General features: G+C 48.1%; 3 protein-coding genes across 3 annotated transcripts in view; all 3 read right to left on the bottom strand.

Annotated features, from left to right (window-relative positions):
* LOC121005821 (E3 ubiquitin-protein ligase TRIM39-like) overlaps window positions 1-10,343 on the bottom strand; it is a 12,057-nt gene extending 1,714 nt beyond the window's left edge. The window contains exon 1 of the mRNA XM_040438583.1: window positions 8,649-10,343. Coding sequence (XP_040294517.1) covers window positions 8,802-10,343 — 1,542 coding nt within the window. The 3' untranslated portion in view covers window positions 8,649-8,801. The remainder of the gene's footprint in view (window positions 1-8,648) is intronic.
* Window positions 10,344-38,235: 27,892 nt separating this feature from the next.
* LOC121005820 (zinc-binding protein A33-like) lies at window positions 38,236-38,922 on the bottom strand. Its single transcript, XM_040438582.1, has one exon. The coding sequence runs from the start codon at window positions 38,893-38,895 to the stop codon at window positions 38,236-38,238; it is 660 nt and encodes a 219-aa protein (XP_040294516.1). The 5' UTR covers window positions 38,896-38,922.
* A 769-nt stretch (window positions 38,923-39,691) lies between these two features.
* On the bottom strand, window positions 39,692-60,186 carry LOC121003982 (E3 ubiquitin-protein ligase TRIM62-like). The gene is made up of 2 exons (XM_040435977.1): window positions 58,487-60,186; window positions 39,692-39,758 (listed from the first exon to the last, which is right to left on the bottom strand). The coding sequence occupies exon 1, from the start codon at window positions 60,179-60,181 to the stop codon at window positions 58,640-58,642; it is 1,542 nt and encodes a 513-aa protein (XP_040291911.1). The 5' UTR covers window positions 60,182-60,186; the 3' UTR covers window positions 39,692-39,758; window positions 58,487-58,639.
* Between the last annotated feature and the right edge of the window lie 11,903 nt (window positions 60,187-72,089).

Here is a 72,089-nt window from a genome sequence, read left to right as displayed (position 1 = left end):
CAGACAATGGGGGCGTATCGCTAGGATGTGGCCCCATTGTCTTATAGGTGCGGGCCCACCGTTGGGACCCGCACCTATATCGAGAACTGACCCCTGAAGGTAAAGGAGGGTGCACTGCGCATGCGCAGCCGCCCCCCATTCATTTTCTATGGGGCCGCCGAAAATAGTTATGCAGCCAGGTGCCCCCCTATATGTTAGTTATGCCCCCTATATATACTAGTTAGAACCAGGTACCCCCCCATATACTATTTATGCAGCCATGTGCCCCCCCTATATACTAGTTATGCAGCCATGTGCCCCCCCCATATACTATTTATGCAGCCAGGTGCCCCCCCCATATACTATTTATGCAGCCATGTGCCCCCCTATATGTTAGTTATGCCCCCTATATATACTAGTTAGAGCCAGGTACCCCCCCCCCCCATATACTATCTATGAAGCCATGTGCCCCCCCTATATACTAGTTATGCAGCCATGTGCCCCCCCCCATATACTATTTATGCAGCCAGGTGCCCCGCCCCATATTCTATTTGTGCAGCCATGTGCCCCCCCTATATACTAGTTATGCAGCCATGTCCTCCCTATATACTAGTTATGCAGCCATGTGCCCCTTACATACTAGTTATGCACCCATGTGCCCCTCATCTACTAGTTATGTAGCCATGTCCCCCCTATATACTAGTTATGCAGCCAGGTGCCCCCCTATATGTTAGTTATGCCCCCTATATATACTAGTTAGAGCCAGGTACCCCCCCCATATACTATTTATGAAGCCATGTGCCCCCCCTATATACTATTTATGCAGCCAGGTGCACCGCCCCATATTCTATTTATGCAGCCATGTGCCCCCCCCTATATACTAGTTATGCAGCCATGTCCTCCCTATATACTAGTTATGCAGCCATGTCCCCCCTATATACTAGTTATGCAGCCATGTCCCCCCTATATACTAGTTATGCAGCCATGTGCCCCCTATATACTAGTTATGCAGCCATGTGCCCCCCTATATACTAGTTATGCAGCCATGTGCCCCTATATACTAGTTATGCAGCCATGTGCCCCCCTATATACTAGTTATGCAGCCATGCCCCCCTATATACTATTTATGCAGCCATGTCCCCCCTATATACTAGTTATGTAGCCATATCCCCTTTCCCTATATACTAGTTATGCAGCCATGCTCCCCTTATATACCAGTTATGCAGCCATGTCCCCCCTATATACTAGTTATATAGCCATGTCCCCCCTATATACTAGTTATGCAGCCATGTCCCCCCTATATACTAGTTATGCAGCCATGTGCCCCCTATTTACTAGTTATGCAGCCATGTCCCCCCTATATACTAGTTATGCAGCCATGTCCCCCCTATATACTAGTTATGTAGCCATGTCCCCCCCTAAATACTAGTTATGTAGCCATGTCCCCTTTCCCTATATACTAGTTATGCAGCCATGTCCCCCCTATATACTAGTTATGTAGCCATATCCCCTTTCCCTATATACTAGTTATGCAGCCATGCCCCCCCCTTATATACTAGTTATGCAGCCATGTCCCCCCTATATACTAGTTATATAGCCATATCCCCTTTCCCTATATACTAGTTATGCAGCCATGCTCCCCTTATATACCAGTTATGCAGCCATGTCCCCCCTATATACTAGTTATATAGCCATGTCCCCCCTATATACTAGTTATGCAGCCATGTCCCCCCTATATACTAGTTATGCAGCCATGTGCCCCCTATTTACTAGTTATGCAGCCATGTCCCCCCTATATACTAGTTATGCAGCCATGTCCCCCGTATATACTAGTTATGCAGCCATGTCCCCCCCTAAATACTAGTTATGTAGCCATGTCCCCTTTCCCTATATACTAGTTATGCAGCCATGTCCCCCCTATATACTAGTTATGTAGCCATATCCCCTTTCCCTATATACTAGTTATGCAGCCATGCCCCCCCCTTATATACTAGTTATGCAGCCATGTCCCCCCTATATACTAGTTATATAGCCATGTCCCCCCTATATACTAGTTATGTAGCCATGTCCTCTTTCCCTATATACTAATTATGTAGCCATGTCCCCCTATATACTAGTTATGCAGCCATGTGCCCCCCTATTTACTAGTTATGCAGCCATGTGCCCCTATATACTAGTTATGCAGCCACGTGCCCCTATATACTAGTTATGCAGCCATGTACCCCCCTATATACTAGTTATGTAGCCATGTCCCCCCTCCTATATACTAGTTATGCAGCCATCTCCCCCCTCCTATATACTAGTTATGCAGCCATGTCCCCCTTTCCCTATATACTAGTTATGTAGCAATGTCCCCGCTATATACTAGTTATGTAGCCATATCCCCTTTCCCTATATACTAGTTATGCAGCCAGGTGTCCCCCCCTCCCATATACTAGTTATGCAGCCATGCCCCCCCTATATACTAGTTATGCAGCCATGTCCCCCCTATATACTAGTTATGCAGCCATGTCCCCCCAATATACTAGTTATGTAGCCATGTCCCCCCAATATACTAGTTATGTAGCCATGTCCCCCCTATATACTAGTTATGTAGCCCTTTCCCCCTATATACTAGTTATGTAGCCATGTCCCCTTTCCCTATATACTAGTTATGTAGCCATGTCCCCCTATATACTAGTTATGTAGCCATGTCCCCTTTCCCTATATATTAATTATGTAGCCATGTCCCCCCTATATACTAGTTATGCAGCCATGTCCCCCCTATATACTAGTTATGCAGCCATGCCCCCCTATATACTAGTTATGCAGCAATGTGCCCCTATATACTATTTAAACAGCCATGTCCCCCCTATATACTAGTTATGCAGCCATGCCCCCCTATATACTAGTTATGCAGCCATGTGCCCCCCTATATACTAGTTATGCAGCCATGTGCCCCCTATATACTAGTTATGCAGAAATGTGCCCCTATATACTAGTTATGCAGCCATGTGCCCCTATATACTAGTTATGCAGCCATGTCCCCCTATATACTAGTTATGCAGCCATGTCCCCCCTATATACTAGTTATGCAGCCATGTGCCCCCTATATACTAGTTATGCAGCAATGTGCCCCTATATACTAGTTATGCAGCCATGTCCCCCCTATATACTAGTTATGCAGCCATGTCCCCCCTATATACTAGCTATGTAGCCATGTCCCCCCTATATTCTAGTTATGCAGCCATGTCCCCCCTATATACTAGTTATGCAGCCATGTCCCCCCTATATACTAGTTATGTAGCCATGTCCCCCCCTATATACTAATTATGTAGCCATGTCCCCCTATATACTAGTTATGTAGCCATGTCCCCCCTATATACTAGTTATGTAGCCATGTCCCCCCTATATACTAGTTATGAAGCCATCTCCCCCTATATACTAGTTATGCAGCCATGTCCCCCCTATATACTAGTTATGTAGCCATGTCCCCCCTATATACTAGTTATGTAGCCATGTCCCCCCTATATACTAGTTATGTAGCCATGTCCCCCCTATATACTAGTTATGCAGCCATGTCCCCCCTATATACTAGTTATGTAGCCATGCCCCCTATATACTAGTTATGCAGCCATGTCCCCCCTATATACTAGTTATGCAGCCATGTCCCCCCTATATACTAGTTATGTAGCCATGTTCCCCCCTATATACTAGTTATGTAGCCATGTCCCCCCCTATATACCAGTTATGCAGCCATGTCCCCCTTATATACTAGTTATGTAGCCATGTCTCCCCTATATACTAGTTATGTAGCCATGTCCTCCCCCCTATATACTAGTTATGTAGCCATGTCCCCCTTATATACTAGTTATGTAGCCATGTCCCCCTATATACTAGTTATGTAGCCATGTCCCCCCTATATACTAGTTATGTAGCCATGTCCCCCCTATATACTAGTTATGTAGCCATGCCCCCTATATACTAGTTATGCAGCCATGTCCCCCCCCCTATATACTAGTTATGCAGCCATGTCCCCCCCTATATACTAGTTATGTAGCCATGTGCCCCCTATATACTAGTTATGTAGCCAGGTGCCCCCCTATATACTAGTTATGTAGCCATGTCCCCCCTATATACTAGTTATGTAGCCATGTCCCCCTATATACTAGTTATGTAGCCAGGTGTCCTCTTATCATAACTATAAATCCTCCCTGGCTCCTCAGCCCCAGCAGCGCGGTGCACAGTTACATGGGGCTGCTGTGTAGGAGGACGAGCCGAACCCCTCTTGCTCCACAGACCAGCAGCCATGTCTGACACTACATCGCTGGTTGTGGTGACTGGTGGAGAGCAGACTGCTTCACCATTACTGTCAGCGGGGAGAAGGACAGAAGAACATGGGGGAATAGCAGCCGAGCGCTGGAGGGGAGGGGGGAGGGGGAGGCTGACAGGACCGCGGCCATGTACAATACCTACTGAACTGACGGGGGGAGGGGAGGCTGACAGGACCGCGGCCATGTACAATACCTACTACTGAGCTGATGGGGCCGAGGGGCGGGAGGCTGACAGGACCGCGGCCATGTACAATACCTACTACTTAGCTGACGGGGAGGAGGGGAGGGGGAGGCTGACAGGACCGCGGCCATGTACAATACCTACTGAACTGACGGGGGGAGGGGAGGCTGACAGGACCGCGGCCATGTACAATACCTACTACTGAGCTGACGGGGAGGAGGGGAGGCTGACAGGACCGCGGCCATGTACAATACCTACTACTGAGCTGACGGGGGGGAGGGGAGGCTGACAGGACCGCGGCCATGTACAATACCTACTACTGAGCTGACAGGGGGGAGGGGAGGCTGACAGGACCGCGGCCATGTACAATACCTACTACTGAGCTGACGGGGGGGGAGGGGAGGCTGACAGGACCGCGGCCATGTACAATACCTACTACTGAGCTGACGGGGGGGAGGGGAGGCTGACAGGACCGCGGCCATGTACAATACCTACTACTCAGCTGACGGGGGGAGGGGGAGGCTGACAGGACCGCGGCCATGTACAATACCTACTGAACTGACGGGGGGGGGGGGGGGGAGGGGAGGCTGACAGGACCGCGGCCATGTACAATACCTACTACTGAGCTGATGGGGCCGAGGGGCGGGAGGCTGACAGGACCGCGGCCATGTACAATACCTACTACTGAGCTGACGGGGGGAGGGGGAGGCTGACAGGACCGCGGCCATGTACAATACCTACTGAACTGACGGGGGGGGGGGGGGGAGGCTGACAGGACCGCGGCCATGTACAATACCTACTACTGAGCTGATGGGGCCGAGGGGCGGGAGGCTGACAGGACCGCGGCCATGTACAATACCTACTACTGAGCTGACGCGGAGGAGGGGGAGGCTGACAGGACCGCGGCCATGTACAATACCTACTACTGAGCTGACGGGGGGGAGGGGGAGGCTGACAGGACCGCGGCCATGTACAATACCTACTACTGAGCTGATGGGGCCGAGGGGCGGGAGGCTGACAGGACCGCGGCCATGTACAATACCTACTACTTAGCTGACGGGGAGGAGGGGAGGGGAGGCTGACAGGACCGCGGCCATGTACAATACCTACTGAACTGACGGGGGGAGGGGAGGCTGACAGGACCGCGGCCATGTACAATACCTACTACTGAGCTGACGGGGAGGAGGGGAGGCTGACAGGACCGCGGCCATGTACAATACCTACTACTGAGCTGACGGGGGGGAGGGGAGGCTGACAGGACCGCGGCCATGTACAATACCTACTACTGAGCTGACAGGGGGGAGGGGAGGCTGACAGGACCGCGGCCATGTACAATACCTACTACTGAGCTGACGGGGGGGAGGGTAGGCTGACAGGACCGCGGCCATGTACAATACCTACTACTGAGCTGACGGGGGGGAGGGGAGGCTGACAGGACCGCGGCCATGTACAATACCTACTACTGAGCTGACGGGGAGGAGGGGAGGCTGACAGGACCGCGGCCATGTACAATACCTACTACTGAGCTGATGGGGCCGAGGGGCGGGAGGCTGACAGGACCGCGGCCATGTACAATACCTACTACTGAGCTGACGGGGGGAGGGGAGGCTGACAGGACCGCGGCCATGTACAATACCTACTACTGAGCTGACGGGGGGAGGGGAGGCTGACAGGACCGCGGCCATGTACAATACCTACTGAGCTGACGGGGGGAGGGGAGGCTGACAGGACCGCGGCCATGTACAATACCTACTGAGCTGACGGGGAGGAGGGGAGGCTGACAGGACATGGTGCATTACCTACTAGGGGAGTCCAACTAATGGAGGCGGGAAACAGGATCCGACAGGAGCCCAAGACGCGGGAGTTCAAGACGCGGGAACCCAAGCCCCGCCCACCTAGTGTGAGGGGCGGGTCCTCGGCCTGCAGACGTCTGCAGCGTGTGTCTGCCGCCGGATGAAAGCCCTTTCTTCTTAAAGAGGCAGAACAGCAGAGGAGGGTCTACAAAGTCTTGTCGCCATTCTGGTCGCCATCTGGAGGCCTGCATTATAAGGCTAGGGCTACACGACGACTGTCGCATGACAATTTGTATAATGGCAGTCTATGGTGTCGCACTGCGATATGCTGCGGCTGCGACACGACAGTCGCAAAAAACTCATTCAATAAGGATTTTTCGGCGACTGTCGCAGTCGCAGCATGTCACAGTGCGACACCATAGACTGCCATTATAAAAACTGTTGCAATTGCATTGCTGTCCATTACTTAGGGACGGCAGATGGCTACGTCTGGCCATGGTGAGCAGGACATGGACTCAATGGTGGAGTCACCTCGTCTGATCTCCTCTGTGGTTGACCACTGTTCTGGTCCAGGTAGCCACCCACCACCTTCCATTATCCTTGGCCTGGGCTCTATAGGTGCACCTTGGTTTCTCCCATGGTACGGCACATACGTATCCACTATGTCTGTCGCCAATCTCGGCAGTGGGTGATATGTGGGGCTCACTGATGGGGTCACATAGACCAGGCGATGTTAAAACCGTACATTTATTTGGTTAGACAGTATTCACGTACAATAATAGTCCTTCACGTACATGACGCAAACAGTTCCCATCATCATCATCAGCTCCGGCACCAGATATGACCGGGGACTGTATATATTCATTATGTGGATACCGCGTCGTGTACTTGCACTTATTACATGGCCGACTTTAACATCTCATTTACATCTCCCTTATAGCAAAAAAAAAGTCTTGTAATGTCGCCTGGAAGCCATCAGCAAGTAGGTGCTAACTGCTGCTGACTGACTGCTTTCCCATCACATGGGCTCCGCTCCTCTGAACGGGCTCCACATCTGTACAAAGAGTAAGAGATCCGTCAGCAGCTGGAGCCGACTTGGTGACGGATTCTATTGGCTTAGAAACAGAAGCTTTGACTGCGTTTTATCATATGTTGAGAAGGTGGTTATGTTAGTCACAAGAATTCTGGGCTGATTTGAGCACCGTGTGGTGGTACTGCAGCATTATCAGAGTGTGGTATGGCAGTATTATATGAGCACTGTGTGGTGGTATTATTTGAGCACTGCACTGCAGCATTATCAGAATGTGGTCTGGCAGTATTATATGAGCACTGTGTGGTGGTATTATTTGAGCACTGCACTGCAGCATTATCAGAGTGTGGTATGGCAGTATTATATGAGCACTGTGTGGTGGTATTATTTGAGCACTGCACTGCAGCATTATCACAGTATGGTATAGCAGTATTATATGAGCGCTGTGTGTTGGTATTATTTGAACAGTGCATGGTGCTATTTTGTGAGCATTGTGTGGTGGTATTATTTGAGCACTATGTGGCAGTATTATTTGAGCACTGTGTGGTTGTGAGCCATGCATTGCGGCATTATCCCAATATGGTGTGACAGTATTATATGAGTGCTGTGTGGAGGTATTATATGAGCGCTGTGTGGAGGTATTATTTGAGCACTGCACTGCAGCATTATCAGAATGTGGTCTGGCAGTATTATATGAACACCGTGTGGTGGTATTATTTGAGCACTGCACTGCAGCATTATCACAGTATGGTATGGCAGTATTATATGAGCGCTGTGTGGTGGTATTATATGAGCATTGTGTAGTGATAATATTCGAGCACCGTGTGGTGGTAATATTTGAGCACTGTATGGTCGTGAGCACTGCATTGCGGCATTATCAGAGTACAGTGTGGCAGTATTATATGAGAGCTGTGTGGTGGTATTATTTGAACAGTGTATGGTGCTATTATATGAGCATTGTGTGGTGCTATTATATGAGCATTGTGTGGTGGTATTATTTGAGCACTATGTGGCGGTATTATTTGAGCACTGTATGGTCAAGAGCATTGCTTTGCAGCATTATTAGAGTATGGTGTGGCAGTATTATATGAACATTGTGTGGTGCTATTATTTAAGCATTGAAGAGCTGTATTATTTGGCAGTTGTATGGCAGCATTATCAGAACATAGTAAGGCAGTATGATTAGAGCATGCTATGGAACGAGTAGGCACTGTACGGTATATTATATGTGTAGTGTATGGCAGTGACGGCATTTCATAATATTGTCATTTACATTACTGTATACAGATGGTCTTTGGCCAACGTTAGGCACCGTATTTTATACATATACTACCATATGGGCTGAAGCCAACATGAGGTACCGCACAGGACATCATCGGCTCTGGTTAAATTATCAGATAGGTTATTACTGGAATGGCTTCCTTTACAAGTGGGGACAATCAGATAACAGACAACCATTAGAGGTGAAGCTTCAGTGACCTTCAAGAGACCTACAGGTAGGTCCTTCAGCTTTTGATTTTGACCCAAGCAGCGCAGTCTTCATTATTTATCCAGAATAAAGCATGGACTGGCTCAGTAAAGGTGGCAGTGAAGGTGTGCAGATGTCTAATGGGGTCATCCAGAAGGTAAAAGGACAGCTGCCCGGCCTCGTAATCCAGATACACCCCGAACCTCTGACAGCATAAGTTATAGGACAAACGGACAATGCTACTCTTATGAACGGCTAAACACTGGTTATAATTCCTCCGCAAAGTCCAGGAGGCCCCATGGGCACCATTTCGATAGGGGTAGGTCACACCCAATCTCCAGTTTCCCAGTTTACTGATGTCAACTTCCCAATAATGTCGCCTGGATGAAAAGCACTGGGTGCTTAAAACCTCATTTCTTCGACACCAATCTGGGCAAGGGGGCCGTTCTTCTTCTACATAAGTCAACGATGCAGTCTTCAAGTCTTCTGATATACGTAGATTATTAGCAGCTGTATATACATCCAACGAGAGGTTCACAGGGTCCAGCAAAAACAGCCAGGGGTTGATATGGGCTATCACATTAGATACTTGTTCATGTATGGTCTTTTTGATCAGGTCCTCATCTAGGTCAGCTGTACCTTCAACCTTCTGATCATTGTGGTCCTCTTGAACCCAATTGTTTTCACATTTCGGGTCTAGTAAGACAGTTATGGGATCAGTCATCTTACATCGCTCCTCAATTTTACCCATTTTATTGGACAGATGTTTCTTCTTTATGTCCAGCTGTTGGATCTGGTCCAAGATGAAGACTGATACCTGCTTTTCCTGCCCAGAGATCTCACCGAGGACCCTTCTCTCCACGTCCTCCAATTGTTTTCTAAGGTCTGTGAACAGAGTCTTGACTTTACCTTTTATCTTAGCTGCCTTGCCCTTTTCTTTTTTCAGGCGTTCTTGTAGATTCTGGATTTTTGTCTCAGCCTCCTTCTTCTTCGAGGTCAGTGTCTCCAGAACCTTTGTCAGTTTCTTCTTCTTCTCTTCAGAGGCTTCATCCAGAGACTGAACTTGGTGGCCATTGTGGTCTCCATCAACCCGACAGTACACACAGATGCACACCTGATCTTTGAGGCAGTAATACTCCAGGATCTTCTTGTGAGTAGAGCATTTTCTGTTCTCCAAGGAAGTGGTGGGCTCAATCAAGACGTGTTCCGGCAATTTGTTGTGGGCTTTCAGGTGTCTTCCACATAAAGAAGCTTCACACAACACACAAGACTTCACAGCAGGTACCGGGCAGTGTAGACAATAGGTGCAGATGACCCCGGCCTTTCCTTTTTGTCCAGGTGGAGGCTGGAAATGCTTCACTATACTTCTCAGAGTAACGTTCCTGCACAGTGATGGCCGCTGATTGAACACTTGCCTGCAGTCAGGGCAGTTATAAACTCTTGACCTCCTCTGTGAATCCAACACACGATCGATGCACCCCCGGCAGAAGTTGTGTCCGCACCTCAGGGTGACGGGGTCTGTGTAGATGTTCAGGCAGATGGAGCAGTTCAGCTCGTCTCTCAGCTCAGCAGACGCCATTGTGGACTGAGCAAGGAAACCGAAACTTGTCTATGAAAGTCAACGTGCTTCCTGTGAGCTCACAGCTTCCAGATTAGGCGGAGACTGTTTAACCCCTGTGAGACAGTGACAGAGAAAGTGGTCAGAGGTCACTATATACTATGTACTAAGTTCTAACAAGTAGGTATCTCATCCAGGGAAAGCTGGATGAGATGCTGCATATGAAGCCCTGGAAAGCTGAGTGGTTTGCTAAAGGAATGTTTAAGTCCTGCTTTGGGGTCTGGATTTTTATGGTCTGATAAGCAGGTTGGTAGTTGGGCCTCTCATTCTCTTCCAGTCCAGTCCAGAGGTTTTCTGCAGCCCTCAATCAGTTTAGATGTTGGAGCTCAGCTCATTACTGGCCTATAAAGGTGGGCATTGTGTGCACTTTAGGGGTAGGCCCTGGTTTGTGGGACGATAACCAGCTGGACATTTGCCGTTGGGTAACGTGTTGTTTTTGCTTCAGGTGGTTGGTAGTATACCACTTGTGTAGTCAGGGAAACTTGCTTAATTAGAACTCATATAAGCGGGGGTTAATTTTTGTGTTGTGCCTGAAGGTAAGGGCTATATGGTTAGGGTGGCTTCACATGTGGCGCAATCCATAGGTGGAAAAATCTGCATCGTAAAGTTCCTCACATGGTCCTTTGGAGTTTCACTCTGTCTTCTCTAAAAACCTGATGTCTTGTGGATTTTGTGAGGCCCAATGTCTGGCCACATAAACCTAAAAATATGCAGATTGTATTTTTTGGTCTGCAAAATGCCAATCTCCAAAATATGGGTGACGGCCGTCTTGCATCCATTTTTTTGTGGACCCATTCAATTCAATGAATCCATGGACCACATTTTGCAGCCAAGCATGGGGGATGTTCTATCATTTGCAGAACGCACATACGGATGCAGAAAGGGTCCGTTTTGAGGTCCACAGATTGCTGATCCATAAAATCCGCATGCGGTCAGAGTGCATTTTTGCGTAGCCATTGTTTTCAATGGGTCCGTGGTCCACATTTTGTGGACGTATTCTATCTTTTTGCAGAACGGATGCGGAAAGATAGAACATGGAAAATCCACATGAACTGCACTTCTGTGCGCATTGACTTTTCTGGTACTTGAAAAAGCTGTGGATTTACCGCACACAAGTCAACAGAGTAAGGCCTCATGCACACGACCGTTTTTTTTTACGGTCCGCAAAAACGGGGTCCGTGATCCGTGACCGTTTTTTCGTCCGTGGGTCTTCCTTGATTTATTGGAGGATCCACGAACATGAAAAAAAAGTCATTTTGGTGTCCGCCAGGCCGTGCGGAGCCAAACGGATCCGTCCTGAATTACAATGCAAGTCAATGGGGACGGATCCGTTTGACGTTGACACAATATGGTGCAATTTCAAACGGATCCGTCCCCCATTGACTTTCAATGTAAAGTCAGGAGTCCCTTTTATACCATCGGATCAGAGTTTTCTCCAATACGATGGTATATTTTAACTTGAAGCGTCCCCATCACCATGGGAACGCCTCTATGTTAGAATATACTGTCGGGTATGAGTTAGATCGTGAAACTCAAATCCGACAGTATATTCTAACACAGAAGCGTTCCCATGGTGATGGGGACGCTTCAGGTTAGAATATACTAAAAGAACTGTGTACATGACTGCCCCCTGCTGCCTGGCAGGTGCTGCCAGGCAGCAGGGGGCAGACCCCCCCCCCCTGTTTTTAACTCATTGGTGGCCAGTGCGGCCGCCCCCCCTCCCCCCCTGTAGTTAACTCTTTGTTGTCCAGTGCGGCCGCCCCCCCTTCCCTCCCCTGTAGTAAACTCGTTGGTGGCCAGTGGGCCCCCCCTCCCTCCCCTGTAGTTAACTCTTTGTTGTCCAGTGCGGCCGGCCCCCCCTCCCTTCCCTGTAGTTAACTCGTTGGTGGCCAGTGGGCCCTCCCTCCCCCTCCTAATTAAAATCTCCCCCCCTATCATTGGCAGCGGAGAGTACCGATCGGAGTCCCCATGGGGCTCCGATCGGTATCCATGGTAACCAGGACGCTACTGAAGTCCCGGTTGCCATGGTTACTTAGCAATTTGTAGAAGCATTATACTTACCTGCGAGATGCGATGTCTGTGTCCGGCCGGGAGCTCCTCCTACTGGTAAGTGACAGGTCTGTGCGGCGCATTGCTTAATGACCTGTCACTTACCAGTAGGAGGAGCTCCCGGCCGGACACAGACATTGCAGCTCGCAGGTAAGTATGATGCTCCTACAAATTGCTAAATAACCATGGCAACCGGGACTGCAGTAGCGTCCTGGTTGACATGGTTACCGATTGGAGCCCCAGCGATTAAACTGGGATTCCGATCGGTACTCTCCGCTGCCACCAATGATAGGGGGGGGGATTTTAATTAGGAGGGGGGGAGGGCCCACTGGCCACCAACGAGTTAACTACAGGGGAGGGAGGGGGGGGGCCGGCCACACTGGACAACAAAGAGTTAACTACAGGGGAGGAAGGGGGCGCACTGGCCACCAACGAGTTAACTACAGGGGAGGGAGGGGGGGGGGCAGCCGCACTGGACAACAAAGAGTTAACTACAGGGGAGGAAGGGGGCGCACTGGCCACCAACGAGTTAACTACAGGGGAGGGAGGGGGGGGGCAGCCGCACTGGACAACAAAGAGTTAACTACAGGGGAGGGAGGGGGCGCACTGGCCACCAATGTGTTAACTACAGGGGGGGGGGCCTAGCACCTGCCAGGCAGCCGGGGGCAGTCATGTACACAGTTCTCAGTATATTCTAACCTGAAGCGTCCCCATCACCATGGGAACGCCTCTGTGTTAGAATATACTGTCGGATCTGAGTTTCAGCTCTGAAAAAGATTTTATGCAGACGGATCCGTCTGTATAAAAGTAACTTACGGCCACGGATCACGGACACTGATGCCAATCTCGTGTGCATCCGTGTTCTTTCACGGACCCATTGACTTGAATGGGTCCGTGAACCGTTGTCCGTCAAAAAAATAGGACAGGATACACGGATCACGGTCTCGGCTGCAAAACGGTGCAGTTTCCGATTTTTCCACGGACCCATTGAAAGTCAATGGGTCCGCGAAAAAAAACGGGAAACGGCACAACGGCCACGGATGCACAGAACGGTCGTGTGCATGAGGCCTAACTGGTATGTGTGAACAGGCCCTTACGCCGTCTGCACGCATTAATTGATTTTATGCAGATTTGCCCCAGACTTTGTGCAGCAGTGAAAATCCACACAAAGAATTGAGGTAGTGTGGATTTCGGAGTCCGCCCCTCAGGACCATGTGGACGGGATTGCGGTGTGTTCACACATGGCGGAAATAAAGGTATAAATTGACCTTGAAATCTAGAGTATGGAAATTTATGCTGCGGATTTTCACTGCAGATTCCGCCGCCACTTCCGCAGCGAAATAACATGGAACTCATGTTTTCTTGCACCCGTATTGTACTACGCTGCAGATATGGCGCCTAACAGGGGTGGCGGCATACGGTGCAGAATACCGCACAAAAGAATCATGTAAATCCAAGCTATTAATTGTGTTTTTGGTGCGGTTTTTGGTGTGGATCTTTCGCACATCTCACCCTTCCACTGAAAAGAGTGAAATCCGCGCAAGAAAAACGCGACAACAATTGACCTGCTGTGAATTTCAGAATCCGCAGATCGGGTCAAGCAAAGTGCAGGTAAGATTTTGTATCTCATTCACTTCTGTATCCACAGAAAATCCACATGAAAAAAACGCACATAATCCGCATCGTGCGCAGCCATGTTAAGTCCGCGTGTATTTTTTATTTTTTTACAAAGCCAGAAGTGAATTCAAAAGGAGTGAGAGCTGTAAAGGGAGGACGTCTTCTTCTCCTCCCCCTGAATCCTGGCTTTGTGTGAAGCTGCCCTTACAGAGAGGGCGGACCTTGCAGACCTTTAGCTATAGGGTGGTCACAGAAGGTTGTAGACTGGAACTTGTAGTCCTCCTCCATTGGCCATAGAGTAAGAACTGATCGTTCCTGCTAGAAACAAACCGAATGTTCTTGGTAATCTCCACTATTGTGAACTTCTCATCCAGCTTTTCCAGAATCAGATAGAACTAAGAAACGGCTGAAGGAATTGGAAATACCTTGATCTAAAGAGGACACTGTGGGGCCTGATGTCCTTCTGACCTCCTGACAATCACTGATCACAATGTGTTCCTGCTGAGATCCCAGCGATCAGTGGTGAAGAGACCAGGCAGTAAGTGTTCAATTTCCCTGCAGCGCCATCACAGGGGAAATCAGGAATTACAGCGCGCGTTCTGTATAATGCAGGACAGGAAAGTAAAGGTCCTCCAGGGTGGGAGACGCCCTTTATACCTTCTGACCATTCTGCCCAAAGATGGGAGTACTAATAGGGTATATATAAAAGACCTCCTTTAAGGAGCTCTTCTCTATATTTCCTAGTGTTTAGTAGAACCCCCCGAGAGAAGATGCGTGGAGGAGACATCATGGGGGGCTACTGCTCCACCAGTGCCTATTGGGCTCACGGAGATGGCCAGTGATCCGCAGTCAGTGAATGGGGCGTCAGCATCATGCTTCAGACTCCTCCTGCAGTTACTTTAGGAACCAGATTCTAGTGATCAGAGAACCCAGGGATCAGACATCATCCATCCTGTGGGTCATAAAGCTCTGCGGGCATCATCATGGGCCAGGTGCTGAGGACTATGGACGGACAGATCTCCTCGGGAGGCACCACCCTGCCATTCACTTCACTGACCACATAATGCTGGAGTTTGTTTTTTTGGGGGTCAAAGAGTATTTTTGACAAAAATACAAATTTATTGAAATATCCATTCACACAATGCACCAATAAGCAGAGAGGAGGAACTCCCAAGACCTAAGCAGAAGACCATCAATCATCTCAGCGTGGACGGATCACTTACTGGTATAGTCCGTCACGTGGGCTCAGGAGGAAGGTTCCAGATTCTCTGACATCTCAGGGAGATATTCCTTAAAGGGGTGATCCCGTGATCAATGTAAAAATGAGAATCAGACAATATATAGAACATGACAACCTTCTCAGGAAGTGTCCTTTCTGCTGCAGCTCTCTCCCTTTCACAGTCCGAGGGTGTGTCCTTTCTGCTGCAGCTCCCAGGGCATGTCCTTTCTGCTGCAGCTCTCCCACCATCACAGTTCAGGCAGCATGTCCTTACTGCTGCAGCTTTCCCCCTTTCATAGCTCAGGGGACATGTCCTTACTGCTGCAGCTCTCTCCCTTTCACAGTCCGAGGGTGTGTCCTTTCTGCTGCAGCTCTCCCACCATCACAGCTCAGGCAGCATGTCCTTACTGCTGCAGCTCTCCCCCTTTCATAGCTCAGGGCGTGTGTCCTTTCTGCTGCAGCTCTCTCCATATTACAACTCAAGGGGCATGTGTCACGGCTGAGGATGGGGAAAACCCTCAGCCGTGCGGTATCAGGAGATGTAAGGTCGCTACTTGGCCAGTAACACAGAATTAGGGAGCAGGTCACCTCCTATCGCATTCCTAATCTGACCCTGACTCCTAGCTGCATGAGCCGCCCTTGAAGGTAGGAGGGCTCATGCTCAGGAACCTTGGATCCCTTCTGACCCTCCGTCGATCCATGAACTAGGAGCTGGGTAGACCACCTGTTCCTCCTGGACACGGAGGAACAGGAGTCTAAAGTGGCCAAGCTACAAAGGGGAACAGAAACAGAGATATGGCAATGACAGGTAAGTGAGACTAGTACCACACTTACCTGCCACAGACACACAACCTGGAACCCACGTGCAAGTGCTGCTGTCCACAAACAACACAAAGGACACCGTACACACAGACATCACACGGGAACCCAGGAAACCATATTCTGCAATAAATAAAGACCAAACAAACATCTTCTAAACACCATACATAAACCTATGACCACAAGGGTGGCCCCCACTGGCAGATGGAATACACAGGAGGCTGCTCCAGCTAACCATGGCTGAAGTACCCCTCAGACAAGTGATATTCACTGAGGCTTTATAGCCCAAGTAGCCACGCCCACACAGACACACCCAGTGTTCACACACACAGAAGGGATTTAACCCTTCCAACACCAGGCAAGGGAAGACGGACTCTTAAAGGGGAATACACACATAAACAAACACACTTCACCTGTTGCCGCGGGCAACGGCGTGCGTGGCAATCATGCCCTGGGGATCAGCCATAGGGCTGAGACACTGCCACCACATGCACACAACACCACACGTTGCCACGGGCAACCAAGTGAAGGAAAGTGTCACAAAACAAACCACTGGCCGTGACACTATGTCCTTTCTGCTGCATATCTTTACCTGCAGCTGTCAAAGCTTTTGCACTACATTTTGCTGGTGGCAGCTGATGGTTGGAACTAAGCATGTGCGACCATCTCAACAATGTTATTGCGGTGGACTTAGAACTAAGAGAAAAAACCAACAACAGGTGGCGCTACACAGTTAATTTCTAGTGGATAACTCAGGGCCTATTGTAACGGTCGCGTACACACACACACAGGGGGAAGGGAAGTGACCACTGCGCTCCACCCTTACCCCTGGCCCTGCCTACTTGCCTCACGAGTCCTAATGACAGGGGACAACTGGACGGCAATCCCTAACTTGGAATAAGTGCAGGGATGACAGACAGACAAACAACAGGACGTTAACGGACCGAGTCAATACCAGGAAAGCTACAAAGTACAAATGGAGCAAGCAGAGAATTGTCAGGAGAAGCCGGGGTCGTAAATACCAGGAGAGACGTGAAGTACCAAAGGAGTCAGCAGAGGATCGTCAGGAGAAGCCGGGGTCAGAATACCAGGAGAGCAGCAAAGTACACAAGGAGCAGGCAGAGGATCGTCAGGAATTCAGCAGGAGGTAAGTACGCCAGGAAAGACCAAATCACAGGTGGAACCTAAATTAACAGGCAACCTGTGGCCAGCAGGCTGCCTGTATTTATAGTGGGGAGTGAGGGTCACGTGACGTGGTCAGCGTCACATGACCGACAGACCAACCAGTCGAGCACCGAGTGATCAGCTCGGCGCTCAAGGCAGACCTAGGAGCAGGGAGCCTCCCAGCTAGTAAAGCCGCCCTGGGAACGAGGTCAAACACAGATCCTCGCTCCCGAAGCTAAGCAGCAGGTCTGCAGGTAATGGGGGACCGAGTGCACCTTCGGAACCCCATTACAGCTGTACTAAATGTTTAATTACTTGCAATTACAAACCGGATTCCAAAAAAGTTGGGACACTAAACAAATTGTGAATAAAAACTGAATGCAATGATGTGGAGATGGCAAATGTCAATATTTTATTTGTAATAGAACGTAGATGACAGATCAAACGTTTATTCCGAGTAAATGTATCATTTTAAAGGAAAAATACGTTGATTCCAATTTTCACGGTGTCAACAAATCCCAAAAAAGTTCGGACAAGTAGCAATAAGAGGCTGGAAAAAGTAAATTTGAGCATAACGAAGAGCTGGAAGACCAATTAACACTAATTAGGTCAATTGGCAACATGATTGGGTATAAAAATAGCTTCTCAGAGTGGCAGTGTCTCTCAGAAGCCAAGATGGGTAGAGGATCACCAATTCCCACAATGTTGCGCAGAAAGATAGTGGAGCAATATCAGAAAGGTGTTACCCAGCGAAAAATTGCAAAGACTTTGCATCTATCATCATCAACTGTGCATAACATCATCCGAAGATTCAGAGAATCTGGAACAATCTCTGTGCGTAAGGGTCAAGGCGGTAAAACCATACTGAATGCCCGTGATCTCCGGGCCCTTAAACGACACTGCACCACAAACAGGAATGCTACTGTAAAGGAAATCACAGAATGGGCTCAGGAATACTTCCAGAAACCATTGTCCGTGAACACAATCCACCGTGCCATCCGCCGTTGCCAGCTGAAACTCTACAGTGCAAAGAAGAAGCCATTTCTAAGCAAGATCCACAAGCTCAGGCGTTTTCACTGGGCCAGGGATCATTTAAAATGGAGTGTGGCAAAATGGAAGACTGTTCTGTGGTCAGACGAGTCACGATTCGAAGTTCTTTTTGGAAATCTGGGAAGCCATGTCATCCGGACCAAAGAGGACAAGGACAACCCAAGTTGTTATCAACGCTCAGTTCAGAAGCCTGCATCTCTGATGGGATGGGGTGGCATGAGTGCGTGTGGCATGGGCAGCTTGCATGTCTGGAAAGGCACCATCAATGCAGAAGAATAGATTCAGGTTCTAGAACAACATCTGCTCCCATCCAGACGTCATCTCTTTCAGGGAAGACCCTGCATTTTCCAACAAGATAATGCCAGACCACATTCTGCATCAATCACAACATCATGGCTGTGTAGGAGAAGGATCCGGGTACTGAAATGGCCAGTCTGCAGTCCAGATCTTTCACCTATAGAGAACATTTGGCGCATCATAAAGAGGAAGGTGCAACAAAGAAGGCCCAAGACGATTGGACAGTTAGAGGCCTGTATTAGACAAGAATGGGAGAGCATTCCTATTTCTAAACTTGAGAAACTGGTCTCCTCGGTCCCCAGACGTCTGTTGAGTGTTGTAAGAAGAAGGGGAGATGCCACACAGAGGTGAAAATGGCCTTGTCTCAACTTTTTTGGGATTTGTTGACACCATGAAATTCTGATTCAACATATTTTTCCCTTAAAATGGTACATTTTCTCAGTTTAAACCTTTGTTCCGTGATTTATGTTCTATCCTGAATAAAATATTAGAAGTTGGCACCTCCACATCATTGCATTCAGTTTTTATTCACGATTTGTATAGTGTCCCAACTTTTTTGGAATCCGGTTTGTACAAAGGTTTTCTGGTCCAGGTGCTGGTTTGAAAACTTTAGATTATTTTTCATGGGAGAACCCCTTTAACGTCAGTGGGAGCCGGTCGCTGGCACCTCCGCTGAAGGACGTTGGCCTGGCCTGCAGTTCACAGGCAGCCGCCTCACCACCAAGAGCCATGACTGAGGCCACCCAATCAGTGGAGGTCTCAACGGTAGTATCTCACCATACACAAAGTACTCCCATCATGCTCCTCCGTAGTCTTCTTTATCTGGACATTCTCTAGGGTTTCTACCACACAAAACCTCTTAGTTTCACAATGGAGTATTTCTATACATAGAAGGCAGCATGGAGGGGCTCGGTGAAGGTGTACAAGTGTCTGATGGGTCACCGAGCTCCTAGAAGGATGTGCGTCCACCTTCACAGTCCAGATCGGTTCCTGATGCATGAGGCAGCAGAACTTCTCTACCTTCATGTATTGATTTCTGATGTGGGACAGACAGCCTTTCATAGCGAGAATCTGATAGCTCAGCTTTACCGAGGTGAGGGCTAGGCGACCACCTATGGTGCAAACTCGCATTTTTATATAAAAAAAAAATAATTATAGTGAATTCTTGAACATCATAGTTCTGATGTCGTTTTTTTTTTGCCTCAAATCGCCTAACTCTGATGGAAGCCACAAGCCAGGCCTAAGGCGGCGATACAGAGCAGCCTCCAATAAATATTAATGTACAAGTCCTAATAATTAGCTGGTCTACGCAGTGAGGGGTGAGTGTCATGATCTGTGGTGGTCTAAGCCTGTGACGAGGTTAATGTCAGGCTCCCTGGTGGTCTAGGACATTGAGGGGGTTAATGTCAGGATACTTGGTAATGTATGGCAATGAACAGGTTAATTTCAGAATGCCTGGTGGTCTATGGTAGCAAAGATGTTAATGTCAGGATCCATGGTGGTCTATGGCAGTGAAGAGGTTAATCTCAGGATCCATGGTGGTCTATGGCAGTGAAGAGGTTAATGTCAGGATCCATGGTGGCCTATGGCAGTGAAGAGTTTAATGTCAGGACCCACGGTGGTCTATGGCAGTGAAGAGGTTAATGTGAGCATCCACAGTGGTCTATGGCAGTGAAGAGGTTAATGTCAGGATCCATGGTGGTCTATGGCAGTGAAGAGATTAATCTCAGGATCCATGGTGGTCTATGGCAGTTAAGAGGTTAATGTCAGGATCCACGGTGGTCTATGGCAGTGAAGAGGTTAATGTCAGGATCCACGGTGGTCTATGGCAGTGAAGAGGTTAATGTCAGGACCCACGGTGGTCTATGGCAGTGAAGAGGTTAATGTGAGCATCCACAGTGGTCTATGGCAGTGAAGAGGTTAATGTCAGGATCCATGGTGGTCTATGGCAGTGAAGAGGTTAATGTCAGGATCCACGGTGGTCTATGGCAGTGAAGAGGTTAATGTCAGGACCCACAGTGGTCTATGGCAGTGAAGAGGTTAATGTCAGGACCCACAGTGGTCTATGGCAGTGAAGAGGTTAATGTCAGGACCCACGGTGGTCTATGGCAGTGAAGAGGTTAATGTCAGGACCCACGGTGGTCCATGGAACAGGTGTCTTCTTCTTCCTGCACTGATCCTGGAGATGACGGGGCGGCTGTGACTCCAGCTCTACTCTACTCTGTCATCAGGCACAGCATTATTCTACCCTACCAGAGGCAGGGTGTAAGAGGAGCAGTAGCATCGCAGGGGGCCAAACAGAGGACATAGGTAGCTCCATCCCTCTGTCAGTCGTTAGTGACCTTGGCATCCGAGGGGTTAAACTACCTGGATTCAAGTTACTTCTGATCCAGGCCATTGTGGTGGGTGTCAGCTGTGTATGGAATGGGCTCAACTTATGATCCCACCCCATACATTCCTTAGCAACCAATGACGTCCATGTCCAAACACTGGTCACTAGGAAACTACAGGAACACTGTGGAAAATCTGATTGTGTCATGCTGGGTGCAGGGCCTGGGGGCGGAGCATGACACCGGATTCTCTATTTGGTGTTCCTGCCATCCCTGACTTATGCAACGCCCCTTCAGGCTGAACACCACTCACATCACAGTTTTTGCCTGGAGTGTTCCTTTAAAGGGCAAAGGAGTCGTTGCCGATACATCTAGAGGCCCCGCCTACTGTGCAATGGCCACGCCCTCTGTACTTTGATTGACAAGACCAGATGTAATGATGTTTTCACAGCCTGGCCCTGTCAATCAAAGTGCAGAGGGTGCGTCGGTTACAGAGAGAGCTGAGCCCTATAGGTGTAACGGTAACGCCCTTGTTGCTCCTAGAGGCTCATTTGCATATATAAAAACTTCATTTTTCTCACCAATGAGGGCACATACACTGCGTGCAGAATTATTAGGCAAATGAGTATTTTGACCACATCCTCCTCTTTATGCATGTTGTCTTACTCCAAGCTGTATAGGCTCGAAAGCCTACTACCAATTAAGCATATTAGGTGATGTGCATCTCTGTAATGAGAAGGGGTGTGGTCTAATGACATCAACACCCTATATCAGGTGTGCATAATTATTAGGCAACTTCCTTTCCTTTGGCAAAATGGGTCAAAAGAAGGACTTGACAGGCTCAGAAAAGTCAAAAATAGTGAGATATCTTGCAGAGGGATGCAGCACTCTTAAAATTGCAAAGCTTCTGAAGCGTGATCATCGAACAATCAAGCGTTTCATTCAAAATAGTCAACAGGGTCGCAAGAAGCGTGTGGAAAAACCAAGGCGCAAAATAACTGCCCATGAACTGAGAAAAGTCAAGCGTGCAGCCGCCAAGATGCCACTTGCCACCAGTTTGGCCATATTTCAGAGCTGCAACATCACTGGAGTGCCCAAAAGCACAAGGTGTGCAATACTCAGAGACATGGCCAAGGTAAGAAAGGCTGAAAGACGACCACCACTGAACAAGACACACAAGCTGAAACGTCAAGACTGGGCCAAGAAATATCTCAAGACTGATTTTTCTAAGGTTTTATGGACTGATGAAATGAGAGTGAGTCTTGATGGGCCAGATGGATGGGCCCGTGGCTGGATTGGTAAAGGGCAGAGAGCTCCAGTCCGACTCAGACGCCAGCAAGGTGGAGGTGCAGTACTGGTTTGGGCTGGTATCATCAAAGATGAGCTTGTGGGGCCTTTTCGGGTTGAGGATGGAGTCAAGCTCAACTCCCAGTCCTACTGCCAGTTTCTGGAAGACACCTTCTTCAAGCAGTGGTACAGGAAGAAGTCTGCATCCTTCAAGAAAAACATGATTTTCATGCAGGACAATGCTCCATCACACGCGTCCAAGTACTCCACAGCGTGGCTGGCAAGAAAGGGTATAAAATCAAGAAAATCTAATGACATGGCCTCCTTGTTCACCTGATCTGAACCCCATTGAGAACCTGTGGTCCATCATCAAATGTGAGATTTACAAGGAGGGAAAACAGTACACCTCTCTGAACAGTGTCTGGGAGGCTGTGGTTGCTGCTGCACGCAATGTTGATGGTGAACAGATCAAAACACTGACAGAATCCATGGATGGCAGGCTTTTGAGTGTCCTTGCAAAGAAAGGTGGCTATATTGGTCACTGATTTGTTTTGTTTTTGAATGTCAGAAATGTATATTTGTGAATGTTGAGATGTTATATTGGTTTCACTGGTAAAAATAAATAATTGAAATGGGTATATATTTGTTTTTTGTTAAGTTGCCTAATAATTATGCACAGTAATAGTCACCTGCACACACAGATATCCCCCTAAAATAGCTAAAACTAAAAACAAACTAAAAACTACTTCCAAAAATATTCAGCTTTTATATTAATGAGTTTTTTGGGTTCATTGAGAACATGGTTGTTGTTCAATAATAAAATTAATCCTCAAAAATACAACTTGCCTAATAATTCTGCACTCCCTGTATGAACATGGGACCAACACAGATGTCTTCAGCTGCCAAGCGCACATGTAACAGGTTGGGCCAGTGTCAGAGGTACAAAACTGCTGACAGATGCCCTTTAACCGCCTCCGGACCGCCGAACGCAGCGACGCGTCCTGGAGGCGGTCGATTCATTCCTCCTGGACGCATATACGCGTCCTCTCGCGAGACGTGAGATTTCCTGTGAACGCGCGCATTCACAGGATCGGAAGGTAAGCGAGTGGATCTCCAACCTGCCAGCGGCGATCGTTCTCTGGCAGGCTGTAGATGCGATTTTTTTTTAACCCCTAACAGGTATATTAGACGCTGTTTTGATAACAGCGTCTAATATAACTGGTCCTCTGGTGGTCCCTTTTGTTTGGATCGACCACCAGAGGACACAGGCAGCTCAGTAATAAGTAGCACCAAACACCACTACACTACACCCCCCATGTCACTTATTAACCCCTTATTAACCCCTGATCACCCCATATAAACTCCCTGATCACCCCCTGTCATTAATCACCCCCCTGTCATTGATCACCCCCCTGTAAGGCTCCATTCAGACGTCCGTATGTTTTTTACGGATCCACGGATACATGGATCGGATCCGCAAAACACATACAGACGTCTGACTAGAGCCTTACAGGGGGGTGATCACCCCATATAGACTCCCTGATCACCCCCCTGTCATTGATCACCCCCCTGTCATTGATCACCCCCCTGTAAGGCTCCATTCAGACGTCCATATCTTTTTTACGGATCCACGAATACATGGATCGCATCCGCAAAACACGTACGGACATCTGAATGAAGCCTTACAGGGGGGTGATCAATGACAGGGGGGTGATCACCCCATATAGACTCCCTGATCACCCCCCTGTCATTGATCACCCCCTGTCACTGATCACCCCCCTGTAAGGCTCCATTCAGACATTTTTTTGGCCCAAGTTAGCGGAAATTTTTATTTTTTTTCTTACAAAGTCTCATATTCCCCTAACTTGTGTCAAAAAATAAAATCTCACATGAACTCACCATACCCCTCACGGAATCCAAATGCGTAAAATTTTTTAGACATTTATATTCCAGACTTCTTCTCACGCTTTAGGGCCCCTAAAATGCCAGGGCAGTATAAATACCCCACATGTGACCCCATTTTGTAAAGTAGACACCCCCAGGTATTCCGTGAGGGGCATATTGAGTCCATGAAAGATTGAAATTTTTGTCCCAAGTTAGCGGAAAGGGAGACTTTGGGAGAAAAATAAATAAATAAATAAATTTCCGCTAACTTGTGGCAAAAAAAAAAATTTCTATGAACTCGCCATGCCCCTCATTGAATACCTTGGGGTGTCTTCTTTCCAAAATGGGGTCACATGTGGGGTATTTATACTGCCCTGGCATTTTAGGGGCCCTAAAGCGTGAGAAGTAGTCTGGGATCCAAATGTCTAAAAATGCCCTCCTAAAAGGAATGTGGGCCCCTTTGCGCATCTAGGCTGCAAAAAAGTGTCACACATCTGGTATCGCCGTACTCAGGAGAAGTTGGGGAATGTGTTTTGGGGTGTCATTTTACATATACCCATGCTGGGTGAGAGAAATATCTCGGTCAAATGCCAACTTTGTATAAAAAAATGGGAAAAGTTGTCTTTTGCCGAGATATTTATCTCACCCAGCATGGGTATATGTAAAATGACACCCCAAAACACATTGCCCAACTTGTCCTGAGTACGGTGATACCACATGTGTGACACTTTTTTGCAGCCTAGGTGGGCAAAGGGGCCCACATTCCAAAGAGCACCTTTAGGATTTCACAGGTCATTTTTTACACATTTTGATTTCAAACTACTTACCACACATTAGGGCCCCTAGAATGCCAGGGCAGTATAACTACCTTAAAAGTGACCCCATTTTGGAAAGAAGACACCCCAAGGTATTCTGTGAGGGGCATGGCGAGTTCCTAGAATTTTTTATTTTTTGTCACAAGTTAGCGGAAAATGAGGATTTTTTTTTTCCTTACAAAGTCTCATATTCCACTAACTTGTGACAAAAAATAAAAACTTCCATGAACTCACTATGCCCATCACAAAATACCCTGGGGTGTCTTCTTTCCAAAATGGGGTCACTTGTGGGGTAGTTATACTGCCCTGGCATTTTAGGGGCCCAAATGCGTGCGAAGTAGTTTGAAATCAAAATTTGTAAAAAATGACCTGTGAAATCCGAAAGGTGCTCTTTGGAATGTGGGCCCCTTTGCCCACCTAGGCTGCAAAAAAGTGTCACACATCTGGTATTGCCGTACTCAGGAGAAGTTGGGGAATGTGTTTTAGGGTGTCATTTTACATATACCCATGCTGGGTGAGAGAAATATCTTGGCAAAAGACAACTTTTCCCATTTTTTTTATACAAAGTTGGTAATTGACCAAGATATTTATCTCACCCAGCATGGGTATATGTAAAATGACACCCCAAAACACATTGCCCAACTTCTCCTGAGTACGGAGATACCAGATGTGTGACAATTTTTTGCAGCCTAGGTGGGCAAAGGGGCCCACATTCCAAAGAGCACCTTTAGGATTTCACAGGTCATTTTTTACACATTTTGATTTCAAACTACTTACCACACATTAGGGCCCCTAGAATGCCAGGGCAGTATAACTACCCCACAAGTGACCCCATTTTGGAAAGAAGACACCCCAAGGTATTTCGTGATGGGCATAGTGAGTTCATGGAAGTTTTTATTTTTTGTCACAAGTTAGTGGAATATGAGACTTTGTAAGAAAAAAAAGAAAAAAGAAAATCATAATTTTCCGCTAATTTGTGACAAAAATTAAAAAGTTCTATGAACTCACTATGCCCATCAGCGAATACCTTAGGGTGTCTACTTTCCGAAATGGGGTCATTTGTGGGGTGTTTGTACTGTCTGGGCATTGTAGAACCTCAGGAAACATGACAGGTGCTCAGAAAGTCAGAGCTGCTTCAAAAAGCGGAAATTCACATTTTTGTACCATAGTTTGTAAACATTATAACTTTTACCCAAACCATTTTTTTTTTATCAAAGACATGTAGAACAATAAATTTAGAGAAAAATGTATATATGGATGTCATTTTTTTTGCAACATTTTACAACTGAAAGTGAAAAATGTCATTTTTTTGCAAAAAAATCGTTAAATTTCGATTAATAACAAAAAAAGTTAAAATGTCAGCAGCAATGAAATACCACCAAATGAAAGCTCTATTAGTGAGAAGAAAAGGAGGTAAAATTCATTTGGGTGGTAAGTTGCATGACCGAGCAATAAACTGTGAAAGTAGTGTAGGTCAGAAGTGTAAAAAGTGGTCTGGTCATTAAGGGTGTTTAAGCACTGGGGGCTGAGGTGGTTAAGGAGAACACACATGGTGTAAACTATTATGAGAACATTTTTGCATTTATAAGCTTCCAACATCTTCATCAACAACATCCAGAGTCAATAACATGAAGTTCTGCCCACACAGAGCCCTCCGTGGTATCAAAGGAGAGAGGAACATCCAACTATGGAACTATGGAGGTCCATCAATCATCTGTACAAGACAAGGTTGGAAGTCAGGACCCTCTAGTCCTAGGATGGAGCTCTATGGTGAGAAGCATTGGCACTTTATTTATCATCCCCCTTAACCCTTTCTTACTTCTGACAATGCTTTCTCCAGAGTACCATGATAACACAGGTTCAAGCAGATAGGACAACTCTTCATACATGATGCCACTCCTTGGCGGTGCTAATGGGGTCATGCTCCGATTTCGAGAATACCCAACATAGACGTTAGAATGTTCCAGTGTACTTAGTGCAGGGAGAGACGTCAGCAGGCGCTAGGGACAGTGCTAGGAAAGACTTCATTGTGCTGAAAAAACTATTTACAAGTTCAGGGAAAGATTACTCAAGGTGTAGGGAAAGGACAGGGAGGAATCATTCCACAGCATTTCTGTAGAACAGGGTTCAGAGAGGTTACAGCCTGGGTAATAGGAACAATCCTATTACACCTTGCTGCACTGACTGGGGATCCTAATTGCCATTATACAGCTCTGTAATTCCAGCAAACTGTTCTTGTTATTGGGGTGAAAGTTCTGTGTGATGCAGCCATTACCAGGGGTTATTACAAGGAAATATTTCTACATCTTATTTGCCCTTGTGCGGTGCAGTTATATGTTCTATAGGATTTTTTTGCTTGTATTAGTGGGAAAAAAGGGGCTTATTAGCCGTTGTGTGGCGAAGTGAGAAAATGACGGCCCTTTTTGCCGTGTATAAGTGGCAAAAGTAAAATATATTTGCCGGTCAGCAGTGCAGTTATATGCAGTGGCGTGCCTAGGGTGTTTGGCACCCGGGGCGGGTCCTTTCTCTGGCACCTCCCCCCCCTCCCAATACTTGACCACATACCTGTTACATCCAGTGACATCTCCTGTCATGTAGACCTTCTCTTTCCTCTTCTCCTCCGTTTGACCCAGACCGCCATGACAAATTCTTTCTGCCGCATCTCGTCTCTACAGAGTTTGTAACACAGACACGTTAGATTTCTCAGTTTTTCCATCAACAGCCCCCCCCCCCCATCCTGGTGTCCCCACAGTGTCATTCTGCTGCCACCCCCAGTATTGTGCCCGTTGTGCCCCCCAATGCCCCAGGTACTATACTGCTGAAAAAATAGTGACCCCCGTAGACATAATTGGGGTCATTCATCAAACTGGTGTAAAGTAGAACTGAATTTCCAAAAGAGCTGTCAAAGATGAAAGGTGGAATCTGATTGGTTGCTATGGGCAACTAAGCCAGTTCTACTTTACACCAGTCTGATAAATTACCCCAAATGTCCCTATAGAGTCCACAGCAGCTGTAATGTCCCCTAGAGACCCCAGTAATAATACCGCCCTCTATTGTGCTCCAGGTAATAATCCCTGGATAGTGTCCCCAGAAATAATAGAATTGCCCCTACAGTGCCTCCTCATTAACAACACACTGCCCCCATATAGTAATGTCCCCCACACTGCCCCCACACAGTGATTTCCCCCACACAGTGATTTCCCCCACACTGCCCCCATATAGTAATTTTCCCCACACAGTAGTTTCCCCCACATTGCGCCATATAGTAATTTGCCACCCACATAGTAATCCCTCCCATAATAATTTGCCCCCACACAGTATCCCACCATATTTTTCCCCCACATGTCCTCCTGTGTCTCCCCCCCCGTGTCGCCCAAATTTGGCACATAAAATAAAAACAAAAAAAATTAACTAAAAGCTAAATACTCGCCTATGTCCAGGCGCTTGCTCGCAGAGGAAGGCGCAAAAACTTCACTGTGCTGCTGCGTCCTGGCACAGGCGCTCACGATGACGTCATCATGCACGCCTGCGCTGGGATTTCACTACCGTATAGGCCTCAGGCCTACTAGGCCTGAAGCCTATGGCGATGATCGGCGGCGGGGCAGGGAACTATGCGCTACCGTGAGCGTCAGCGCGCCAGCAATGAACGCTTCCATCTGTATTGATGGAAGCGCTCATTGCTTCTGGCACCCCCTGAGGGCTGGCACCCGGGGCGGAGCGCATCCCCCGCCTCCCCCCTAGGCACGCCACTGGCTATATGCTTTAAAGCCTTTTGTGGAGTGTATAAGAGGAAAAAATAAATATATATTTGCCGTTCAGCGGTGCAGTTATATGTTCTAAGGCCCTTTTTTTCCATGTATTAGTGGCACAAAAAAAGTATTTGCCGTTGTGTGGTGAAATAAGAAAATTACAGACTTTTTTGGGGTGTTTTAATTTCCTTTTTATTTATTGATTTGATCTAGCAGTATGTCAGATAGAGAAGTGCCAGGCCCTGCACAGGGGATTGGCAGAGGCCTAAATATTTTTGGCGCAGGCAGATGTCGCAGTAGAGTAAGGGGGAAGGGGTGGCAGCAGTAGTCACAGCGAGAGGACTGAGCTCCCGGTGTTATCTAGCAGTCATGTCTTGACCAGCAACCCCACGGTTCTTGAATGGTTGACTCAGTCATCTACTTCGTCCCAACTGACATCAGACACCCCCAGCCAAGAGTCAGTGGGTTCGTTTTTTGTTAAGCTGCTGGAGGAGGTGAACATGGCCATATGTAGAATCTGTGGGCAGAAGGTGAAGCGTGGCCAGGGTGTCAATGTTGGCACCACGGCCCTGCGTCAACATATGCTGCGTTGCCATAAAGTGGCCTGGGAGAACCGTGACTCCGATGTGGTGGTCCAGCCTGCCGCAGCAAACCGCAGCATCAACCAGTGGCATGCAACCGTTTCAGGCAGTCAAGGCTCCATCACCTCAGCCGAAGGGAGCTGTCTGTCCTTCCCATCATCTGCTGGTCCTGATGCTCCTGTCATTCAGTCAGCAATTGATCACCGAAGTGATTGCCAAGAGACAACAGTATGCGTGCACTCATCCAACGGCGCAGAAGCTGAATGTGCTCCTGTCCAAGTTCCTGGTGTTGCCGTCCCTCCCTTTCCAAGTGGTGGACTCTGCACTTTTCAGAAAACTGATGGCTTGTGCCGAGCTGAGGTGGAGAGTCCCAAGCCATCATTTATTTGCCAAAAAGGCAGTACCAGCCCTGCACACACATGTAGAACAGAAGGTGGGCCAGTCCTTGAGCCTGTCGGTGTCTGCCAAAGTGCACTGCAGCGCCGACGTGTGGAGCTGTAACTACGATGAAGGACAATACATGTCCTTTACGGCCCACTGGGTGAATGTGGTTCATGCACAGCCACACCAGCAACTTGGCCAGGTAACGCCGCTTCCGCCTCCACGTTGTCACGCCATTGGTCCTGCGACAATGTCCGCCTCTGCCTCCTCATCCTCCACCGTGTCCTCAGCTTCCACTGCAGGGAAAATTCACAGTGCCCCTCCAACATACCACATGTGCAGGGCACGGCGGTGTAACGCTGTTCTGCAGGTCTTTTGCCTGGGCAAACGGAGTCACACAGGGGAGGAACTGCTCCATGTCCTTCATCAAGAAATCGAATCCTGGCTTTCTCCGCGACAACTCAAAATCAGAACCATGGTGACCGACAACGGGAAGAACATGGTGTGTGCCCTGCATCAAGGAGGGCTGAGCCATGCGTCCTGCATGGCACACGTGTTTAATCTGGTTGTCAAGTGGTTCCTGAAGTCTTCCACCCATCTGCAAGATATCTTAAAAAATGGCCAGGAAACTTTGCATGCACTTCAGCCTCTCGTTCACCGCAAAGCACACCCTCCTTAAGCTGCAGCGGCAGAACGGCATCCCCCAACAAAGGCTGATATGCGACGTTTCCACCCGTTGGAATTCCACCCTCCATATGTTGGACCGACTATACGAACAGAGAAAGGCCATAAACGATTTCTTGATGATACAAGCGGACAGGAGTACTCCTCTGTGTAACTTTGATGTCAATATAACAAAATAATAGCAAAGACAGGTGCACTCTGCGGTCTTACTAAACTCTCAAACTGATTTTAAAATTGAGAGATTAGCCAACATATCCTACGGTGTAGGACATGTCTGAGCCCGAGCACCACGCCAAAGTTTCTCAAGTAGCTCGGGAACCTAACACTCACCTACCTGTGCCATATGGGCATTACCAGGAGCCAGTGGGCATATTACAGGAGCATGAGGCCGACTCACAGACAACTCACCAGTTACCTCCAGCATGTGACCATGCTAGCAATGGGAGGAGGGAGGAGTCTGCGAGTCCCACTCAAGACTGTCTGATAAGGCCCAGGCCTCACAGGTGCACCTAAATGTAGCCTGTAGATGGAAAACAGGCACATTTAAATTGGAGTTTATACACCTCCAGGCATCTCTATAAATACAAACTGAAAAGAATGGCGTGGTATTAAACAAGCAGGAAGTGCTCAAACCCACATGCGGTTGTGCATATATATAGGGGAGCAATTCCTGCACTTGTGGCCTGTTGCTAATGACGATCCCCAGTGAGTCGGCCCCATGCTCCTGTAATTTGCCCACTGGCTCCTGGTAATGCCCATATGCACAGGTAGGTGAGTGTTAGGTTCCCGAGCTACTTGAGAAACCTTGGCACGGTGCTCTGGCTCAGACATGTCCTACACCGTGGGATATGTTGGCTAATCTCTCAATTTTAAAATCAGTTTGAGGGTTCAGTAAGGCCGCAGAGTCTTTGCTATTATTTTGTTATATTGATTATCACATCCACATAATTGCTATCTTGTGTAGGATGTCTATTGTGGTTCACTGCGGGCATTTTTGCTGGGGATCGTCATTAGCAACGGGCCACAAGTGCAGGAATTGCTCCCCTATATATATGCACAACCACATGTGGGTTTGAGCACTTCCTGCTTGTTTAATACCACGCCATTCTTTTCAGTTTGTATTTATAACTTTGATGTCAGCCAGTGGCAGCTCATGCGTGACACCTACTATTTTCTCAGGCCCTTTGAGGAGGCCACGTTATTTGTCAGTCGCCAGGACTACGGGATGAACAACTTTATTCCACTGCTTCATGTCCTGGAACAGATGCTGCTAAATCTGGCTGGTGGACTGGAGACGAGGCGCCTAGATCTCACGGCCACATGAGCCCTGTGAGGACTGAACTGGAGGAGGAGGAGGACATTGGAGCACAAGCAATGTGTAGCGAAATGGGTGGTTTTCACACACAGGTGACAGGAGAGGAGGAGCAGGAGCAGCCAGAGGAGCTACAGGGCGATGAGGAAGATGAGGCAGAGGACCCAGACACACCATGGCAGTATGCAGTGGAGATGGAGGCAGGGAGTCCCTCCGAGTCACGTCGTGGTCATGGTGCTGTGATTCCCTTTGGCCCTAGAATAATGCCAAGTGTTCAGAGGCCACGTACCCTGAACTCGAAAAGTTCTGAGGACATAGTTGACTGGCTAACACAGGACACCCAATCTTCTACAGCTTCCGCTCTGAACCTTGACGCACCATCCTCCTCCAGCTCAGCTTCGGGCACCTCTCAAGTTACCACTCGCCCGCCTGCCGCCACCACCAACACTAGCACCACAGCCGCTTCACTTGATCTGTCAGAGGAGTTATTTACACATCAGTTGGAAGAAATGAGTGAAGTGCAACCATTATTGCCAAAGGATGTAGATAACAGGGATATGTCTCAGTCAGGCAGCATTACACACATGGACGTACAGTGTGATGATGATGATGTTGTACCCGCTGCTGCTTCCTTTGCTGAGTTGTCAGATACAAGTGAAGCGGTTGATGATGACGATGTGTCCGTGGATGTCACGTGGGTGCCCGCTCAAAGAGAAGAAGAACAGGGGGAAAGTTCAGATGGGGAGACAGAGAGGAGGAGGAGACGAGTTGAAAGCAGGGGGAGGTCGTCGCAAGGAGCTAGTGGCACAGTCAGACAGCATGTATCGGTACCCGGGGTTAGCCAGACAGCACGCCAATCAACACATGCTGTTGCCACCACCAGAATGCCGTCATTGCAAAGCTCAGCAGTGTGGCATTTTTTTTTGTGTATCTGCCTCTGATAACAGCGATGTCATTTGCAACCTGTGCCAAAAGAAACTGAGTCGTGGGAAATCCAACACCCACCTCGGTACAACTGCTTTGCGAAGGCACATGATCGCACATCACAAACGCCTATGGGATCAACACATGATGAGTACAAGCAGCACAGAAACTCAAAGCCTATCAAACTAACCCTAACCCATCCAGCTCTACTACACAGACCATCCAGCTCTACTACACAGACCATCTAGCTCTACTACACCGACCATCCAGCCCTTCTACACCGACCTTCCAGCTCTACTACAACTATCTAGCTCTACTACACCGACCATCCAGCCCTTCTACACTGACCATCCAGCTCTACTACACCGACCATCCAGCTCTACTACACCGACCATCCAGCTCTACTACACCAGCCATCCAGCTCTCCTATACCGACCATCCAGCTCTCCTACACCGACCATCCAGTTCTACTACACAGACCATCCAGCTCTCCTACACCGACCATCCAGTTCTACTACACAGACCATCCAGCTCTACTACACAGACCATCCAGCTCTACTACACAGACCATCCAGCTCTCCTACATCAGCCATTCAGCACATATCTGAGACTACAGTTCAGTTACTTCAGCACTGACAACCACCCTGCTACACCAGCAGTGTTTAACCTACCTGCTCTTCTACGCCAGCGCCACCTACCATTGTCAGCTTTACTGCATAAGAGGTTTAGTGGATCCACCTCACCAGGTGAAAGTGTAACAGAAAGCTTAGGTCCTGGATCCTTTACTGAAGAACAAGAAGACCCTCATCTTTAGAGAGTCAGAGTCCACGTGACCCCGCCAATTCCTTTCTGCAGAGAGTGCACATGAAGTCACCACCTGACCAATAGCCATGACTGAGGCCACCTTAATCAGTGGAGGTCTCAGCTATGAAATCTCACCAGTCACAAAGTACTCCCATCATCCTCCATATATTTATCTGGGGCGATCTGTAGGCTTTCCACCACAAACCCTCTGGGCTCAGTACAAGTGTCTGATGGGTCACCGAGCTCCTAGAATTGTGGTGGCTAACCTCCGGCACTCCAGCTGTGGTAAAGCTACAACTCCCAAGATGTACACTTGCTTGGCTGTTCTCAGAACTCCATAGAAATGAATGGAACATGGAGTCAAAGTTTCACCACAGCTGGAGAGCCGAAGATAAGCCATCACTGTCCTAGAAGGATGTGAGTCCACCTTCATAGTACAGATGGATTCCTGGTTTATGATGGGACATGTAGTAAGGCATCAGAACTTCTCTACCTTCATGTATGGATTACCTACATACAATCCTGATGTGGGACAGACAGACTTTCATGGCGTGACTCAGCCCGACCACCCAGCCTCCTGATCTTTGGCCTCCATGCATTGGAAATGATGACCTGAATGGAATATAAACGTGCTTAAAGTGGTTGTCTAGGACTTTGATGACTTCTCATCAGTACAAGTAATCAATTTTCTGATTATTGGAGGTCGACCTTCCACCACCCCTAGCAGTCACCTGTTGGCTGGGGTCTTGGTGGTCATGCCCATCAGTTCCTTCGCCTTTGTTCGGCTCAGTCCACTTGAAGTGAATGGGATTGAGCTTCCGTACCAAGCACAGCCGCTATGCAATCTGGAACCAAGTCTATAGTGTTAGGAGGTGAGAGGGTCACCTGGTGATGGGTAGGTCAGTGATGTGGTCACACTAAATAGAGGAACATGCTGGCTCCAGGAGATTCTGGCAACAACCCAACCAATCTCATAGGGACCTCAGTGTGTTCTGGGTGGGCAAACCTCTATAGCAAAACTGTCTAAACTGAGGGCAATAAAAACAAATGATGGTAATAATCTAAGTTTATTTGGCAACATTATCTGAACATTGTATGGCAGTATTATCTGAGCACAGTCTGACTGTATTATTATATCATTCTATGGCAGTATTATCTCAGCAGAGTGTATGACAGTATTAAATGAACTTCTAAAGCTGTATTACTTGATCACTGTATGGCAGTATTACTTGAGCAAAGTATGGTGGTTTTACGGGAGCACTGTATAGCAGCATTATATCATGGTATGGCAGTATTATTTGACCACAGTATTAGTTGAGCTTTGTATATCAGCATTATTATAGCATTGTATTGCAGTACTAGTTGGGCACACTGTATAGCACTATTAGTTAAGTAATGTATGGCAGTGTTACTTGAGCACATTGTATGGCAGTATTATTTGAGCACTGTATGGTGCTATTAAGGCTACTTTCACACTTGCGTTTGGGGTTCCGCTTGTGAGATCCGTTTGAGGGCTCTCACAAGCGGCCCCGAACTGATCCGTTCATCCCCAATGCATTCTGAATGGATAAGGATCCGTTCAGAATGCATCAGTTTGGCTCCGTTCCGCCTCCCTTCCTCTCTGGAGGCGGACACCAAAACGCAGCTTGCAGCGTTTTGGTGTCCGCCTGGCCGTGCGGAGCCAAACGGATCCATCCTGACTTACAATGCAAGTCAATGGGGACGGATCCGTTTGACGTTGACACAATATGGTGCAATTGCAAACGGATCCGTCCCCATTGACTTTCAATGTAAAGTCAGGAGTTGAATATACCATAGGATCGGAGTTTTCTCCAATCCGATGGTATATTTTAACTTGAAGCTTCCCCATCACCATGGGAACGCCTCTATGTTAGAATATACCATCGGATTTCAGTTAGATCGTGAAAACCCAGATCCGACAGTATATTCTAACACAGAGGCGTTCCCAAGTGATGGGGACGCTTCAAGTTAGAATATACTAAGAACTGTGTACATAACTGCCCCCTGCTGCCTGGCAGCACCCGATCTCTTACAGGGGGCTGTCAATTAAACCCTCAGGTGCCGCACCTGAGGGGTTAATTGTGCGTATCATAGCCCTCTAAGAGATCAGGTGCTGCCAGGCAGCAGGGGCCAGACCACCCCTCCCCCCCAGTTTTAAATTCATTGGTGGCCAGTGCGGCCCCCCCTCCCAGTATTAAAGTCATTGGTGGCCAGTGCGGCCCTCCCTCCCCTGTATTAAATTTATTGGTGGCCAGTGCAGCCCCCCCCTCCCTCCCCAGTATTAAATTCATTGGTGGCCAGTGCGGCCCCCTCCCTCCCCAGTATTAAATTCATTGGTGGCCAGTGCGGCCCCCCTCCCTCCCCAGTATTAAATTCATTGGTGGCCAGTGCGGCCCCCTCCCTCCCCAGTATTAAATTCATTGGTGGCCAGTGCGGCCCCCCTCCCTCCCCAGTATTAAATTCATTGGTGGCCAGTGCGGCACTGGCCACCAATGAATTTAATACTGGGATGAATTTAATACTGGGGAGGGAAGGCCGCACTGGCCACCGATGAATTTAATACTGGGGAGGGAAGGACGCACTGGCCACCAATGAATTTAATACAGGGGAGGGAGGGGGGCCGCACTGGCCACCAATGAATTTAATACTGGGGAGGGAGGGGGGCCGCACTGGCCACCAATGAATTTAATATTGGGAAGAGAGGGGGGGCCGCACTGGCCACCAATTAATTTAAAACTGGGGAGGGAGGGGGGTCTGGCCCCTGCTGCCTGGCAGCACCTGATTTCTTACAGGGGGCTATGATACGCACAATTAACCCCTCAGGTGCGGTACCTGAGGGGTTAATTGTGTGGATCACATCACCCTGTAAGAGATCGGGTGCTGCCAGGCAGCAGGGGGCCGTTATGTACACAGTTCTTAGTATATTCTAACTTGAAGCGTCCCCATCACCATAGCAACGCCTCTTTGTTAGAATATACTGTCGGATCTGAGTTTTCACGGTGTGAAAACTCAGATCTGAAAAAGCTGTTATGCAGACGGATCCGTTCTGAATGGATGCAAGCGTTTGCATTATAGTTGCGGATCCGTCTGTGCAGATACCAGACGGATCCGCACCGAACGCAAGTGTAAAAGTAGCCTTAGGCATGTATATGTGAATATACTGCTGCCTGTCTACTACTGGTTATTTATGGTCATGTCCGACTGCTGCTCCACCCATTGTTGAGCGCCCCTATTCAACGTCACCATACAGGTCTCTGGTAGGTAACATTTAGCCTCAGCTGGGATCATAAACTGTGGATCGGTGCCCAGGACCTTCTTGTCATCTAGTGCAGAGCTCCTCAACTCCAGTCCTCAGGGCCCACCTGCCTGTCATGTTTTCAGGATCTCCTTAGTATTAGGTAGGTGATATAATTAGTGTTAATGCATCAGGACCTCCCACAGGTGTTCATTCTGTGGAATATTCTCAAATTATGACCGGCAGGTGGGCCCTGAGGACTGGAGTTGAGGAGATGGGTGTTGACCTGCTCCGTGCATTATTGTGGCTCATCTGTAACTGCAGCGAAGAATCTTCTCATTTCTTAAACCTTTCTATTTTGTCATATTCCGTTCTGCTTGCAGCTCTTTGACCATCATATATCGGGTACAGCACAGGACATCATCCACAGGAAGGCCGGCCCTGCTTACATCGTCAGATATTCAAGTTCAGACAATAGGACAACTATTAGAAGTGAAGATCCCTAATCTTCAAGAGAAATACAGGTGAGTCCTTCAGCCTTTTATTTAGTCAGTGCAGTGACCCCAGAACAGGGGACTTACAAAGTGCTATTGTTATTTGATGCATTGTACACACCCAGCATGGGTTTGTTTGAATTAGTCGGGGTTAACAATCCTGAGTCTGCCCCTGTAGGAAGTTAGGAGATGGACCTAGGTCCGCCCCTTGCTCACTCAGCTTGTTTTTTTACCTGAGGAAGTTACACTAGCCGAGAACCTTTATGTCTGAGAGAACTGCAGAGCTCCAGGAAAAGAGAAGGAAAGAACTAAGAGGTCCAGAATCTGCATGGCCGAGCATTGGACTCAGCAAGGTATTTGTTGTTTAAGGCTGATAGAAACGAGGGGGACATAGCTAAGGCACCCTTTACCCTTGGACACGGTCCAGGCCTGTTATATCTTAATCCTGTACACCTCAGCTGGGAATTACAACCACTATTGCAAGAACTTTATTACCAACCTTAGATTCCTCAGAGAGAGAGAGACTTGGCGAGATGGAGTACTACAACTAGGGATGAGCAAATCGACTTCGGATGAAACATCAATTCGCAGGACCTCCGTACAGTATTAGAATGTATCGGCTCCGATAAGCAGAAGTTATTTCTTCGCTAAGTCTTGCGATACTAACTTCATAAATTAATTTTTACTATAAAAAAAAACATTTTCCGGTTCGGTTCCAAGGTACCACTCATCAGAGCCAATACATTCTAATACTGTACGGAGCTTCTGCTCCGTACAATATTACAACAAAGTTTTGTGCGAATCGACTTTGGATGTTTCCTCCGAAGTCGATTCGCTCCTCCCTAACTACAACCCCCACCCTGGCTTATATCTATACATTGTTATCTGGGAAAATCTGCACTGAGAATTGTTTTGAGACTTTTGGATGTACTACAACTCCCATTCTGTTTATCTTCTACAACTGGTCTGGTTACTGATTCCATGAACATGCACTGACCACAGCACCTACATCTCCTGCCTTGCACCCTCACCAAATCCACAACACCAAGGGCACCTTAACTACCATCAGGCAGAAGACCCAACATTAGGGTGTTCCCCTGTCGTCTGCTCCACTTCTCTAGGGCCACAGCATCAGGACTATCTGACCAAAGGAAAAGCATAAAGGGGCTTAGTGAAGGTGGCAGTGAAAGTGTGCAGGTGTCTAACAGGGACACCCAGCTGGTAAATGGACAGCTGCCCAGCCTCGTAAGCCAGATACACCCCAAACTTCCGACAACATGAATTACAGGACAAATAGACAACGTTACTCTCATGAACAGCTAAACACTGGTTAGATTTCCTCTGAAAAGTCCAGGAGGCCCCATAGACACCATTTTCATAAGGGTAGGTCACACCAAACCTCCAGGTCCCCAGATCACTGGTGTCCACCTCCCAGTAATGTTGGCCAGATGAAAAACTCTGAGTACTTAAAACCTCATTTTCAGGAAACCTCTCTGGGCAATCTGGAACTTCTTCGTCTTCATAAGTCAATGATGCCGTCTTCAAGTTTTCTGATGTACATAGATTATTAGCAGCCATATTAACATCCAGCGAGAGGTCCACAGGGTCCAGCAAAAACAGCCAGGGATTGACATGGGATGTCACATTAGATACTTGTTGATGTATGGACTTCTTGATCAGGTCCTCATCTAGGCCACTTGTATCTTCAACCTTCTGATCACAAAGATCGTCATCATCCTCTTGACCCCAATTGTTTTGACATTTTGGGTCTTGCAAGACAGTTATGGGATCAGTCATCTTACACAACTCCTAGATTTCACCCATTTTCTTGGACAGATGGTTCTTCTTTATCTCCAGCTGTTGGATCTGGTCCAAGATGAAGACTGATACCTGCTTTTCCTGTCCAGAGATCTCACTAAGGACCTTTCTCTCCACGTCCTCCATTTGTTTTCTGAGGTCTGTGAGCAGAGAGTTGACGTTACTTTTTATCTTAGCTGCCTTGACCTTCTCTTTTTCCAGGCGTTCCTGTAGATTCTGGATTTTTGTCTCAGCCTCCTTCTTCTTAAAGGTCAGTGTCTCCAGAACCTTTGTAAGTTTCTCTTTCTTCTCTTCAGAGGCTTCATCCAGAGACTGAACTTGGTGGCCATTGTGGTCTCCATCAACCTGACAGTAAACACAGATGCACATCTCATCTTTGAGGCAGTAATACTCCAGGATTCCATTGTGGGTGGAGAATTTTCGGTTCTCCAGGCAAGTGGTGGGCTCACTCAAGGCATGTTTTGGTGATTTGTTGTGGACTTTCAGGTGTTTAACACACAGAGAAGCTTCACACAACACACAGGTCTTCACAGCAGGTACCGGGCAGTGCAGACAGTAGGTGCAGATGACCTCGGCCTTTCCTTTCTGTCCTGGTGGAGGCTGGAAATGCTTCGCTATACTTCTCAGAGTAAAGTTCCTGCACAGTGATGGCCACTGATTGAACACTTGCCTGCAGTCAGGGCAGCTATAAGCTCTTGACCTCCTCTGTGAAAACAACACACGAACGATGCACCCCCGGCAGAAGTTGTGTCCACAGCTCAGGGTGACGGGGTCTGTGTAGACGTTCAGGCAGATGGAGCAGATCAGCTCGTCTCTCAGATCAGCAGACGCCATTGTGGACTCTGCAATGAAACAAAAAATTTTCTATAAAAACCACAACGTTCTTCCTGTGAGCTCAGGGTTTCGAGATGGTTGGAGACTCTTTAACCCTTTACAGATCAGGTAAAGGTTACAGACTTTTTTGTAAGGTGCAGCATGAGGTTTCCTAGGCTACAGCCCACACAGTTAAAGGGGTTGTGCACTCATTTCTATGAACTCTCAGACTAGCCAGATTGGCGTTGCTGATCAGGCTTCCTTGATCCCTAGGTGCTGGGCCTTGGCTCATTCGCTTCCAGGCCTCCGCTGCTTGTCTTGGGTTTCTCCATTAAAACTTTTATCTTGATACCGCTGCAGCCAATCACTGGCCACAGTGGAGATCACATGACCATTTAACATAATGCAAGGAAAGCAGTGGTCAGTTATTGGCTGTAACGGCGTCAAACATTATGTTTTCATTCAGGGACTCAAGGCAAACAACGGGGGCTGGGGAGCAAACGATCCGGGACCCCGCACTGGGGATCAGGTAAGTAGGATCACCAACAAAGGTCCTGCCAGTCTCAGAAATTAGTGTATACAAACCCTTTAAGGAGTTAATTTTTTGAGGGTGTTTCAAACCAGTATTCTTCTATATGCGACACAGAATGGGTTAAAATAAACTAACCCCACTGCACTCCTTAAAAGAGGGGTTGTCTCATTACAGACAATGGGGGCTTATCGCTAGGGTGTGGCCCCATTGTCTTATAGGTGCGGGCCCACCGCTGGGACCCGGACCTATATCGAGAACTGAGCCCTGAAGGTGGGTGCACTGCGCATGCGCAGCCGCCCTCCATTCATTTTCTATGGGGCCGCCGAAAATAGTTATGCAGCCAGGTGCCCCCCTATATGTTAGTTATGCCCCCTATATATACTAGTTAGAGCCAGGTGCCCACCCCATATACTATTTATGCAGCCATGTGCCCCCTATATACTAGTTATGCAGCCATGCCCCCCCTATATACTAGTTATGCAGCCATGTGCCCCCTATATACTAGTTATGCAGCCATGTCCCCCTCCCCTATATACTAGTTATGCAGCCATGCCCCCCCATAAACTAGTTATGCAGCCATGTCCCCCCCTATACTAGTTATGTAGCCATGTCCCCCTTCCCTATATACTAGTTATGCAGCCATGTCCCCCTATATACTAGTTATGCAGCCATGTCCCCCCTATATACTAGTTATGCAGCCATGTCCTCCCTCCTATATACTAGTTATGCAGCCATGTCCCCCCTATATACTAGTTATGCAGCCATGTACCCCCTATATACTAGTTATGTAGCCATGTCCCCCCTATATACTAGTTATGTAGCCATGTCCCCCCTATATACTATTTATGTAGCCATGTCCCCCCCTATATACTAGTTATGTAGCCATGTCCCCCCCCCTATATACTAGTTATGTAGCCATGTCCCCCCTATATACTAGTTATGCAGCCATGTCCCCCCTATATACTAGTTATGCAGCAATGTCCCCCTATATACTAGTTATGCAGCCATGTCCCCCCTATATACTAGTTATGCAGCCATGTCCTCCCTCCTATATACTAGTTATGCAGCCATGTCCCCCCTATATACTAGTTATGCAGCCATGTACCCCCTATATACTAGTTATGTAGCCATGTCCCCCCTATATACTAGTTATGTAGCCATGTCCCCCCTATATACTATTTATGTAGCCATGTCCCCCCCTATATACTAGTTATGTAGCCATGTCCCCCCCTATATACTAGTTATGTAGCCATGTCCCCCTATATACTAGTTATGCAGCCATGTCCCCCCTATATACTAGTTATGCAGCCATGTCCTCCCTCCTATATACTAGTTATGCAGCCATGTCCCCCCTCCTATATACTAGTTATGCAGCCATGTCCCCCTATATACTAGTTATGCAGCCATGTACCCCCTATATACTAGTTATGTAGCCATGTCCCCCCTATATACTAGTTATGCAGCAATGCCCCCCCCTAACTATACTAGTTATGTAGCCATATTCCCCCTATATACTAGTTATGTAGCCATGTCCCCCCCTATATACTAGTTATGTTGCCATGTCCCCCCCTATATACTAGTTATGTAGCCATGTCCCCCCTATATACTAGTTATGTAGCCATGTCCCCCCTATATACTAGTTATGTAGCCATGTTCCCCCTATATACTAGTTATGTAGCCATGTCCCCCCTATATACTAGTTATGTAGCCATGTCGCCTATATACTAGTTATGTAGCCATGTCCCTCCTATATACTAGTTATGTAGCCATGTCCCCCCTATATACTAGTTATGTAGCCATGTTCCCCTATATACTAGTTATGTAGCCATGTCCCCCCTATATACTAGTTATGCAGCCATGTCCTCCCTCCTATATACTAGTTATGCAGCCATGTCCTCCCTCCTATATACTAGTTATGCAGCCATGTCCTCCCTCCTATATACTAGTTATGCAGCCATGTCCTCCCCCTATATACTAGTTATGCAGCCATGTCCTCCCCCTATATACTAGTTATGTAGCCATGTCCCCCCTATATACTAGTTATGTAGCCATGTCCCCCTATATACTAGTTATGTAGCCATGTTTCCCCTATATACTAGTTATGTAGCCATGTCCCCCCTATATACTAGTTATGTAGCCATGTCCCTCCTATATACTAGTTATGTAGCCATGTCCCTCCTATATACTAGTTATGCAGCCATGTCCTCCCCCTATATACTAGTTATGCAGCCATGTCCTCCCCCTATATACTAGTTATGTAGCCATGTCCCCCCTATATACTAGTTATGTAGCCATGTCCCCCTATATACTAGTTATGTAGCCATGTTTCCCCTATATACTAGTTATGTAGCCATGTCCCCCCTATATACTAGTTATGTAGCCATGTCCCTCCTATATACTAGTTATGTAGCCATGTCCCTCCTATATACTAGTTATGCAGCCATGCCCCCCCCTATATACTAGTTATGTAGCCATGTCCCCCTATATACTAGTTATGTAGCCATGTCCCCCCTATATACTAGTTATGTAGCCATGTCCCTCCTATATACTAGTTATGTAGCCATGTCCCTCCTATATACTAGTTATGCAGCCATGCCCCCCCCTATATACTAGTTATGTAGCCATGTCCCCCTATATACTAGTTATGTAGCCATGTCCCCCCTATATACTAGTTATGTAGCCATGTCCCCCCTATATACTAGTTATGTAGCCATGTCCCCCCTATATACTAGTTATGTAACCATGTCCTCCCTCCTATATACTAGTTATGCAGCCATGTCCTCCCTCCTATATACTAGTTATGCAGCCATGTCCTCCCTCCTATATACTAGTTATGCAGCCATGTCCTCCCCCCTATATACTAGTTATGTAGCCATGTCCCCCCTATATACTAGTTATGTAGCCATGTCCCCCCTATATACTAGTTATGTAGCCATGTCCCACCCTATATACTAGTTATGTAGCCATGTCCCCCCCTATATACTAGTTATGTAGCCATGTCCCACCCTATATACTAGTTATGTAGCCATGCCCCCCCCTATATACTAGTTATGTAGCCATGTCCCCCCTATATACTAGTTATGTAGCCATGTCCCCCCCTATATACTAGTTATGTAGCCATGTCCCCTTTCCCTATATACTAGTTATGCAGCCATGTCCCCCCTATATACTAGTTATGTAGCCATGTCCCCCCTATATACTAGTTATGCAGCCATGTCCCCCCTATATACTAGTTATGCAGCAAGGTGTCCTCTCAAAGGAAGTTAAACATCATAACTATAAATCCTCCCTGGCTCCTCAGCCCCAGCAGCGCGGTGCACAGTTACATGGGGCTGCTGTGTAGGAGGACGAGCCGAACCCCTCTTGCTCCACAGACCAGCAGCCATGACTCTACATCGCTGGTTGTGGTGACTGGTGGAGAGCAGACTGCTTCACCATTACTGTCAGCGGGGAGAAGGATAGAAGAACATGGGGGAATAGCAGCCGAGCGCTGGAGGGGAGGGGGGAGGGGAGGCTGACAGGACCGCGGCCATGTACAATACCTACTGAACTGACGGGGGGAGGGGAGGCTGACAGGACCGCGGCCATGTGCAATACCTACTGAGCTGACGGGGGGAGGGGAGGCTGACAGGACCGCGGCCATGTGCAATACCTACTGAACTGACGGGGGGAGGGGAGGCTGACAGGACCGCGGCCATGTACAATACCTACTGAGCTGACGGGGGGAGGGGAGGCTGACAGGACCGCGGCCATGTGCAATACCTACTGAACTGACGGGGGGGGAGGGGGGGAGGGGAGGCTGACAGGACCGCGGCCATGTACAATACCTACTACTGAGCTGACGGGGGGAGGGGAGGCTGACAGGACCGCGGCCATGTGCAATACCTACTACTGAGCTGACGGGGGGAGGGGAGGCTGACAGGACCGCGGCCATGTACAATACCTACTGAGCTGACGGGGGGGAGGGGAGGCTGACAGGACCGCGGCCATGTGCAATACCTACTACTGAGCTGATGGGGGGAGGGGAGGCTGACAGGACCGCGGCCATGTACAATACCTACTGAGCTGACGGGGGGGGAGGGGAGGCTGACAGGACCGCGGCCATGTACAATACCTACTAGGGGAATCCAACTACTGGAGGCGGGAAACAGGATCCGACAGGAGCCCAAGAGACACACGCTGCAGACGTCTGCAGGCCGAAGACCCGCCCCTCACACTAGGTGGGCGGGGTTTGGGTTCCCGCGTCTCGGGCTCCTGTCGGATTTCTGTTTCCCGCCTCCAGTGTGGGGGTAGGGAGATCTCATGGCCATATTTTCTGTTAAATATATATATAAATCCATGATTATTTATCTATAAATTTATCCACACTTTGCCTATGGAGATCTCATGGCCATATTTTCTGTTACATAAATATCTATTTAACCGCCTCCGGACCGCCTAACGCAGGATCGCGTTCCGGAGGCGGCAGCCCTGCGCACAGTCACGCATATATGCGTCATCTCGCGAGACGCGAGATTTCCTGTGAACGCGCGCACACAGGCGCGCGCGTTCACAGGATCGGAAGGTAAGCGAGTGGATCTCCAGCCTGCCAGCGGCGATCGTTCGCTGGCAGGCTGTAGTAGCACCAAACACCTCACTACACTACAACCCCCCCCCCGTCACTTATTAACCCCTTATTCACCCCTGATCACCCCATATAGACTCCCTGATCACCCCCTTGTCATTGATCACCCCCCTGTAAGGCTGCATTCAGATTTCCGTATGTTGTTTTTTTTACGGATCCACGGATCGGATCCGCAAAACACATACAGAAGTCTGAATGGAGCCTGACAGAGGGGTGATCAATGACAGGGGGGTGATCACCCCATATACACTCCCTGATCACCCCCTGTCATTGATCACCCCCCTGTCATTGATCACCCCCCTTTAAGGCTCCATTCAGACATTTTTTTGGCCCAAGTTAGCGGAAATTTTTTTTTTTTCCTACAAAGTCTCATATTCCACTAACTTGTGTCAAAAAATAAAATCCCACATGAACTCCCCATACCCCTCACGGAATCCAAATGCGTAAAAATTTATAGAATGCCAGGGCAGTATAAATACCCCACATGTGACCCCATTTCGGAAAGAAGACACCCCAAGGTATTCGCTGAGGGGCATATTGAGTCCATGAAAGATTGAAATTTTTGTCCCAAGTTAGCGAAAAGGGAAACTTTGTGAGAGAAAAAAAAAAAAATTCCGCTAACTTGTGCCAAAAAAAAGGTGCTCTTTGGAATGTGGGCCCCTTTGCCCACCTAGGCTGCAAAAAAGTGTCACACATGTGGTATCTCCGTACTCAGGAGAAGTTGGGCAATGTGTTTTGGGGTGTCTTTTTACATATACCCATGCTGGGTGAGAGAAATATCTTGGCAAAAGACAACTTTTCCCATTTTTTTATACAAAGTTGGCATTTGACCGAGATATTTATCTCACCCAGCATGGGTATATGTAAAATGACACCCCAAAACACATTGCCCAACTTCTCCTGAGTACGGCAATACCAGATGTGTGACACTTTTTTGCAGCCTAGGTGGGCAAAGGGGCCCACATTCCAAAGAGCACCTTTCGGATTTCACCGGCCATTTTTTACAGATTTTGATTTCAAACTACTTCTCACGCATTCGGGCCCCTAAAATGCCAGGGCAGTATAACTACCCCACAAGTGACCCCATTTTGGAAAGAAGACACCCCCAGGTATTTCGTGATGGGCATAGTGAGTTCATGGAAGTTTTTATTTTTTGTCACAAGTTAGTGGAATATGAGACTTTGTAAGAAAAAAATAAATAAAAAATTATTATTTTCCGCTAACTTGTAACAAAAAATAAAAAATTCTAGGAACTCGCCATGCCCCTCACGGAATACCTTGGGGTGTCTTCTTTCCAAAATGGGGTCACTTGTGGGGTAGTTATACTGCCCTGGCATTCTAGGGGCCCTAATGTGTGGTAAGTAGGTAAATGACCTGTGAAATCCGAAAGGTGCTCTTTGGAATGTGGGCCCCTTTGCCCACCTAAGCTGCAAAAAAGTGTCACACATGTGGTATTGCCATACTCAGGAGAAGTTGGGCAATGTGTTTTGGGGTGTCATTTTACATATACCCATGCTGGGTGAGAGAAATATCTTGGTCAAATGCCAACTTTAAATAAAAAAATGGGAAAAGTTGTCTTTTGCCAAGATATTTCTCTCACCCAGCATGGGTATATGTAAAAAGACACCCCAAAAAACATTGCCCAACTTCTCCTTAGTACAGCAATACCACATGTGTGACACTTTTTTGCAGCCTAGGTGGGCAAAGGGGCCCACATTCCAAAGAGCACCTTTCGGATTTCACCGGTCTTTTTTTTACAGATTTTGATTTCAAACTACTTCGCACACATTTGGGCCCCTAAAATGCCAGGGCAGTATAACTACCCCACAAGTGACCCCATTTTGGAAAGAAGACACCCCAAGGTATTTCGTGATGGGCATAGTGAGTTCATGGAAGTTTTTATTTTTTGTCACAAGTTAGTGGAATATGAGACTTTGTAAGAGAAAAAATAAAAATCATCATTTTCCGCTAACTTGTGACAAAAAAATTAAAAGTTCTATGAACTCACTATGCCCATCAGAGAATGCATTAGGGTGTCTACTTTCCGAAATGGGGTCATTTGTGGGGTGTTTGTACTGTCTGGGCATTGTAGAACCTCAGGAAACATGACAGGTGCTCAGAAAGTCAGAGCTGCTTCAAAAAGCGGAAATTCACATTTTTGTACCATAGTTTGTAAACGCTATAACTTTTACCCAAACCATTTTTTTTTTACCCAAACATTTTTTTTTTGTCAAAGACATGTAGAACAATAAATTTAGAGAAAAATTTATATATGGATGTTGTTTTTTTTGCAAAATTTTACAACTGAAAGTGAAAAATGTCATTTTTTTGCAAAAAAATCTTAAAATTTCGATTAATAACAAAAAAAGTAAAAATGTCAGCAGCAATGAAATACCACCAAATGAAAGCTCTATTAGTGAGAAGAAAAGGAGGTAAAATTCATTTGGGTGGTAAGTTGCATGACCGAGCAATAAACGGTTAAAGTAGTGTAGGTCAGAAGTGTAAAAAGTGGCCTGGTCATTAAGGGGGTTTAAGCTACGGGGGGCTGAGGTGGTTAACAGAAAATATGGCCATGAGATCTCCCTACCCCCACACTGCGCAGGCGCGGAGATCGGATGGATCTTCTGGAGTTTGCCGCGCTTGCGCACTGGGCCGTAATATTTCCCTACTGGGCTCTCCGCCGCATGCGCAGTGTCCCGGCGTGCAGATGAACTCCGCTGAGATTTTCCATAAACTGTCCGTTTGCGCATGCGCCTCCTCACGTCATTAGCGGTGCAACCGGAAGTTAGGAGGTAGGGAAATCTCACGAAGTAGGGTAATGTAACGTTACAGGATGAAAGCCCTTTCTTCTTAACCGCCTCCGGACCGCCTAACGCAGGATCGCGTTCCGGAGGCGGCAGCGCTGCGCAGAGTCACGCATATACGCGTCATCTCGCGAGACGCGAGATTTCGCTCAAAGCCGGCCCGCGCATGCGCATCGCGGGCCGGCAAAATTTAAAGAACAATTTCGTCACCAGCCTGCCAGCAACGATCATTGGCTGGCAGGCTGGCGATTTTCAAAAAATCCAATCACAAGCCATATAACAGATCATATTAGTAAATATGATCTGTTATATGGCTTCTCTGCTCCTGTGCTGGTCCTTTTCGTCGGTTGGATCCAGCAGAGAAGCAGACTTCACAGTGAGTAGCACCAACACTACACCTTAGCCCCAGATCACCCCCCTGCACCCCAATTAACCCTTTGATCACCCCTTTGATCGCCCCTGTCAATCACTAGTGAAAGACAAAAAGTGATCAGTGTAAACTGTCACTTTTTTTTTTCACTAGTATCGGCTGTTAGGTTTTAGGGATAGTTTAGGCCCCTTGGTTAGGTAGTTAGCGTCAGTTAGCGCCCACCCCACCGCACCGCAGTCACTTTTATTCGCTGTTTAGCGTATCGCTAATCAGCATTTGTACTTTTATAGTATCTGTAAGTGATCAAAACTGATCACGGTCAGATCTATAATTGTATTAGTGTCACCTTAGCTCGCCCTCCACCCAAAACGCAGTGTTTGCCCGATCAGGCCTGATCGGTCGCCCACACGTGCGTTCACCCACGCCCGCCCCACCGCAGTGACAAAAAAATTTTTTTTTTTTGATCACTGCACATTCACTTTACACGCTCTGCGGCGATAAAAAAATCAGTTTTGATATTTTTTATCAACCGCAGCGGCCTCCGGTACTTCGCTAGCCTCCCCTTTGTAAGACAGGTTTGCTTTTTTTCTTGGGTAGTCTCAGGGAATACCCCTAAATTTAGTAGTCCAAATGTCAAACAGGGGGTATTCTTCTGAAGAGGCCTACAGGATTCTGACCCAGTCGGATGAGGAGTGGGAACCCTCATCTGACGAATCTAGCGGGTCAGAATATGAACCTGTGGAAAGCAGTGGCTCTCTGACCCAAAGTTCGGACGAGGAGGTGGAGGTCCCTGATAGAACCAGGCGTACCCGGCCCCGTGTCGCTAGACCACAGGTTATGCAGGATCCGCTTCAAGAGCAGCAGAGTGGGGCTGTCGCTGCCGGATCACGTGGTGAGGCATACACCAGCAGCGCAGCCCTCCCTGGACCTAGTACCAGCACTGCCGTACAACCTGGTGAAGTAGCGAGCACCAGAAGGGCAGTTGAAGCTGGTACGGTGGCACGTGCAGTAGTTACCCCGTCGCAGCCACCACACAGACAGGCCCGTAGAGCCCCTAGAATCCCTGAGGTGCTGGCAAACCCTGATTGGCAGTCACCAACTTCAGCCGCACCATTAGTTCCCCCTTTCACCGCCCAGTCTGGAGTTCGGGTTGAGACGGCTCATATCGGTTCGGCCCTGGGATTTTTTTGAGCTGTTCTTGACTGCGGAGCTCTTGGACTTAGTCGTGGCAGAGACAAACCGGTATGCCACACAATTTATATCCGCCAACCCGGGAAGCTATTATGCCCAGCCTTTCCGGTGGAAACCAGTCCAAGTTTCCGAAATTAAAATTTTTCTGGGCCTTCTCCTCAACATGGGTCTAACTAAAAAGCATGAATTGCGGTCATATTGGTCCACGCACCCGATTCATCACATGCCCATGTTCTCTGCTGCTATGTCCAGGGCACGATTTGAGGCCATCCTCCGTTTCCTGCATTTTAGCGACAACACCACCTCCCGTCCCAGAGGCCATCCAGCTTTTGACCGGCTCCACAAAATTCGGCCCCTCATAGACCACTTCAACCAGAAATTTGCAGATTTGTATACCCCTGAGCAAAACATCTGCGTAGACGAGTCCCTAATACATTTTACCGGGCGCCTTGGCTTCAAACAATACATCCCAAGCAAGCGTGCCCGGTATGGGGTCAAATTGTATAAGCTCTGTGAAAGGGCCACAGGCTATACCCACAAATTTCGGATCTATGAGGGAAAAGATCAGACCCTGGAGCCGGTCGGTTGCCCTGACTACCTGGGGAGCAGTGGGAAGACAGTCTGGGACTTGGTGTCACCCTTATTTGGCAAGGGGTACCATCTTTATGTGGACAATTTCTACACAAGTGTGGCCCTCTTTAGGCATTTGTTTCTAGAACGGATTTGCGCCTGTGGCACCGCGCGAACTAGTCGCGTGGGCTTCCCCCAACGGCTCGTTACCACCCGTCTTGCAAGGGGGGAGAGGGCTGCCTTGTGTAACGAAGAACTGCTCGCGGTGAAATGGAGAGACAAGCGTGACGTTTACATGCTCTCCTCCATTCACGCAGACACGACAATCCAAATTGAGCGAGCAACCCGTGTCATTGAAAAGCCCCTCTCAGTCCACGACTATAATTTGCTCATGGGAGGGGTGGACTTCAATGACCAGATGTTGTCTCCGTATTTAGTTTCCCGACGCACCAGACGCTGGTATAAGAAGGTGTCTGTATATTTGATTCAATTGGCTCTGTACAATAGTTTTGTTCTCTACAGTAAGGCTGGGAGAACAGGATCCTTCCTCAAATTCCAGGAAGAGATCATCGAGAACCTCCTGTATCCAGGAGGTTCCGTGGCCCCATCCACCAGTGTAGTTAGCCGTCTACACGAGCGACATTTCCCCAGTGTCGTTCCTGGTACCTCAACCCAACCGTCACCCCGAAAAAGATGTCGTGTCTGTAGCAGGAGTGGAATAAGGCGTGACACCCGCTATTTCTGTCCTGACTGTCCTGACCACCCTGCCCTATGCTTAGGAGAGTGTTTCCGGAAGTACCACACACAGGTACACCTAGCATAGGGATCACATCTCACAGGACAGGCACACAGGGCTATTAGGGCCCATTCACTCACAGCTGCTGCAAACCTCTCCTTTCACCTGGGATAAAGTGCATAACGTACTTCACCACATCTTTGGGCGATTTGCGCTTTGCACATTGTCCCAAGGGGAAGGAGAGGTTCGTTCTTTAAAAGGAAAAAATAACTAAACAAAAAAAAAAATACCGGTAAGTAAAAAAGTTAACGTTCAGTTAAAAAAGTTAAAAAAAAGTTTATATGTTTGGTTCAAAAGTTAATAAATTTATTGCGTTGCGGCCTGGTGTTTTCTTTTTTGTTTTGTTTTTTTTACCTTTCAGGTGGACCAACCGATCGACTAGCTGCAGCACTGATGTGCATTCTGACAGAAGCATTGCGCTGCTGTCAGATTACACGCAAGTCGGTGTATGCGGCGCTGCAAGATGAGATTTCTCCTCTGCAGTAAAAGATACGTTTGCCGAGGCATATGAGCTGAGGAGGTGGCGGTGTTCATATACTTTGGCAAACACTTTGTATATATATAAAAAATAAAATCCCGGCAATGATTTATTCATCCACATCGATTGATGTGAATGGAGAAATCTGGTTTGCCAGGGCATACGAGCTAAGTGGGTATGGATGTTGGGCGGAGCTCCTATGTCCTGGCAGACGCCTTTCCCCTCCTTTTTCTTTTTTTGGCAGAGATTTTTTCATCCACATTGATCGATGCGAGCCCAGAGGCTGAACGGAAAAAAAATAATCTCATTACCTGTATGCTCAATATAAGGAGAATAGCAGAAACTCCTAATGCTGGGCATACATGTAATGATTGCGGAGACCCTCAAATGCCAGGGCAGTACAAACACCCCACAAATGACCCCAATTTGGAAAGAAGACACCCCAAGGTATTTGCTGAGGGGCATATTGAGTCCATGAAAGATTGAAATTTTTGTCCCAAGTTAGCGGAAAGGGAGACTTTGTGAGAAAAAAATAAAAAAAATCTATTTCCGCTAACTTGTGCCCAAATTTTTTTTTTCTATGAACTCGCCATGCCCCTCATTGAATACCTTGGGGTGTCTTCTTTCTAAAATGGGGTCACATGTGGGGTATTTATACTGCCCTGGTATTTTAGGGGCCCCAAAGCGTGAGAAGAAGTCTGGTATCCAAATGTCTAAAAATGCCCTCCTAAACGGAATTTGGGCCCCTTTGCCCACCTAGGCTGCAGAAAAGTGTCACACATGTGGTATCTCCGTATTCAGGAGAAGTTGGGGAATGTGTTTTGGGGTGTCATTTTACATATACCCATGCTGGGTGAGATAAATATCTTGGTCAAATGCCAACTTTGTATAAAAAAATGGGAAAAGTTGTCTTTTGCCAAGATATTTCTCTCACCCAGCATGGGTATATGTAAAATGACACCCCAAAACACATTGCCCAACTTCTCCTGAGTACGGGGATACCAGATGTGTGACACTTTTTTGCAGCCTAGGTGGGCAAAGGGGCCCACATTTCAAAGAGTACCTTTAGGATTTCACCGGCCATTTACCTACTTACCACACATTTGGGCCCCTAGAATGCCAGGGCAGTATAACTACCCCACAAGTGACCCCATTTTGGAAAGAAGACACCCCAAGGTATTCCGTGAGGGGCATGGCGAGTTCCTAGAATTTTTATTTTTTGTCACAAGTTAGTGGAAAATGATGATTTTTATTTTTTTTTCTTACAAAGTCTCATATTCCACTAACTTGTGACAAAAAATAAAAACTTCCATGAACTCACTATGCCCATCAGCGAATACCTTGGGGTGTCTTCTTTCCAAAATGGGGTCACTTGTGGGGTAGTTATACTGCCCTGGCATTCTAGGGGCCCAAATGTGTGGTAAGGAGTTTGAAATCAAATTCTGTAAAAAATGACCTGTGAAATCCGAAAGGTGCTCTTTGGAATGTGGGCCCCTTTGCCCACCTAGGCTGCAAAAAAGTGTCACACATCTGGTATCTCCGTATTCTGGAGAAGTTGGGGAATGTGTTTTGGGGTGTCATTTTACATATACCCATGCTGGGTGAGAGAAATATCTTGGCAAAAGACAACTTTTGCCATTTTTTTTATACAAAGTTGGCATTTGACCAAGATATTTATCTCACCCAGCATGGGTATATGTAAAATGACACCCCAAAACACATTCCCCAACTTCTCCTGAATACGGAGATACCACATGTGTGACACTTTTTTGCAGCCTGGTCATTAAGGGGGTTTAAGCTATGGGGGCTGAGGTGGTTAAAGAGGCAGACCAGCGGAGGGTCTAGGCGCAAATGGCGACAAGACTACAAAGTCTTGTCGCCATTTTGCAATTCTAAGTCACATTGGCGACCACTCTGGTCGCCATCTGGAGGCCTGCATTATAAGGCTAGGGCTACACGACGACTGTCGCATGCCAATTTGTATAATGGCAGTCTATGGTGTCGCACTGCGACATGCTGCGGCTGCGACACGACAGTCGCAAAAAAAAACATTCAAGATGGATTTTTCTGCGACTGTCGCAGTCGTAGCATGTCACAGTGCGAGACCATAGACTGCCATTATAAAAATTGCTGCGTGACATTAATGTTGTGCGACACATGTAGAAGTGTAGTTGTGCCCTATGTGTCGCGCGACTTATTGTCGTTGTGTAGCCCTAGCCCAATAGCCAAGATGTTGATAGGAGAGGTCACCTCCCACCATCTGTTCCAAAACTGAAATGTCTGTGAGATCTCAAGAGCAGAAAGTTTAGGAGGACGGAGGGGAAGGAGTGGTGCTCAAGGGGAAGGAGTGGTGCTCGAGGGGAAGGAGTGGTGAACGAGGGGAAGGAGTGGTGCTCGAGGGGAAGGAGTGGTGCTCGAGGGGAAGGAGTGGTGCTCGAGGGGAAGGAGTGGTGCTCGTGGGGAAGGAGTGGTGCACGAGGGGAAGGAGTGGTGCACGAGGCATCAAGCAATGAGGAGGAACATCTCTAATGACTGCACTTGAGGACTCCATAATCTCATGTAAAGTCCGTAGCCTCATCTAGTTCTATTCCTGATGTCCAGGCTCAGGAAGATGTTTTTTTCCCCCCACATGATGGAATTGTCTTACGTCAATCAGATATTCGTTGAAGGTCAATGAAGATGTCAAGGTGAATTCGGACGTGGCGATATTCGGGCAGATTATTGTGACTGAACGTTCCTGCAGATGCTCGTTCCCGACAATCTGCATGTCTAAAGGTGCAGCCAATCACATAATGAACAAGCGAAACTCTTGTTCATCGGGTGAAACTGTCGTTAGTGCAGGCGAGTAAATTATCGTGTCTGAGCAGTAGATCGTGATGTCTAAACAGCTGCTGCCCAGAAACAGTGCAGATGAGGACGAGCGATGGCAATAGTGACCGCTCGTCCTCCTACTGTGGAGGTGATCGCTGCATGTAAATGAGTGCTTCACCCCCACTGAACGGTTCCTTCAAGACAATCGGCTTCCGGTCACCACGTCTAAATCCACCTTTACTCAACTGACCTGGATCCTTTGCCTTTTGATACCTTGCTTCCCTCCTCAGACTTGCTCTGATTCTTCTCCTGCGTGTTGGGCTGTGACGACAATTTTGTGCACTCTAATAACGTCATCCAGACAGATTCACTAAACACGTCTCGAGTGGCAGGATGTGGCTGATTATTCAGATTAGTCTTTGCGTTCCTGCTACACCGGCCACCCAGCCTTATTACACCGGCCATCCAGCTCTACCACACCTACCATCCAGCTCTACCACACCGACCATCCACCTCTACCACACCGGCCATCCATCTCTACCACACCTACCATCCAGCTCTACCACACCGGCCATCCACCTCTACCACACCGGCCATCCACCTCTACCACACCGGCCATTCACCTCTACCACACCGGCCATCCACCTCTACCACACCGGCCATCCACCTCTACCACACCGGCCATCCACCTCTACCACATCGGCCATCCACCTCTACCACACCGGCCATCCAGCTCTACCACACCAGCCATCCAGCTCTACCACACCTGCCATACTGCTCTACCACACCGGCCATCCTGCTCTACCACACCTGCCATCCAGCTCTACCACACCTGCCATCCAGCTCTACCACACCAGCCATCCAGCTCTACCACACCAGCCATCCAGCTCTACCACACCGGCCATCCTGCTCTACCACACCAGCCATCCAGCTCTACCACACCGACCATCCTGCTCTACCACACCGGCCATCCAGCTCTACCACACCGGCCATCCAGCTCTACCACACCAGCCATCCAGCTCTACCACACCGGCCATCCTGCTCTACCACACCAGCAATTCAGCTCATATCCGAGTCTACAGTTCAGTTACTCTAGCACAGCCAACACCTCTGCTATACCAGCGGTGTTTAACCTACCTGCTCAGTTAAGCTAGCGCCAATTATCTGTGTTACTGCAAGATCAGCTTTACTGCAAAAGAGGTTTAGTGGATCCACCTCACCAAGTGAAAGTGAACAGAACACTTAGCTCCTGGATCCTCCACTGAGGAACGAGAAGACCCCCATCTTTGTAGAGTCACAGTCCACGTGTTTGGGGATGCCTGGCTGATTCATTTTGGCACAGTGCGCACATGAAGCCGCCTCACCACCAACAGCCATGACTGAGGCCACTCGATCGGTGGAGGTCTCAGTGGTGAAATCTCACCTGTCACAAAGTACTCCCATCATCCTCCCTATTCTTTTTTATCTGGGCGATCTGTAGGCACAAATCCTCTGAGTTTCATCATTTTTACAATGATGTATTTCTATACATAGAAGGCAGCATAGAGGGGCTCTTTGAAGTGTCTGATGGGTCACCGAGCTTCTAGGAGGACGTGCGTCCACCTTCACAGTACAGATGGATTCCTGTTTATGATGGGACATGTAGTAAGGCATCAGAACTTCTCTACCTTCATGTATGGATTACCTACATACAATCCCGATGTGGGACAGACAGACTTTCATGGCATAGCTCAGCCCGACCACCAAGCCTCATGATCTTTGGCCTCCATGCATTGGAAATGTTGTCCTGAGAAAAATGAAAAAGTACTTAAAGGGGTTGTCTAGAACTTTGACGACTTTTCATCAGGACAAGTAAGGTCCAACTTCCGGCATTCCCCCCAATCAGCTGTTGGCTGGGTTCTTGGTCGTCATGTCCATCATTTCCATGGTCTCTGTGCAGCTCAGTCTAATACAAGTGAATGGGATTGAGCTTCAGTACCAAACACAGGGTCACTGCACAGGGTTAACTGATGTAATGTAACATTGCTAAGTTAAATGTTGTGATTTGTTATATTTGTGTACCTGATAGCACTAAATAGACAATTAGGGGTTAAACCCTTGGCTCACCCTGATAGGTTGCCAGAAGATGGACCTGGGTCCACCCCTTGCTTAGTCAGTGGACATTCTGTTCTTAGCTGTGCTACAGAGAGGCCCTAGAGGTAGGGGTGTAAACAGATCTATTAGGGCCCCATAGCAAACCTTAGCATTGGCCCCCCTGACCCGCCCAGTTTCCCAATATGTGTGTGACAGTCACCTCCAGGCAACACAAAGTGCAACGTCCAAGATTTTGGACTAATTTCTGGGGGGGGGGGGGGGGGGGGGATTTAAGCGGAAGAAATTTTCATTAAAAAACAAACAAACATTGTATTTAAAAAAAAAAAATAATGCTAAATTTATAAATGTCTGGGCTGGTAGAGCAGGCTGACTTGCCCTTCAGGCCAGCAGAAGACATAGATCTTGAGGGCCACCAGGTTAACGCACTTTGAGGGCCACCAGGATTGTTCCAGCTGTTCCAGCTAAGGCGTGAGATATCATCTGCAGAGGTCCTGTGTCCACATCTCATGACCTGGTTAGCAGAGCTGGAGATGAGGAAGGGATGGGTGCCATTGATGCCATTATCTGTGTTCATGTTCCAACCCTTCAGACAGCATAACTGGGTGGTCTCCAGGTAAGGGGGTGCCACGCGCCCCCAACATGTTTAGTTTCCAAAGCCAGGGACAAGATGGCGCTGGATGCATTGCTGTCCATTACTTAGGGACGGCAGATGGCTACGTCTGGCCATGGTGAGCAGGACATGGACTCAATGGTGGAGTCACCTCGTCTGATCTCCTCTGTGGTTGACCACTGTTCTGGTCCAGGTAGCCACCCACCACCTTCCATTATCCTTGGCCTGGGCTCTATAGGTGCACCTTGGTTTCTCCCATGGTACGGCACATATGTATCCACTATGTCTGTCGCCAATCTCGGCAGTGGGTGATATGTGGGGCTCACTGATGGGGTCACATAGACCAGGCGATGTTAAAACCGTACATTTATTTGGTTAGACAGTATTCACGTACAATAATAGTCCTTCACGTACATGACGCAAACAGTTCCCATCATCATCATCATCAGCTCCGGCACCAGATATGACCGGGGACTGTATATATTCATTATGTGGATACCGCGTCGTGTACTTGCACTTATTACATGGCCGACTTTAACATCTCATTTACATCTCCCTTATAGCAAAAAAAAAGTCTTGTAATGTCGCCTGGAAGCCATCAGCAAGTAGGTGCTAACTGCTGCTGACTGACTGCTTTCCCATCACATGGGCTCCGCTCCTCTGAACGGGCTCCACATCTGTACAAAGAGTAAGAGATCCGTCAGCAGCTGGAGCCGACTTGGTGACGGATTCTATTGGCTTAGAAACAGAAGCTTTGACTGTGTTTTATCATATGTTGAGAAGGTGGTTATGTTAGTCACAAGAATTCTGGGCTGATTTGAGCACCGTGTGGTGGTATTATTTGAGCACTGCACTGCAGCATTATCAGAATGTGGTCTGGCAGTATTATATGAGCACTGTGTGGTGGTATTATTTGAGCACTGCACTGCAGCATTATCAGAATGTGGTCTGGCAGTATTATATGAGCACTGTGTGGTGGTATTATTTGAGCACTGCACTGCAGCATTATCACAGTATGGTATAGCAGTATTATATGAGCGCTGTGTGTTGGTATTATTTGAACAGTGCATGGTGCTATTTTGTGAGCATTGTGTGGTGGTATTATTTGAGCACTATGTGGCAGTATTATTTGAGCACTGTGTGGTTGTGAGCCATGCATTGCGGCATTATCCCAATATGGTGTGACAGTATTATATGAGTGCTGTGTGGAGGTATTATATGAGCGCTGTGTGGTGGTAATATTTGAGCACTGTGTGGCAGTATTATTTGAGCACTATGTGGCAGTATTATTTGAGCACTATGTGGCAGTATTATTTGAGCACTGTGTGGTGGTAATATTTGAGCACTGTGTGGTGGTAATATTTGAGCACTGTGTGGTTTTGAGCCATGCATTGCGGCATTATCAGAATATGGTGTGACAGTATTATATGAGTGCTGTGTGGAGGTATTATTTGAACAGTGTATGGTGCTATTATATGAGCATTGTGTGGTGGTATTATTTGAGCACTATGTGGCGGTATTATTTGATCACTGTGTGGTGGTAATATTTGAGCACTGTATGGTCAAGAGCATTGCTTTGCAGCATTATTAGAGTATGGTGTGGCAGTATTATATGAACATTGTGTGGTGCTATTATTTAAGCATTGAAGAGCTGTATTATTTGGCAGTTGTATGGCAGCATTATCAGAACATAGTAAGGCAGTATGATTAGAGCATGCTATGGAACGAGTAGGCACTGTACGGTATATTATATGTGTAGTGTATGGCAGTGACGGCATTTCATAATATTGTCATTTACATTACTGTATACAGATGGTCTTTGGCCACCGTTAGGCACCGTATTTTATACATATACTACCATATGGGCTGAAGCCAACATGAGGTACCGCACAGGACATCATCGGCTCTGGTTACATTATCAGATAGGTTATTACTGGAATGGCTTCCTTTACAAGTGGGGACAATCAGATAACAGATAACCATTAGAGGTGAAGCTTCAGTGACCTTCAAGAGACCTACAGGTAGGTCCTTCAGCTTTTGATTTTGACCCAAGCAGCGCAGTCTTCATTATTTATCCAGAATAAAGCATGGACTGGCTCAGTAAAGGTGGCAGTGAAGGTGTGCAGATGTCTAATGGGGTCATCCAGAAGGTAAAAGGACAGCTGCCCGGCCTCGTAATCCAGATACACCCCGAACCTCTGACAGCATAAGTTATAGGACAAACGGACAATGCTACTCTTATGAACAGCTAAACATTGGTTATAATTCCTCCGCAAAGTCCAGGAGGCCCCATGGGCACCATTTCGATAGGGGTAGGTCACACCCAATCTCCAGTTTCCCAGTTTACTGATGTCAACTTCCCAATAATGTCGCCTGGATAAAAAGCACTGGGTGCTTAAAACCTCATTTCTCGGACACCAATCTGGGCAAGGGGGCCGTTCTTCTTCTACATAAGTCAGCGATGCAGTCTTCAAGTCTTCTGATATACGTAGATTATTAGCAGCTGTATATACATCCAACGAGAGGTCCACAGGGTCCAGCAAAAACAGCCAGGGGTTGATATGGGCTATCACATTAGATACTTGTTCATGTATGGTCTTTTTGATCAGGTCCTCATCTAGGTCAGCTGTACCTTCAACCTTCTGATCATTGTGGTCCTCTTGAACCCAATTGTTTTCACATTTCGGGTCTAGTAAGACAGTTATGGGATCAGTCATCTTACAGCGATCCTCAATTTTACCCATTTTATTGGACAGATGTTTCTTCTTTATGTCCAGCTGTTGGATCTGGTCCAAGATGAAGACTGATACCTGCTTTTCCTGCCCAGAGATCTCACTGAGGACCCTTCTCTCCACATCCTCCAATTGTTTTCTAAGGTCTGTGAACAGAGTCTTGACTTTACCTTTTATCTTAGCTGCCTTGCCCTTTTCTTTTTTCAGGCGTTCTTGTAGATTCTGGAATTTTGTCTCAGCCTCCTTCTTCTTCGAGGTCAGTGTCTCCAGAACCTTTGTCAGTTTCTTCTTCTTCTCTTCAGAGGCTTCATCCAGAGACTGAACTTGGTGGCCATTGTGGTCTCCATCAACCCGACAGTAGACACAGATGCACACCTGATCTTTGAGGCAGTAATACTCCAGGATCTTCTTGTGAGTAGAGCATTTTCTGTTCTCCAAGGAAGTGGTGGGCTCAATCAAGACGTGTTCCGGCAATTTGTTGTGGGCTTTCAGGTGTCTTCCACACAGAGAAGCTTCACACAACACACAAGACTTCACAGCAGGTACCGGGCAGTGTAGACAATAGGTGCAGATAACCCCGGCCTTTCCTTTTTGTCCTGGTGGAGGCTGGAAATGCTTCACTATACTTCTCAGAGTAACGTTCCTGCACAGTGATGGCCGCTGATTGAACACTTGCCTGCAGTCAGGGCAGTTATAAACTCTTGACCTCCTCTGTGAATTCAACACAAGATCGATGCACCCCCGGCAGAAGTTGTGTCCGCACCTCAGGGTGACGGGATCTGTGTAGATGTTCAGGCAGATGGAGCAGTTCAGCTCGTCTCTCAGATCAGCAGACGCCATTGTGGACTGAGCAAGGAAACTGAAACTTGTCTATGAAAGTCAACGTGCTTCCTGTGAGCTCACAGCTTCCAGATTAGGCGGAGACTGTTTAACCCCTGTGAGACAGTGACAGAGAAAGTGGTCAGAGGTCACTATATTTTGCCAAGTTTCCGCTCATATGTGTACTAAGTTCTAACAAGTAGGTATCTCATCCAGGGAAAGCTGGATGAGATGCTGCATATGAAGCCCTGGAAAGCTGAGTGGTTTGCTAAAGGAATGTTTAAGTCCTGTTTTGGGGTCTGGATTTTTATGGTCTGATAAGCAGGTTGGTAGTTGGGCCTCTCATTCCCTTCCAGTCCAGTCCAGAGGTTTTCTGCAGCCCTCAATCAGTTTAGATGTTGGAGCTCAGCTCATTACTGGCCTATAAAGGTGGGCATTGTGTGCACTTTAGGGGTAGGCCCTGGTTTGTGGGACGATGACCAGCTGCATCCAAGTGGACATTTGCCGTTGGGTAACGTGTTGTTTTTGCTTCAGGTGGTTGGTAGTATACCACTTGTGTAGTCAGGGAAACTTGCTTAATTAGAACTCAGATAAGTGGGGGTTAATTTTTGTGTTGTGCCTGAAGGTAAGGGCTATATGGTTAGGGTGGCTTCACATGTGGCGCAATCCATAGGTGGAAAAATCTGCATCGTAATGTTCCTCACATGGTCCTTTGGAGTTTCACTCTGTCTTCTCTAAAAACCTGATGTCTTGTGGATTTTGTGAGGCCCAATGTCTGGCCACATAAACCTAAAAATATGCAGATTGTATTTTTTGGTCTGCAAAATGCCAATCTGCAAAATATGGGTGACGGCCGTCTTGCATACATTTTTTTGTGGACCCATTCACTTCAATGAATCCATGGACCACATTTTGCAGCCAAGCATGGCGGATGTTCTATCATTTGCAGAACGCACATACGGATGCAGAAAGGGTCCGTTTTGAGGTCCACAGATTGCCGATCCATAAAATCCGATTGCGGCGTGTTCACACATGGCGGATTTTCAGTATTCAGTAAATCAGAAAACTGATCCAAACGTGAGTAAAAAAATATCAGAGGTATAAATTGACCTTGAAATCTCGAGTATGGAAATTTATGCTGCGAATTTTCACTGCAGATTCTGCCGCCACTTTCGCAGCGAAATAACGTGGAACTCATGTTTTCTTTTGCAAAATCTGCTACGGGCTTTTCCGCCGTGTTTTCTGCGCCATGTGAACGCACCCGTATTGTACTACGCTACAGATATGGCGCCTAACAGGGGTGGCGGCATACGGTGCAGGATACTGCACAAAAGAATCATGTAAATCCAAACTATTAATCGTGTTTTTGGTGCGGTTTTTGGTGTGGATCTTCCGCACATCTCACCCTTCCACTGAAAAGAGTGAAATCCGCGCAAGAAAAACGCGACAACAATTGACCTGCTGTGAATTTCAGAATCCGTAGATCGGGTCAATTTCTGCACCTAAGAAAAAAGCAAAGTGCAGGTAAGATTTTGTATCTCATTCACTTCTGTATCCACAGAAAATCCACATGAAAAAAACGCACGTAATCCGCATCGTGCGCAGCCATGTTAAGTCCACGTGCGGGTCGCTTGAGGTCTGGGTCACACACGGTTAAAAGCATTTTTTTTAAAGTTTTTTTACAAAGCCAGAAGTGAATTCAAAAGGAGTGAGAGCTGTAAAGGGAGGACGTCTTCTTCTCCTCCCCCTGAATCCTGGCTTTGTGTGAAGCTGCCCTTACAGAGAGGGCGGACCTTGCAGACCTTTAGCTATAGGGTGGTCACAGAAGGTTGTAGACTGGAACTTGTAGTCCTCCTCCATTGGCCGTAGAGTAAGAACTGATCGTTCCTGCTAGAAACAAACCGAATGTTCTTGGTAATCTCCACTATTGTGAACTTCTCATCCAGCTTTTCCAGAATCAGATAGAACTAAGAAACGGCTGAAGGAATTGGAAATACCTTGATCTAAAGAGGACACTGTGGGGCCTGATGTCCTTCTGACCTCCTGACAATCACTGATCACAATGTGTTCCTGCTGAGATCCCAGCGATCAGTGGTGAAGAGACCAGGCAGTAAGTGTTCAATTTCCCTGCAGCGCCATCACAGGGGAAATCAGGAATTACAGCGCGCGTTCTGTATAATGCAGGACAGGAAAGTAAAGGTCCTCCAGGGTGGGAGACGCCCTTTATACCTTCTGACCATTCTGCCCAAAGATGGGGGTACTAATAGGGTATATATAAAAGACCTCCTTTAAGGAGAAGCTGCGTGGAGGAGACATCATGGGGGGCTACTGCTCCACCAGTGCCTATTGGGCTCACGGAGATGGCCAGTGATCCGCAGTCAGTGAATGGGGCGTCAGCATCATGCTTCTGACTCCTCCTGCAGTTACTTTAGGAACCAGCTCAGGGGGCATGTCCTTTCTCCTGCAAATCTCTCCCTATCACAGCTCAGGGGGCATGTCCTTTCTGCTGCAGCTCTCTCCATATTACAACTCAAGGGGCATGTCCTTTCTGCTGCATATCTCTCCCTGCAGCTGTCAAAGCTTTTGCACTACATTTTGCTGGTGGCAGCTGATGGTTGGAACTAAGCATGTGCGACCATCTCAACAATGATATTGCGGTGGACTTAGAACTAACGAAAAAAACCAACAGGTGGCGCTACACAGTTAATTTCTAGTGAATAACTCAGGGGCTGTACTAAATGTTTAATTACTTGCAATTACAAAGGATTTCTGGTCCAGGTGTTGGTTTAAAAAACTTTAGATTATTTTTCATGGGAGAACCCCTGTAACGTCAGTGGGAGCCGGTCGCTGGCACCTCCGCTGAAGGACGTTGGCCTGGCCTGCAGTTCACAGGCAGCCGCCTCACCACCAAGAGCCATGACTGAGGCCACCCAATCAGTGGAGGTCTCAGCGGTAGTATCTCACCATACACAAAGTACTCCCATCATGCTCCTCCGTAGTCTTCTTTATCTGGACATTCTCTAGGGTTTCTACCACACAAAAACTCTTAGTTTTTTTCACAATGGAGTATTTCTATACGTAGAAGGCAGCATGGAGGGGCTCGGTGAAGGTGTACAAGTGTCTGATGGGTCACCGAGCTCCTAGAAGGATGTGCGTCCACCTTCACAGTCCAGATCGGTTCCTGATGCATGAGGCAGCAGAACTTCTCTACCTTCATGTATTGATTTCTGATGTGGGACAGACAGCCTTTAAAAGCGAGAATCTGATAGCTCAGCTTTACCGAGGTGAGGGCTAGGCGACCACCTATGGTGCAAACTCACAATTTTATATAAGAAAATAATAATTATAGTGAATTCTTTAACATCATAGTTCTGATGTCGGTTTTTTTTGCCTCAAATCGCCTAAGGCCTCATGCACACGACCGTTTTTTTTTGCGGTCCGCAAAAACGGAGTCCGTAGGTCCGTGATCTGTGTCCGTTTTTTCTTCCGTAGGTCTTCCTTGATTTTTGGAGGCTCCACGGACATGAAGGAAAAAGTCATTTTGGTGTCCGCCTGGCCGTGCGGAGCCAAACGGATCCGTCCTGATTTACAATGCAAGTCAATGGGGACGGATCCGTTTGATGTTGACACAATATGGTGCAATTGCAAACGGATCCGTCCCCATTGACTTTCAATGTAAAGTCAGGAGTTAATATACCATAGGATCGGAGTTTTCTCCAATCCGATGGTATATTTTAACTTGAAGCGTCCCCATCACCATGGGAACGCCTCTATGTTAGAATATACCATCGGATTTGAGTTAGATCGTGAAAACTCATATCCGACAGTATATTCTAACACAGAGGCGTTCCCATAGTGATGGGAACGCTTCAAGTTAGAATATACTAAGAACTGTGTACATGACTGCCCCCTGCTGCCTGGCAGCACCCGATCTCTTACAGGGGGCTGTGATCCGCACAATTAACCCCTCAGGTGCCGCACCTGAAGGGGTTAATTGTGCGTATCATAGCCCCCTGTAAGAGATAAGGTGCTGCCAGGCAGGAGGGGGAAGACCCCCCCTCCCCTGTATTTAACTCATTGGTGGCCAGTGCGGCCCCCCTCCCTCCCCTGTATTTAACTCATTGGTGGCCAGTGCGGCCCCCCTCGCTCCCCTGTATTTAACTCATTGGTGGCCAGTGCGGCCCCCCTCCCTCCCCAGTATTATATTCATTGGTGGCCAGTGCGGCCCCCCTCCCTCCCAGTATTATATTCATTGGTGGCCAGTGCGGCCTCCCCTCTTCCCCCCCCTAATTAAAATCCCCCCCTCCATCATTGGTGGCCAGTGCGGCCTCCCCTCTCCCCCCCCCTAATTAAAATCACCTTTCCCCATCATTGGTGGCAGCAAAGAGTTCCGATCGGAGTCCCAGTTTAATCGCTGGGGCTCCGATCGGTTACCATAAGGAGGGAGTGGGGTAAGTGACTGGTCTGTGCTATAAGCAATGCGCCGCACAGACCTGTCACTTACCAGTAGGAGGAGCACCCGGCCAGTCAAAGACATCGCAGGTAAGTATAATGCTTTTATTGCTAAATAACCATGGCAGCCAGGACTGCAGTAGCGTCTTGGCTGCCATGGTAACCGATCGGAGCCCCAGCGATTAAACTGGGACTCCGATCGGAACTCTCCGCTGCCACCAATGATGGGGGAAGGTGATTTTAATTAGGGGGGTTGAGAGGGTAGGCCGCACTGGCCACCAATGAATATAATACTAGGGAGGGAGGGAGGGAGGGGGCCGCACTGGCCACCAATGAGTTAAATACAGGGGAGGGAGGGGGGCCGCACTGGCCACCAATGAGTTAAATACAGGGGAGGGGGGTCTGCCCCCTCCTGCCTGGCAGCACCTGATCTCTTACAGGGGGCTATGATACGTACAATTAACCCCTCAGGTGTGGCACCTGAGGGGTTAATTGTGCTGATCACAGCACCCTGTAAGAGATCGGGTTCTGCCAGGCAGCAGGGGGCAGTCATGTACACAGTTCTTAGTATATTCTAACTTGACGCGTCCCCATCACTATGGGAATACCTCTGTGTTAGAATATACTGTCGGATCTTAGTTTTGACGATCTAACTCAAATCCGATGGTATATTCTAACATAGAGCTGTTCTCATGGTGATGGGGTCGCTTCAAGTTAAAATATACCATCGGATTGGAGAAAACTCTGATCCGATGGTATATTAATAGGGACTCCTGACTTTACATTGAAAGTCAATGGGGGACGGATCCGTTTGCAATTGCACCATATTGTGTCAACGTCAAACGGATCCGTCCCCATTGACTTGCATTGTAAGTCAGGACGGATCCGTTTGGCTCCGCACGGCCAGGCGGACACCAAAACGACTTTTTCCTTCATGTCCGTGGATCCTCCAAAAATCAAGGAAGACCCACGGAAGAAAAAACGGACACGGATCACGGACCTACGGACCCCTTTTTTGCGGACCGCAAAAAAAAAAACCGGTCGTGTGCATTAAGCCTAAGGGGAAGGGGGGGGGGGGCAGCAGGAGTCACAGCGAGAGGACTGAGCTCCCGGTGTTATCTAGCGGTCGTTTTTTTGAATGTTTCTTGAATGTTTTTTTTGAGTGTTTCTTGAATGGTTGACTCAGTCATCTACTTCGTCCCAAGTGACATCAGACACCCCCAGCCAAGAGTCGGTGCGTTTGTCAGACACAACCCTTAGTTGGCATGGCCCGAGAGCAGGCCCTGTGCCCTCACCTGTCCTCGACCTGCCTCTGTCCTTTTCTGTTCCCTCAGCCAGAGAAGTATTATATGCTGTGGGAACAGCTCCACTATACAGCGAGGAGGAGCTACTAGAGGACAGTCAGCAGCTACTGGCCAGCCAGGATGTGAAGGAGACATCCGCAGCTTTCTCCGGTAGGTGGGCAAGTAGTGGAATGGGAGCTGGTGTTGCGAGCGGTCAGGCTCCTGGCCCTGAGACCGTTGAGGAGGAAATCGGTGACGTGCAGACAGTACTCGATGATGTAGCTGATCGCACTTGGGAGCCGGGTGAATTAAGGGCTTCATCATCATCGGAAGAAGATAGTGACATCTTGCAGTGAGGCAGCGGCGGCAAGTCGCTAGCATGGCCAAGAGTCAGCAGGGTGGTAGCAGTGGGAGGTCAGTAGCCAAACGGGCCTGGGGTAGACCAACCGCTTCGCAGTAGCCTATCTGCCCGAAAAGTAGAGGTGCGCGGGTTCACGGAAGCAGCAGCAGTAGCAGTCAGTCAGTGCGTAGTGTTGGGGGTAAAATCACCTACTCAGCGGTGTGGCAGTTTTTTGTTAAGCTGCTGGAGGAGGTGAACATGGCCATATGTAGAATCTGTGGGCAGAAGGTGAAGCGTGGCCAGGGTGTCAATGTTGGCACCACGGCCCTGCGTCAACATATGCAGCGTTGCCATAAAGTGGCCTGGGAGAACCGTGGCTCCGATGTGGTGGTCCAGCCTGCCGCAGCAAACCGCAGCATCAACCAGTGGCACACAACCGGTTTCAGGCAGTCAAGTCTCCATCACCTCAGCTGAAGGGAGCTGTCTGTCCTTCCCATCATCTGCTGGTCCTGATGCTCCTGCTCCTCCTCGTTAGTTATTCAGTCAGCGATTGATCACCGAAGTGATTGCCAAGAGACAGCAGTATGCTTGCACTCATCCGACGGCGCAGAAGCTGAACGTGCTCCTGGCCAAGTTGCTGGTGCTGCAGTCCCTCCCTTTCCAAGTGGTGGACTCTTGCACCTTTCAGAAAACTGATGGCTTCTGCCGAGCCGAGGTGGAGAGCCCCAAGCCATCATTTATTTACAAAAAGGCAGTACCAGCCCTGCACACACATGTAGAACACAAGGTGGGCCAGTCCTTGAGCCTGTCGGTGTCTGCCAAAGTGCACTGCAGCGCCAATGTGTTGAGCTGTAACTACAGTCAGGGACAATACATGTGCTTTACGGCCCACTCGGTGAATGTGGTTCCTGCACAGCCACACCAGCAACTTGGCCAGGTCACGCCGCTTCCGCCTCCACGTTGTCACGCCGTTGGTCCTTCGACAATGTCCGCCTCTGCCTCCTCATCCTCCACCGTGTCCCCAGCCTCTACAATTCACAGTGCCCCTCCAGCATACCATATGTGCAGGGCACGGCGGTGTCATGCTGTTCTACACCTCGTTTGCCTGGGCAAACAGAGTCACACAGGGGAGGAACTGCTCTGTGTTCTTCATCAAGAAATCGAATACTGGCTTTCTCCGCGACAACTCAAAATCGGAACCATGGTGACCGACAACGGGAAGAACATGGTGTCTGCGCTGCGTCAAGGAAGGCTGAGCCATGCGCCCTGCATGGCACACGTGTTCAATCTGGTTGTCAAGGGGTTCATGAAGTCTTCTACCCATCTGCAAGATATCTTAAAAATGGCCAGGAAACTTTGCATGCACTTCAGCCTCTCGTACACCGCAAAGCACACCCTCCTTAAGCTGCAGCGGCAGAACGGCATCCCCCAACAAAGGCTGATATGCGACGTTTCCACCTGTTGGAATTCCACCCTCTATATGTTGGACCGACTATACGAACAGAGAAAGGCCATAAACGATTTCTTGATGATCCAAGCGGACAGGAATACTCCTCTGTGTAACTTTGATGTCAGCCAGTGGCAGCTCATGCGTGACACCTACCATTTGCTCAGGCCCTTTGAGGAGGCCACGTTATTTGTCAGTCGCCAGGTGTCACGACCATGGTTATGGTCGTGACTCTTTGGTCGCATGTAGTTGTCAGCGGTTTGTTCTTTGTCAACCACAGGTGAGGGCTCTGTGTATGTTGCCTCACGTGTGGTTGCCATTGGCAACATATGGTTGTTGGCAGTGTAACAGCTGGAGGCTAGGCTGCTCGCTGTCATGGCATGCGGTTGCCTCTGGCAACGTGTGAGTTTAAGTGTTCAATTTTGTATGTTTGGTGTGCACGGGATTTAAGTTATATGTGCATTTCCCCTTTAAGTGACACTTACCTTCTTTGGTGATGAAAGGGTTAACTCCTTTCCTGGTGTGTGGGTGTGGGTGTGGCTGCTTGGGCTATTTAGCTCCTGCTGGATGCCAGAAGTCTGAGGGGTACTCCTGCCATGCTTTATGCTGGAGTCATCCTCCTGGTTCATTTACCATCTGTCCAGTGAGGGCCACCCTTGTGGTCATAAAAGTTATGCATGATGTTAAGTTGATGTTGTTATCCTTTTTATGTTTATTGCAGCTATGGATGTCCTGGTTACCTGTGTGTTTTGTGGTGTGCTGTGTCCTAGTGTTTGTGTGGACATCAGTACTGGTGCATGGGTTCCAGTCAGCGAGGCTGTGGCAGGTAGGTTTGGAACTGGAGTAGTTCACCTGCCATATCCATATGTCTGTATATGTTTCCCCTTCCTTGCAGCTTGGCCTGTGAGACTCCTGTTCGTCCGTGTCTTGGAGGAACAGGTCATCTTACCCTGCTCCTAGGACAGGGTTTTCCTGAGGGATAGTAGGGACCCTAGGTTCCAGAGTATGAGCCCTCCTACCATCTGGGTTGGCTCATACAGTTAGGAGTCAGGGTCAGCATTAGGGACGCGATAGGAGGTGACCTGCTCCCTGATCCTGTGGTCCTGGCAGCTACCATCCATCCTCTTACATCGCACGGCTGAGAGTTTCCCCCACTCTCAGCTGTGACACCAGGACTACAGGATGAACAACTTCATTCCACTGCTTCATGTCCTGGAACAGATGCTGGTAAATCTGGCTGGTCAGGGGACTGGATACGTGGCGCCTAGATCTCACGACCACATGAGACCTGTGAGGGCTGAACTGGAGGAGGAGGACATTGGAGCACAAGCAATGGGTAGCAAAATGGGTGGTTTTTAAACACAGGTGACGGGAGAGGAGGAGCAGGAGCAGCCAGAGGAGCTACAGGGCGATGAGGAAGATGAGGCAGAGGACCCAGACACACCGTGGCAGTATGCAGTGGAGATGCAGGCAGGTTACAAACTGAACTACTATATAGACATCCTATGTAGTAAATTGGCAGCTGCCTATCTGTTCCGTCGTCCATCCGCTCGCAGGTCTGACCGAAGTGGCCCTCTGCGCTCACGTTTCTCTGCCATGGCTGCTGTGGGAGGGTAGGAGCAGTTCCAGCTCCATAAGCAGCAACTTGAGTCTAGAGTCGCTGAGCAGCTTTCTTCAGTGAAAAAACTACCCACCAGCAGCTAGACCTGGAGCAGGACCTGAACCAGCAGATGGTGGCATACTTGGACAGTACCCTGCCACCCCACATTGAAGATCCACTGGACTACTGGGCAGCCAAACTTGATTTGTGGCCGCAACTAGCAGAGTTTGCCCTGGAAAAGCTGTCCTGCTCGGCCAATAGTGTGGCATCAGAGCGGGTGTTTAGAGTGGCGTGGACCATAGTTACCCCAAGAAGAACTCGCCTGTCCACCCAAAATGTAGAGAGACTGACCTTTGTCAAGATGAATCAGGCGTGGATCAGCCAGGATTTCCACCCACCAATGCCTAGATCATCCATGGTGTCATACCAACACTTTGACAAAAGAGACCGATTTCTTCTGGCTACCTGCCTCAGCTACTGTTCTGATGCTGCCACCTGCCTGATACCACACATCTGATGCCAACTGCTCCTTATTTCACCCACCATCTGCAGCTGGTACTGGTATTGCCACCCACCTTCCCACTCTGTCACCGGGTCACTCTGTGGTATCCTGATGCTGCTGCCACCTCCACACTATGTCACCTTGCCACTCTGTGGTATCCTGATGCTGCTGCTGCCACCTCCACACTGTCATTGTGCCACTCTGTGGCCTCCTACTGATGCTGCTGCCACCTCCAGACTCTGTTATTGGGCCACTCTGTGGTCTCCTCATGCTGCTTCCACCTCACCGATATGTCATAGGGCCACTCTGTGGACTTCTCATGCTGTTCTCACCCTCCTCACTTCATGATTGGGCCACTATTTTGCCTTCCGGCCTGGCTGACATCATCATTTATTTGACCCTTCTTCTGATCTGTCAGAAGGAAGGAAAAATGAGACGCACAACGGATCCTGACTGTGTTGCAGCTGTAAGGCCTGTATGGTCCCATCAGAATTGGCTTATGATTTGGTAGCCAATAGCAGGAGTGGGTACAAAACAGAAGACATGCAAATATTCCATTCACGTGTCATCTCTGTTTTGGATCCACTCCTGTTTTTTTTTTTTGGCATTAGCAATACTGATGGATCACTGAGCAAATACTGAGTGTAGGCAGATGCTCACCAGACGGGATCCATTTTTTGGGGGTTATTGTTCTGACGGATCAGAGGAAGGGCAAAATAATGAGTGACGTCAACACAGACTTACCGCTGACACCCTCTCCACTCTGTCGGGGGGCTCTACTTGTATAAGCGTTTAATAGAACAGGTTCTGTAGACTCTATGTGGAATCAGCTGACGACGGTGTAAAAGAAGTGCGCTTCTTCTTGGCGCTAACATTGACCTGTAAGGCTGAGTTCATACTTGAGGTATTTGGTCAGTTTTGGCCCCATGACCGCCCAAAGTGTGCAGTGATTCTAAGAGTGACGCTTGTCATCCGCATGTCATACTGACTGATAGTATTGTTTCACTACCACATGTGGCAATGTGAACATTGAGGTGTTGTTTGCACCAGGAGCGTGTCACCAAGGGGCCCGGCCTTGGTGGAGTAAAAGCCCTAGTCCAGGTGTCCACTAAAGTAGTTGGGGGACACCATATAGATAGTGTAGCTGGTTCAGCTAGTTCAGGGCAGGCTTTTACTGGGAACAGGCAATGTGTTGGGTGGGTGCCTGTTCCCCAGGTTCCAGTCCGGGACTTGAGGCATGCTCATGTCCAGGGATCCTATTTAATCCTGCTACTGGATCTTGGGTGTGGCTCACTGTGGAGTGTCTTGTGAAGCAGAGTCCTGTTGAGGCTCTGTGTGAGTGGTCTCAGCCGGGTGGGCTAAGGGGCCACGAGGCTAGGCGATAGCCTGAACTTTGGGGGACGAGGTGACGCCTGTGAAACAAGGATCACGAGGCCAGAGTCGGGAGGACTACTGGGCCACAATCCCCCAAAAGGTATTGAAGTGTCACAGCCTGGAGGTTGCTGGACTGAACGGCTGAGGAAAGCCGCATTTATGTTCCAGGTGTGAACAGGGCTCTCTAGGTGAGTCAGGGATACGCTTATGTGTTTAGTTAGAGCCTCGCCGGGCAACGGTTTGTTATTTTGTGTGGATGTCACACGTGATAAGTTGAAGCTGCGACTTCTTAACCTGTGCTTTGCTAAAGTGTCTGAAATAAAGCAAGAGTTTGGACATTATAATCGTGTCTGCGAAGATATCTGTGAGTGTGACCCCCTGAAAAGAGACGACCCCTTACACACAGCAGACTCCCTATGCATTTTACTGCAAGGCACAGTGTTCTACACCACTATAAAGGCTCTCTTCAGCCAGGAAATAGCAGTTTTTAACACGATACGCCACAAATAAATTCAGATCGAAGTGAATTTTTTCGGAAAATTCGGCGAACCAGCCGAATCCATTTTTTTTAAAAATGTGCTCATCTCTAATAAAAACCCCAGATGTAAGGGCTCAGTGAAAGTGGTGGTGAAGGTGTGTAAATGCCGAACCGGGGTACAGAGCTCTAAAAAGAGACACAACCAGTTTCATAGTCAAGGAAGATTCGAAACCTTGGAGACGTGAACTGCCACTATGTATCACTGAACAAAGATTGTTAGATTTACAAAGAGACCAGGATTTACTGTTGTCTTTGATGACAGGCTGTAGTCCTTTCCGGTCTATACTAATGTAGGTCACTCCTGTCACAGCCACTATCTCTGGCTGTGACCTTCCGTCATTGCTTGTTCGGCACTCCTCGCTGAAGTTCTGTTTCTGTGTATTTGTGGTTCTT

The sequence above is a fragment of the Bufo bufo genome, chromosome 6, assembly GCF_905171765.1.
Source record: "Bufo bufo chromosome 6, aBufBuf1.1, whole genome shotgun sequence".
NCBI lineage: Eukaryota > Metazoa > Chordata > Amphibia > Anura > Bufonidae > Bufo > Bufo bufo.
The sequence above is the reverse complement of the archived record's forward strand: the minus strand, read 5'-3'. Positions and strand labels throughout refer to the sequence as shown.

Excerpts from the sequence above, each read along its gene's own strand:
- LOC121003982 (XM_040435977.1), bottom strand. The coding sequence starts at position 60,181 with ATGGCGTCTGCTGATCTGAGAGACGAGCTGAACTGCTCCATCTGCCTG.
- LOC121005820 (XM_040438582.1), bottom strand. The coding sequence starts at position 38,895 with ATGACTGATCCCATAACTGTCTTGCAAGACCCAAAATGTCAAAACAAT.